Source organism: Pelobates fuscus, chromosome 3 (genome assembly GCF_036172605.1).
Source record: "Pelobates fuscus isolate aPelFus1 chromosome 3, aPelFus1.pri, whole genome shotgun sequence".
NCBI lineage: Eukaryota > Metazoa > Chordata > Amphibia > Anura > Pelobatidae > Pelobates > Pelobates fuscus.
Genome location: NC_086319.1, coordinates 205,760,726 through 205,832,814, shown reverse-complemented (window position 1 = coordinate 205,832,814; position 72,089 = coordinate 205,760,726).

The window sequence follows — 72,089 nt, the reverse complement described above, 5'->3', positions numbered from 1 at the left end:
AAAAATCTTCAAACACACAGATGTTTCATTGTTAGTTGCAAATCATTCTCATGTTTACTCTCAGCAATGGCATGCATTTTCCAACTCTATTAAAGGTATCAAAACATAACAATTTGCAACTTTAGGATTTCTTTATGTACCTCATTATATATATACTCTAGGACTCCAAAAATGTATATATGACCAACTTCTCCCCTCCTCCCTATCCTACCCCCTTCTCCCCCCCCCAGTACAACCTTAGGCAGATAGTCAATTTTACACAAAAAAATGTAAGTCTTAGACCTGTATGCACACTGTAGGGAAAGGATTATAAGAAAATGAGAGCACAAACTAAAATATGGGAAGAGGAAAATTAGGGAAACCTAATTATTTATGATTTTTTTAATGATTTTTTTGTTTGCTTAAAAAGAGTTGTAGATATATAAAATAACTTTTCATTAGAGGTGTTTAGTACTATACAGTTTAAGTGTGCAAAAGTGTGTCTGCTGTAGACCATAAAACATAATCAAGAAGAAAATATGATGGGCATACAAGATTGTCCAATTTTATTATTAGGAAGAAATCCATAATAGTATATCAGTATACACAAATAGTATACATGTATGAAATAGGTATACTAGACAAAAAGCAGCATTATATTATTTAAACTTTCAAAAGTATCTCTGCTTTTTCAAGGTCACATTTGATAAAATAATAGAACAAAATAATTTGAAGCTTGGACAAACATGACTAGCACAGTGCTAAGGAGATTTTCTTGACTCAAGATGGCAAGAAGGACCTTTTTTTCAATGAGTATATCACAAATTGAAGCATTTTGAAGTATCTTACAAATGAGGATTGAGATACAAAAAGAATATGTTTTATTATTATCCGAACAACTTGATTAAAAGTGACAATTAACAAGTCTTAAACTGGCTCAAAGGCAGACAATCAAATTAGTCCCTGTCGTGTTAATCAAGTCACAGCGGAATACAGGCACTCATGACCTCAAATAGTCTGTCAGTAACGTAGTAGACACATTGACATGGTAACTGTTAGAATAGAGGTAGATTATTTAAAATGTATTTGAATAAATTGGCTGCATCAGTTTTATTATCATCATGGTTGGCTCAAAGGCACTTGAGCATGTAGAGCCATACGGGGGCTGAAGCATTAGAAGATGCCAATATTGCAATGAATGTTTCCACTCTGGCCAGGTGTGAGGCACCTGACTTATAATAGTGTGTGTTCTTCTATTGTTAATCTGACTCATATTTCCTTACTTAAATAATGGGCTAAATATGTCTAATTAAGTGAACAAAAATAACAAAAAACAAACACAATCAAGGTCATGTAAGACAGTTCTTGAGTTTATTTATATTTTGTTGTATCAGGAAAAGGATAGAATAAAAACCATTTGCCTGCATGGTGTTAGATGTTATTCCAATATTCTTAGGTGAATACTACTAATAATGTTGGTGGTCATGAACAAGGTGAAGGCAATGATGGCAGAGGTGTCAGCAGTCCTCATGGCTAATGTGCTCCAACTTTCAGATGCAGATTTCAAACAGGACCCCTTACCCTATCCTTGCCCAATTTTGACTAGGTAGTAGTATGTGATATTAATGATGGTGGATTTCTACAGTGAATGAGATTTATGAATGATTGTGTATTGTGTAAACTAACACAACTTTATTCAGCAAAAAATGGATTAGTGCTTGGTGGATTAACTGCTGAAATGTTATTGTCACTCCAATGGCCTTGGAGTGTAAGTTCATCTGCCATGTCAAAAGACAAAAACTAATGAGGCACAAAGGAGTATTTTTATGAACCTCTACACACTTATTAAAGTTGTATTCCTAGCATAAAAGTTCAGTATAGTGCCAAACACCCTAACCTCCTCCCCCCCCCCCCCCACACACACACACAGCGTTGAAAGAGTTAAAACCCCTTTGTCTTCTGCTCCTCTTTCTCAGACATCATTCTTCAGACTGGGTTCCTTATGTGCATGTGCAGCATTCACCACAATCACTGCAATAACATTTTAGCTGATGGTGGATGTTCTCATGCAGAGCATGAGGACGTCAAGTATCAGTTAGGCAATCAGAATTCGTCTAACCACCAGGTGGCTGTTTAGTAGAGGTTTCAGGTTTATTAAGGTATTAATAACTATATCAATTACAATTGGAGGATTAAACTGACAGGGGCACTAGACATGTGCAATTTGTTTCATTCTGAATGTCAATTTGGGCAAATTTCTGGCAATTCGGACATTCGGATACTTCCGAATGTCCGAATAGGTGAATTGCCAAATTGCCGAAGTTCCGAATTGCCGAAGTTCTGAAGTTCCGAAATTGGCAAATTTCAGAAGTGTTGAAGTTCTGAAGTTGCCGAAGTTCTAAATTGGTCTTATTATGGATTTTTATTTGGCCATTTTCGGGGCTGAAAAAATACGATTTTAGAAAAAAGAAGACATCAAATGGTAAGTTTTTTTTTTTACAGGTACCTAGTTATTTGTCCCCCCTCACTATTTTTAGGGTGAGGGGGGTAGGTAGGGGTTAGTTCATTTTCTTGGGAGGGGGATGACTAGGGGTTTGGGGACCCCATGTCACCTGGGGGGATTACATTTTTATTTTGGGCCCCTACCCAAAGCTCAAGGGGGTATTTAGGGCCCCACACACTGCTCAGGGGTGGGGGCCAGGGGGGAGGACAATAGGTCCCCCCCTTATTCGAATTGAGGGCCCCCATCCGCCGCTCAGGGGTGGGGGCCGTAGGGGAGCACAATAGGCCTCCCTTATTCTAATTTAGGGTCCCCACGTGCCGCTCAGGGGTGGGGGCTGGGGGGAGGACAATAGGTCTCCCCCTTGAAGTAATTTAGGGCCCCCACCCACCGCTCAGGGGTGGGTGCTGTGGGGGAGGACAATAGGTCCCCCCCTTATTTTATTTTAGGGCCCCAACCCGCCGCTCACTTTTTGTTGTTTGTTTTTTTTATCAGTGAGCAGCAACAGGCTGCTCACTGTTTAATAGACACGCCACTACTCGCGGTATAGCGAGTAGGGGCAGAATTGACTAATACTAAGTAATTTTTACTTAGTATTAGTAAATTTGTCTGAAAGACCAATTTAGGTCTATCAGCCTTTTGGTAGATAGCTCCCTAATACCATGGGGATTAGGGAGTTATCTACTAAGCGGCTGCAAGAGAAGTCTCGAAGTGCCGAAGTTCTGAAATTCCAAAATTCCGAAGTGCCGAGTTGCCAAAGTTCCGAAGTGTCAAAATGCAGAAGTTGCCGAAGTTCCAAAGTGTCAAAGTGCCGAAGTACCAAAGTTCAGAAGTGCCGAAGATCCGAAGTGCTGAACCGAACTGAAGTGCCGAAGTCCCGAAGTTCCGAAGTTCTGAATTTCGGAATGCCGAACCGAATATTTTTCCCATGCACATCCCTAAGGGGCACTGCAGCCAGGCCACTTCAATGAGCTGAAGTTGTCCGCGTGCCTATAGTGTTCCTTAAACCTTTATAGGTGCACACATGGGGTGGGTAGAAGCACAGTAACAGGGCTGTATAATACTGAAGCAATTACAAACACATACAATTAACCCTGCATTTTAATTCATCAGCCCAAATATATAGAATAAAAAATAAAAGCAGTTAACCAAAAAAAATAGTTAAAGTAATACATTTTGACCACATGATTGGGCAGACATAATTTCCTCTAAAGTTCTGGTGCATGACTGCTCAGAAATTGGAAATTCTTCCGATCATCTGATTGACGTGAATTCCGCTAAACTTCACTTTTGTCCGAAACAAATCTCCAAGTCTAGTTTTTACTTGATCTGTGAATAAAGTTCAGCATTTAGTGTCTGCTCCCTAACCATCATTTTGTTTCCACCTTTTAAATGGACAAGATAAATCACACACTAGATTGGGCAGAGTTATTATCGATCAGTGCAACAAAAGCTGCTTATTTGCAATTTTTATTATATAAAAACCAAGTCTCTTTTCTATTCTATTTCCCATTTTTCTGGTACCGAGTAGGCACTCTGAATCACTAATCAAAACAAACATGTTCATTCACTGCCCTTTGTTTCGTAATTTAGTCTTAGAGGTTCAGAGTTAAAAAATTCAGTACCAAATCCACAAGTCTCATCCTTATTTATCAAATTGACCTATCCATCTGTCTGTCTCTAAGTATACATGTACATATGCATCTATCTCCATGCGTATATATATATACACATACACACACAGATATGTTAAAATAGTTTCAAAATCAGAATTGAAACATGTTAAAAATGGGTGAAGGCTGAAATGGAAATTTTATCATAACTTATTAATTAAATGGAGATTTAGACCTTTTGGGGTTTGCATTTTTCCTGTGTTACTAATTCATCTTCTTAATATCAACGTGATTGATTCTCTCTAGAACTAAATGAAAACCTAGTGATCCTAGCCCTGACATTGCACTCATTCAAGCTAAGGCAGCACCCCAGGATTAGTTGTGTGGCTTGTGTTAAGTACACGCACATGTTTCAGCACACTGATTTAATAAAAACTATACTGGAAAAATATCAGGTGAAAAACACAAAATAGGCTAATCATCATCTGAATTTTGATGATTCAACAATTAGCAATTCATTAGTAATTGCAAATGAATTCACCTACTTAATTATCCAACATTCAAAGTCAATTAATAAAAAAATAACTACATCGACTGTATGAGTAAAAAAACATGATATATTGCTGTCAACCGGCAGCTATTGTTGAAACGTACAGAGAAATTATTTTTGCATATTCATGCTTTGTTATCAGCATTGTATGATGGAAATTATTGGTTTACTTTTCCATAAATGCACTGTATTTATTGTAATGCAATACCATATATTGTTTAAGTAATACATGAATGATTATTTTTTCAGCATTTGCCCGTTTAGCAGTTTAGGACACATACACCTAGGTGTGTGGTCTTAGATGGTTTTCACTGAACTGAAGGGAGTCCCTTTTCAGGATTTTTTTCAGCGTATTTGAGGATGTGTTTTTTATATATATGATCTCTGGCCAGTTTATGACAAGTAATACGATCTCGAATTCTGTGCTTTTGCTATTTTTCTTGTTATACATAGTAAGTGTGGGTTACGCCCCTAGCATATTTTAAATACAACTTCTCTTTTCTTTTTCAGATGCTTTAATTTCACCCATCTGGTCAATTCATCCCAAACCAGGTTGATAGTGTTTAAGACTGAAGATTTTGCTGGCTATTCCATGATTTGAAACCTCTTGTATTGTTTTCCAAGGTAGTTCTAGTATAGCCTAGAGTTATGCTTTGGGTCATTATCTTGCAGTAAGATGGACTCTTGAGTAATAATGTGTATAAAAGGGGATATTGCACAGTGCTGAAAAATGCTGTGGTATGCTTATTGATTTAAGGTGCCACTCAATCTGTGCAACTCGTCACACTGGATATAGAGCCAAAGGTTATCTTTTTCTTCCTTTACATAGAAGGGGATTGCACTCATTCAACATAAATCACATTAGGTGCTCTCATGGCCAGGATTGGCAGCAATCCAAATGATTATCAATTCCAAAGAGGGTCCGGATAACACAGTCAGTGGCTTCAAGCAGTCTTTAATAGAATCAAGCAAGTGATAATATTTCAGCTCGGCAATGTAGCTTTTGTCAAGTTTACCATCCACCACACAGTGCACATATTTAGAGTAAAGAAATACAGTAATACTTACAAAACCGCCATCAAGAGAGCTGGCACCATAAAAAAAATGGTAGTGCTGTTATAAGGAACACTTCAAAAATTGGAACTGCCCAAAGACATAGAAAATGCATTCAAAACAATGCAAAAAAGTCAGAATTTCTATGGTGATGCAGATCCACATTGGGGGGAAGAGAGGGTGTAGTAATGCAATCAAAGGTCCATCAATATTACACAAAATTAAATCTCAATGGAAACTATGGAGAAGTGTCTGAATGTAGTGTGCATTTAGCTATTCTTCAATGTACTGTGTACATCAAGCATGTCAAACTCAATGTCTAGCACGGGCCACATAAACAAGGTTTAAAAGAAAAAAAAAACTTACATTTTCATAGAAATCTAGGTTTATTTTGAAAAGTACAGTCTAAAAAAAAAAAAAACAGCATCCCCCTCTACTAAACAACAGCACCCCCTCTACTAAATCCCAGTCCTTCCCCATATACTAAATACCAGCACCCCCCTCTAGTCAACAAGCAGACCCATCTCACATTTCTGCTGCCAGATATTTGCACTATTACACATTGTGTTTCCATCGCAATTGAATTGTTTTTCCTCCTTCATGCAGAGATGCCTCATTATAGAAATGCAGTCATTTTGCTTAATTTTGCTTGTGTCTTACATTTCTTTGGGTAGTTCTGCTTTTCAGTGTCCCTAATATCGACAATACATTTTTGATTTTCTCTATCGGTGTTATGTAAGTATCACTGTATTTATTTTTTATAATAAATATGTGCACTGTGTGGTAGTGTGTTAGACTTCACCAAGGCTATATTGTGGAGCTGAGATGTTGTCACTTGCTTGATCCTAATAAAGACTGCTTGAAGCCACTTATCTTACTCCTCCATGTATGACAGTTGATGTCACACAACTCAATGCCACATTTTGACTCACTGGGCCATACGACTTTTTTCCATTATTCAGTAGTTCACCACCAGTGCTTCATGAGCCCAGGCAAGCAGCTTTTTCTTATTTTGCCATCTTCTTACTGCCTCTCAACCTATTAAACCTGCAACTTGAAATCTTCTCTTTGCTGTTACAAGTGAGATCTGCTTATTTTCACCAGTTTTAAGCTGTCCAGGAAGCTTCTGCCCTTTTATCCACCTATCAGACTCTCAAAACCGTCTGATTCTGTTATTGCTTTGGGTATGCCAGACCTCTTTCTCCAGCTTCCAATTTCCTTTCCATGGTTTAAACAAGTTTACTGATACCTTGATCAAAATCTATAAATTAAAGACCTACACAATAAGTCAATTTTACTTTTTTTTTTCTATCCAGTTACTTTGTTATATATTTTTTCTAACCATTATGAAAGCAAAATACTACTTCATGCAGTACATTACTGTCCAACAATGCTTAAAGGGATGAAGTAGAGTCAGAGTTCCAGTGTTCCAACTTTTAAACAGGAAGAATGCTTGTAAGTAATCAACAAAAGTTAGGTCACCTGTAGGAATTTCAAGGGCTAATTTACTTAGATTGTCACAGAACAGATGTAAGTTGTTAACTCATTATGTGTTCCCTGACAACTGTCTTTATTTATAACTCTGAAATGTACATTATGTTTCCAGTTTTCACAAATCTAAACTTGCTTTTTGAACCTCAGGCAGTTTACAGCTTATCTTTGTAAAAATTCAGTTTATTCACCCCACTTGAACTGCTTAACTTTTAACACAAGCACTGGAAAAACTGATGTGTTCTAGAACCTTTCAATATATATATATATATATATATATATATATATATATATATATATATATATATATATATATATATATATATATATATATATATGAAAAGGCTACAATACCTTGCACTCAAGCTGCAAAATATATTCTTAGCCGGGTGCACTACCAGGGCTCCAAAATAGATAGCAGAAAGTAGATGGCTGCACTCACAGTCTTCCAAGTAAAAATTAACTTTTACTATAACATTTTAAAATCAGGATCAACGTCTCAGTCCTCTCCAAGGACTTTCATCAGGATTGATGATCCTGATTTTAAAATGTTATAATAAAAGTTAATTTTTACTTGGAAGACCGTGAGTGCAGCCATCTACTTTCTGCTATATATACATATATATATCATACACATCATAACACTTGGTTGGACAGGCTTTTTAACGATATAGAAATGGTTGGCAAAGAATGCCATAAAAGCTATAATGTGATAAGTCAAAGCCAAGGTCAGTATAATGGATTTCAGAGTAGTCAGAAGAAGCCAAATGCCACAAACTCTTGAACACAAAAACTGGTGGTTTATGTTGGTATAGAATGGTCCCTACTGGCCACTATTATGTACCAGAACGTGAATAAAATTGATGCTGGATCAAATCCATGGAAACTGTCAAGCTAGATTGATGCAGGGCACCAGTGTTTATAAAGGTACCAGTATGGTAGCAGGCAGCATCTAAATTAACATAATGAATGGTATAGGATCCAGCATCAAAAGTGACACAAGGATGGTGCAGATTATTGCCATTATTATTGTAGTAGGATCAGGCATCAAAATTGACATGAGAAATGAAGCTTGGCCAAAGCCTGGGTATGTTAAGGAGGCACCATAGAGACAGGTACTGAGATTTAGCTGAAATAACTGCCATCAGGCAACACTGGAGCATGCATATCCCAGTTTTGCCTTTACAAGTCCTCCCTTTCAACTCTTCCTTATCATTAAACATTAATGTCTACATTACACTACACTATATGTAACCATTACCCAATATACTATAAACCACTGATATATTCCACAGGACATATAAACCTAATAAATATATATGCAAAGGGGGGAGAACAATCACATAGGAACACAAGATATATTAATAAAGGTGAAGGATATAGAAGTACTAAACCTGACTCCTATAGAAATAAATGGAGGGAAAGTAGAGATCAGGTGGTAAGGACCCCTACTTATAGGGGGTATAATCAAAGGGAAAGGTCATCATGGAGAGTTGGGAACTCACCGATGCGTGACAACAGAAGGTGGGAACCAGTGGTCAAGAAGAAGTGGCCTGCGCCCCCAGTAAAAGAGGGAATAAAATCACCCAGATCTAGTCTGACTATTGTGAGAGACAAATCTTTGACTACACACAGACCACATCAAAATAGCGATAATGAAGTCACCACACGGAATAGATTTCAGGTTCTCTCCGCACCCTCGGTAGATGAGGATTTTTGGCACAGACAAGTGAGGGGTCGTCGCAAGGAATACCCAATGCCCCGATTATCCCCAGGGAAACGGGGACGCAGCGTAGAAGAAGGGGAGCTAGAGGAGGAGCATTCCTACAAAAAAGAAAAGAGAGAAAGATATCCAAACAGAATGGAATCTTTAACCTCTCACAAAAGGAATTGACTAAATCTCAAATGAGCCTACTGGCGAAGGGTTTGAAATTTGCCCCAACCAAGCCAATAGATAAGTTTATTGTTTATCTAGACCTAAATCGTTTTAAACGCAAACTTTGTTTAAAAAAAAATAGTTTTGAAACATCCCGTTATACACAATCCTATAGGTGAATACAAGTCTGATATTATTCATACAGACCTAAAGGAGAACTCCACCTTCTTTCCTCGCCATTTCATTTCTGAGGAAATGGCGACATTTTAAAAAAATGGTAATGAATGATATAAATAAAATTAATAAACCCAAATCAAGTAATTACAATTTGAACATTCATGAGAGACAAGCTTTGAAGGAGTTAAGAGAAGATGAGTCCCTGGTAATTAAACCAGCAGACAAGGGGGGGGGGGATTGTCATTTTAAATCTTGATGATTATAATAATGAGGCACAGAGACTGTTAGGAGATGAACAAACATAACGCATCTTAAAAACCGACCCCGCTAAAGAGTTTAAAAAAAGCTATAACATTTTAATTGAGAAAGGTAAGATTTTAAACATTTTAAATCAGAAAGAATACAAATTTTTGAATATACAACATCCTAAAGTTCCTGTATTTTACTATTTACCTAAGATACATAAAAATAAAGATAAACTCCCGGAAGACCTATACTTTCCGGGATAGGCTCAATTTCTAGTAAATTGTCTCAATATATCGACAGATGCTTACAGCCCATTGTCTGTACATGCCCTAGCTACCTCAAAGATACCATCAACATTTTACAAGTAATTAGAGATAGAGAATGGAAAGACAATTACTACCTCGTAACTGCAGATGTAAATTCTCTATACACAATAATTTCTCATACGAGAGGGTGTAATGCAACAAAGCACTTTCTAGAATTTTCCAAAAGATTCCAACAATCACAAATAGATTTTATTGTAGAAGGGATAAATTGGATTTTAACTAACAATTATTTTTGGTATAGGGAGGATTTTTATTTGCAAGTCTGCGGTACGGCGATGGGCACGAGGTTCGCACCCAGCTATGCAAACTTATTTATGTCACATTGGGAACAAGAATTTATCCATAATGATCATAGATGGGATGCGAATCTCGTGACCTATCGCCGCTATATCGACAATATATTTTTTTTTGGAATGGAGACGAGACATCATTAAAAAAAAATTTAAATCACCTTAATACAAATGAATGGGGCATTAAACTTACAAGCAATTTTAGCAAAAATGCCGTAGAATTTTTAGATCTTAATATTTATGTGGAGCAAAATGTGTTCAAAACTTGCACCCATTTCAAAAAGGTTGACGTTAACAGTTACATAAGGGAAAGCAGTTGCCATTTCTCCCCTTGGCTGTTAAACGCCCCGAAGGCGCAATTGCTCAGAATTAAAAGAAACTGCACAGATCAACATAAATTCTACGAACAGTCGGAAAAAATAATTAATGATTTTAAAGAAAAAGGGTATAAGGATGGTATCCTAGAAAAAGCCCTTTCTGAAGTAGTAGATGAGGACAGGATGAAACTAATAGAGTATAAGGACACTAAGGACAATACAAAACCACAAAATGTAAAGTTCATTTGTGATTTTAACTATAGTGGTGGACGTCTTAAGAAGATTATTCGAAAATATTGGCCAATACTAAAGAATGATTCAGTTTTAAACTCAATACTCCCAAATATACCTGACATAGTATATAGAGGGGTACCAAATTTCAAAAGCACTTTAGTTAAGAACCATATACCAACAAGAAAATTGACAAAACAATTTTTTAAAGAGAAGTTTGTTTTTTATGGATGTGGGATGTGTAGAGCCTGCAAAAGTTCTAAAAATAGCAAAAGAATAGTGAGAGAATTCTGCCACCCACAAGATAAAAATACAAAGTTTAAAATTAAACAAGTTATTACCTGTCATTCTACAAAGATAATTTATATGATCACATGCCCCTGTGGGTTAGCCTATATAGGGAGGACTACTAGGACTCTTAACACCAGGATTCAGGAACACGCTAGAAATATCAAAAATGGGTTTTTAAAACATAGTGTATCTTTACATTTCAAAAATTACCATAACAGTAATCCATACTTAATGGAATTCATGGGAATCCAAAAAGTAATTGGAAATTGGAGAGGTGGGGATCCCATAAAATTAATTGGACAAGCAGAGATGAAATGGATTTTTAATTTAAACACCATGCAACCTTATTGTCTTAATGATGATTTTGAAATATGCCACTTTTTATAATTTCGTTTAAAAATATTTTTTATGGAATTTTAATATTTTTTACACATAGTTTTTATATGAATATTGGTCATACTTTTATAACAATATCCTTTTATTGACCTATCATATTTTTATTATTTATCTCTAACTCTTATTTTTATAAGATTTTATTCTTACAAATTGAGGTTGATAAATCATCATATTAACCATTATATAAAGACCCCCTTTTTTGCACAGCTTTTGGGTTGCTTTTTGGTGGGGATCCTATAGTGATTTTTAATGTATTTGGTATTTACTAATAATTTGTATCTCTTTATCTATGTCTCTATAATGCTCTAATATGAGCATATAATCAGAATAAAGGAAGAATATTGACATTAATGTGGACATTATTATGGACATACTATTGCCAGCATTTTGCCCTCTAACAAAATGGCGAAATTACCCTCTGTATATGTGGAAACCTGACAACGAATTTACATCACAGGAAGTGATGCCGGACCCCACGTGACCGGGAGGGAGACATCATCGAACCGTGGGACGAATAGAGACTATTCAGATTCCCGGAAGTGACGTCACGCGCTCGAATATACGTGTGTGCGCGATGACGTCACCAATAAGGGATAGAATACTTTCAGCTGCACTTCTTCACACTCCCCCATGGAAACATCCGTGATTGGTTGGAATGTGGCTTGTTTCCTCCAATCCGGACGCAAGGTGGGATATTTAATTAGAACAAACCAGGATGCAAGTCACCAATTGAGAAAGCCGAGAGAGATCGACGAAACGTGTTTTGGACAGCTACCAGGACATTGTATGTATTTTAATGCTTTTAAATGTCCGTATGAATAAATCCTTATTGAATCACATACATCTGGTACATCTTCTATCCTGCTGAAAGGGGGAAGGAGTCATCCCTTAAAAGGACTCACGGGCTAACACACTTAGAGCCAGGTTACAGGCTCTTATTCAGGTGAGAAGAATACCTTCACCTTTATTTAAATACTAAAAAGTTATAAGGATTTCAACACCAGGGCGAATTTCCCCTGTTTTCTTTCTGTTCTTTTTGAGGAACATACAGCAAACGGATCCAATACTACCCAGACATCTTACACACCCTTAAGAAATTACTGGGGAATAAGTGATTATTACTAAGCGCTACACACTCTCACTATCACATATTGTTTGTGTATATAGTGGATTTATTGTATTGTACTATAGTAGGATTGAAGAGTTCCTATTTTTTTGTGAGAGCTGCTGCACTAAGAGCACCTTATTTCGGAATTTGTTTTAAGCGCCTGTTAACACAGATTATTTTGTATACTATATATATATATATATTCCACACTTTCCTGCACATACAGAAAGAAGGTAAATGACTCATTCTCCTGTACATACAAACAGACAGGTGGTCATAGTGACACATGTGTTATTGTGATGGAAATGTCACTGTGACTGGATGTACAGTGAGGGTAAAATGTATTTGATCCCCTGCTGATTTTGAACGTTTGCCCAATGACAAAGAAACAATCAGTCTATAATGTTAATGGTAGGTGTATTTTAACAGTGAGAGACAGAATAACAAAAACTAAAAAATTCAGAAAAACGCATGTCAAAAAAGTTATGTTTTTCTTTTTTGTCAGTGAGCAAATGTTCAAAATCTGCAGGGCATCAATTACTTTTTTCCCTCACTGTATTACTTGTGTACAATGTCAGTGTGAATACATGTGTGTGCACTGTTTGTAGGGCCAAATAAGTGCACCTGTGTGTGCATTTAGTCTGCACATGTGTTTCGGTGGCTGTGCAGTGTGAGTGTGGCAGTGTTTTTGTCCTTATAATGTAATAATGAGCATGACATTACATGCAGGTGAAGTGCCAGCTTGTAAGTAATTATCAGTAAATATTGCATGTGTTTTCTTTGTGTATATGTGTTTAATTTGATGGGAGGTAACTGTTTTATAGTTGTTCCAAACCCTTTTCGGTCTATCCCATAATCACTTCTGTCACTTTCCCACACAGCCGTTTGTCTCTCCCACACTTCCTTCTGTCTCTCTCCTATATCCTACTTTATTGTCTCTCCCACACCCACCTTGTGTCTTTCTGCTTTGCGTTGTCACTGTAATCAGCTGCTGGGAATACTCAATGAAGTCACACCACACAGATGTAGTATCAATAAGCATTTAAAGGTTTAATGCGTAGTGCACCGTGTATATAAAACACAGTTGGCTGGGGGTGTATACATCAACAGTAACATTAACCAATCATGGGAGTCAAAGAACCAAAAGTATAATTTTTCATATAACATTTATACATACCAGTTTTGTAATATATGTTTTATTTCCCTTGCAGTACCACAGAACAGAGCCGTAGATTGATCTGAATGTGATAATTTATTGGTGCACACTGATTTTGCCATGCTGGGATCTGCGAGATTTTATTTGATATTCAGATTTGCCGTTGCTATAACTGCACACAGGAAAGAAGTTTTGATATTTGCAATTGTAGTAACACACCTGTGCAACTTTCTTCCTGGTATAGTGTAAAATCTGTGCACAGGAAAATGCAATATGCTAACTGTAGCGGATCACCTGGAACCCCGACTGGGTACCCCCGTTGACGGATGCTCCTAGTGCTTCCCGAGGGCTCCAAGCACTCCACTAGACACCATACGCACTGCAGACCCCACGAACCGCCGCAGCTTGGTTCGGGTCTTGCCGTCTCCTACCAACCCTGGACCTACGACAAGGCTCCAGGTTCCAGTGGGTGAACCTCTCTTTCTCCAGAGAGCGAAGCAGAAACCAGCTCTTACAAGAGCTTAGTGATTATTCAAGGGAGTATGAAGAGCACAGCAATCCATTAAGGCAGATTCCCCCAATAAGAGACAGGGTGAAGTAGAACTGAAGGTTTATTGCCGCAGCCTGGAATATATACAGTTTTTCAGGCCGGAGGCACACTCCCTGGACCTGATGGAAAACAGGAGCATAAACCAATAAACACATAGTTTTACATTCAGTCACACCCATACAGTGTACACAATCCCTCCCCTCTGCCTGTGATATAATTAACAAAGACATTCGACTAACTCAATTAACTCTAAGCAGAAAAAACATCAATTTTTACAAACCCCAAAAAGTACCCCAAAATACAACATATCCCCACAGTCATATCACCTGATAGCCCCGATCTGGGTGAACAACATATCCAAAAGTCACCCAGGTTCAGGGGTTCAGGAATTTCCTGGAAGTCTTATTTTTGACCCACCGTGCACATGGTCCCATGCCCAAAACAGTTCCATACACTTAACAACAAAACACTGCTGGGCAATTTAAGATGGCCGCCGCCATATGTTCCAGTTAAAAGTCCAAGGGGCAGAAACAGTACTTTTGAACATGGATTATCACAGGGCCCATAGACCCAGGGTAAGAGGCTGGCAAACAGGCCCCTCCAAAAAAACAGTGTCAAACTCCCTTAAAAAGGGGAGTTTGTCACTAACTATGATTTATGGTCAACAAGTTGTATTGGCAAATATCATGGATCTTTTAATTGACCCTTAAGTGTGACTTTTAAAATCAGCTCATTTGAGATTGTTTAGTAAATTGACCTGTATGAGTGTAGACCTAACTATTAGATTTTAGCAAGATCATTGTTGTCACAGTCCATGAGATAATACTGAAGTAGATGCAATAGAAATGGAAACTTCATAATCAAGGTAGGGCTAATTATTTTGAAGATGTTCTCTTTTAATCACTGGAAGCTAATTAACATTTCACTAAATCCTCAGTTAGAAGGGCTATGGTGCTCTTTATACCTAAAACATATATTTAAAATGAGAAATATTTTGGGGGAAGAAATTATTAAACAACACACAGCCGTACTTTATGATGAATTTTATTTAGCTAAAAAATGTAACAGATATGCTTTAATCAATGATGTCTAGAAATTCTCTAGAGTGGCAAGGCTAATAAAGAATAAAGAAAATACAAATATCTGTGCTACTCACTTACAAATTGCCAATATCCCTTAATTAATAGGCATTTTAAAATGAAATTCTAAAAATAATACTATGATATTAAAGTATAATATTTTACTAACATGGATGCATTTGGTAAGGTTGTTGCAGTTGGATTTCTTCATAAAAAAGTGTGATGCGCGCTTATGCCTAATTATACGTAATTACTGGGTATTTTCATTCACTGAATTGCACTCTGATTTTCAGCTATTCTTCAGCGTAAAGCACATTTTTCAAGGTTTAAGCCACAGTGCTGAATAGGAGTCATGCATCTGTGTAGTTTTCAGCATTATTAGAGAGACAATGATGACCTTTTGTAATTGCATCAAGGTGACAAATGGCTATCAGAGTTTTATAAGTATATAATAAAAATAATAAAAATAAAGCAAAAAATGATATGTGTATGTATGAATCACACACACACACACACAGCAAAAATGATATGTGTGTAAAGCAAACTATACATAAACATATAGAAAGACAGAGAGAGAGCAATAACACACAATAAATAATTCATTGTGAATAATGGAAAATTTGTGCCAAGCTCGATCTTGGGAGGGTGCAAACAGCTTGTTAGCTTGTAACCTTTGTCTTCCATCACTGCTGCTGGGCACTGATCTCGATTGCCCTCGTCTGCACCAGCTATGACCAGTGGGTGTAGGCTATAATTATAATAAATGGGGAAACCTATTGCCACCTGCCCCCACCCCTGGTCAGTGGGTGGGTGAAAAGGTTAACATATCATTATAATAAACCTGGAGAACCTATTTCCCCCCCACCCAAGACCAGAGGGATGGGGCTAAAATTATTATTATATATAAAAAGGACCTATTATGCCCCCCATTTCCCTACCCATGAGCAGGTGGTGTAGGCTCCAATATAATTAATAAACCTAATGTCCCCTCAGCATCTACCCATTGGTGCCAGGTGGAGCTAAAATGAAATATAGAAGAAAGGTGAACATTTCAATTCTCCACCCCCAAAAAACAAATATGTACATGACCAACCTTGCCAAGTAGGTAGTTTCTATGCCCCTAGGAACCCCCACAATAGAAAATTACTACCCACCCACCTTACACCAGAAACAGTGTGGGGGTAAATAAACAAAATTAACCCCACAAAAATTATACTTGTCATTGGGTGTCTTTTTACTTCTTAAATCATCTCTTCTCCAGCTACAAAAAGTCCCAAAAAATCCATTAAGTCTCAACAACTTGTAAAATTGTAGATTATGCTAGCTTTAGTGTACCTATAATCTTAATTTTATTAATGACAGGAGGCGAGTATTTGCTTAAGTCTCTCTTTACTAGAACTCCACAGCAGCACAGAAAACAACCAATCAGAAAAAAGTTAGGTACTATAAAACTCCCCTCCCCATGCATCATTTCCTCTTTCAAGCTGCGACAAAACAGAATAAAAGGCAGAGAACATCATGGGGAAGAAACGAAGTCCTAGATACGATGAATATAACGATGTCCACCATCCAAGTGTAACCGTCGAACTAGATAGTGTAGATGGACTGTAAACTGAAACGAGATAAAAAACAGAATCGAACAGGTTGATTATCCAATGAAATGTACTCCGAATAAACATGAAGGTACCCAATGTAGCAACCAAATTAACCTAATATGTAAATATCCCAACCCTATGAATGGAAAAAAACAGACATAAGGAACAAGCGACAGGTAGCAGAGACAACAAACAGAGTTGCATACTTACCTGATAATCTAAACTATAACATAAAACAAGGGAGGGACAAGAATGGGTGGGAAATACTCGCCTCCTGTCATTAATAAAATTAAGATTATAGGTACACTAAAGCTAGCATAATCTACAATTTTATAACATGACAGGAGGCTTCGTATTTGCTGTTTGAAAGCTCAGTTCACCAATCCAACGCTGTTTGTGTCGCTGGTAATTATTCCAGGAAATATCAGAGTAATCCTAATTGGACATTCCAATACGATAAATCACAGCCGACGGGTCAAAGAAGATGCCAACCGACAAGGTATCTCAAATACGGAAAAAGGCACCCTCCGTCGGTAAATCCATTGTACGTGGCGTAGCAAACTGTTTCCTAGAAGTCGGTCCATGAGCTGGCAAGCTGACCTATTAGTCACATTCCTGTAGTTGTATAACTTCAAAATCCGCTCTATGACCTAGGGTCGCGAGAAGAAAACTGACACCAAGTCTCAACTCATGACCCATAAGGCGGCTCCACCGATCGTGCCAGGGCCATTCGGCGATGCGGCCTTGCAGGGAGATCTCCAATCTCAAGGAATGCACCGAAGACCACCACCAAAATCGCAATAGAAGCCGAGGAGGATCTTCGTACCTTCCTGTCCTACCCGGTGGGGTGACTCATGCGAGCATAAATTCATAACGCACACAATGAGAGTGTGGCCAGACCAGCCGTATACAAAGTGATTCCAATAGTCCAAACAGACCGTGTAAACTTCGGGCGCCGTAGAGAAAAAGCTCCAGAAGACGTCCGTTCAGGGTTCCGAACTGAACTTGAGTGGAGGAACGGTGGTCGACTATTCTGGGAATAGGGAATCCCAGAAATCTTCAAAGGAATGGGAAGTGCAAACAGGAACGCAGATTTCCATCCTGAAATGCCCTCGTCCCAGAGTGAAAGATGTCTGTGTGAGAGTCGGGGTATACCAGGTACCACCATAAGGTCTCGTAGGTCTCCTCGACGATAGTTGAAAAGTAGGGTAGCGCGAATCCAACAAGATGGCTCCCGTGAGGAATAACTAGAGTATAGACGGAGGGTCCTCCATCTCCGAACCCTGATCACCAGGTATGCGTTTCGAGGAGACGGGGCAGTCCTGCCATCTTATCCCAAGATCTGAGGACCGGGGAGGTCAAGACAAAACGGGGGTTTCCGGTCGTACCCTGTGAACCATACGTACGGCTTTTTACCTTCAGAGCGGGTAATAGGCTCTCCTTAATCCTGTTACCCGAGCAAGGTAGAGCCCGTTTGCTCCATGAAGGTCCCCGTATCTCCTGCCATCTAAATATGGGAGAAACTGTCTGAGCAGTTGTTCACAATGGTCCGGATATCCAAAAACAGAAAGCAATCCTCTGCTTGTTATGGTGCAGAATATACCCAAACCTGCACTCACATAATACCTGAGTTCCATCCGATAGCCGTACCATCTCCAGGAGCGTGTATAAATAAGTGGGAGTCACCCTTCGTTATACCACTGTGAGAATATCCCTCCATTACAGGAGATAGACTAGAGGGAACCAGTCTACCTATGGATATCTTGCATGACCAGGCAGTCCTCTATATCGAAATCAGTAGCACGGACGTCAGAACTACTTGAATGCAGGAGGGACGCCCCTCCATGTAGTCATCGGTGTCTTGCACAGGTACAAGTCTGTGTGAAGAACAAATGGATGGCACCGTAGAGCGTCGAGTGCATGAGAGAGCCGCGCTCTCTACTAATGTGATCAAATACCATGCTAACGTCCGGCTGATCGCCTGAGCGGGCCGCACCCGTAAATAACCAAACAGTAGAGTCTGCATCCGTGACCGTTCCTCTCTATGAGAATGCTTCCTCCAAACATGACCCCTGTATCCAGCTCAGTCTCCGGCTGAGGTTGAGGCGGGGGCTGCGCCCTCTAAAAACAAATCAGTGTCCGGTAACGTCTCTGAGAGGGGTTCGCTCTCTGCTCCAGCAGATAAAATATTCTCGGATGGAAGAGATGGAGGGCCGCACCCTCCTGTGATCCAAGCTAGGGTCCCTAGGGACTCAGGGTGACCAACTAAAGGGTACACCAAATACGAGTATCAGCATAAGGCTGAGGGCAATCTACGGGAAAAACGATGGAAAAAACTATCAACTGACCGTCCGGATCCCGTGCGCGCGCGCGGGGTCCAGGCGAACCGTTGGTAGTCTGAGGAAAGCTGGAGACGTTCTCCGCAATCCACGAGCACCCGGGAGGTCGGAGGAGGTCAAGTCAGGCCTCTCGACGACCCGAGCGAAAGGAAAAGGAAGTCATGAAAACGAAAAAGACAACAAAAACGTAGAGACGAGTAGAACGCAAATTCTATCTCAGGCAAAAGGCAGGCCGGAAGGCAAGACAAGTAAGCCCCACTGAACAGGGCCAGGAGCTAACCTTACGCAGGAATAACTACCGATAGTTATATGGACACCGGGAGACAGATACGGAGTTAGTTGATAAAGACAAGAAAAACACAGCGTTCTCCTGTAGGTGTCTGAGTACCGGTCCTTGTCCTTGCAAAGTTCTCCTCGGAGAGGTGCCGTCGCCGGACTGGCGCAACCGCGGAAGTGTGTCCGGGGTCTTAATAAGAAAACTTGCCCTTCAGGTCTGAGGTTTAGGGCCTTCACCCTACCTACCATATTCAGATGGCCGTATATTGGTGTCCTCTTGGGTAGTATGGCAATGGTGCTTGTCCGGACACCCGCCCATTTCCATGTCACTGGTGGGCACTGGCTTCTCCTCAGTGATATTCCCCCAGGCCTGCGGCCAAAAGGGGATAGAGCAGGCCCAACAGGCCAAAGTAATGGACACAGAATAGTTGGCCAAGCAAAAGGCACCGACATAGTAGGCCATACAAATAGGCACCGACATAGGAGGCCAATAAATGGGGCACCGCCATAGCCGGCCGAGCTTATGGGCACAGAGGCCGTTCTTATGGGCACAGACATAGCAGGCCGTTCTTATGGGCACAGACACAGCAGGCCGTTCTTATGGGCACAGACATAGCAGGCCGTTCTTATGGGCACAGACATAGCAGGCCGTTCTTATGGGCACAGACAATAGCAGGCCGTTCTTATGGGCACAGACAATAGCAGGCCGTTCTTATGGGCACAGACAATAGCAGGCCGTTCTTATGGGCACAGACAAAAGCAGGCCGTTCTTATGGGCACGAGCATAGCAGGCCGTTCTTATGGGCACGAGCATAGCAGGCCGTTCTTATGGGCACGAGCATAGCAGGCCGTTCTTATGGGCACGAGCATAGCAGGCCGTTCTTATGGGCACGAGCATAGCAGGCCGTTCTTATGGGCACGAGCATAGCAGGCCGTTCTTATGGGCACGAGCATAGCAGGCCAATCTTATGGGCACAGACATAGCAGGCCAATCTTATGGGCACAGACATAGCAGGCCAATCTTATGGGCACAGACATAGCAGGCCAATCTCATGGGCACAGACATAGCAGGCCAATCTTATGGGCACAGACATAGCAGGCCAATCTTATGGGCACAAACATAGCAGGCCAATCTTATGGGCACAGACATAGCAGGCCAATCTTATGGGCACAGAAATAGCAGGCCAATCTTATGGGCACAGACATAGCAGGCCAATCTTATGGGCACAGACATAGCAGGCCAATCTTATGGGCACAGACATAGCAGGCCAATCTTATGGGCACAGACATAGCAGGCCAATCTTATGGGCACAGACATAGCAGGCCAATCTTATGGGCACAGACATAGCAGGCCAATCGATGGGGCACGGACATAGCAGGCCAATCAATGGGGCACAGACATAGCAGGCCAATCAATGGGTTGTGTATTATCATAATAAGATTATTAACACGTATAATATAGCGCCTTCCAATTCAGCAGCGCTTTACCATGGGTCTTGAATGAGTAATGGGGATCTCTGAGCTTGGGTAGGGTTCCCCAAAAAATTGTAGACCCCCAGAGCACCCTGTGACATAGGGCCCCCAGATATCAACCCCTTTAGACAGCGTAATGCCGTGTGAATAACTTGAACCGGGACTGGCAGTCCCTAAATGCCCAGCAGGCAAATAGCGGATTTCAGCTGTATTGGGTATAAGTTAAAGTTATTCCAGTGATTACAGGGTCCATAAAAGCCAGATATACTGAGCGATACCTTCCTCAAACTGTGAATTGGTATGCCCATGCACATACAGATCTTTTGAGATCACGCATCTTTACATAGCTCATCATACCACCTGAAGGGTATTGTATAGATGGTCTCTTGTGGGAGTAGGGTTAACCTTTGCCAACTCACCAACTCAAAGAGTCTCCCCCTAGAGCGTGACAAAATTGAATAATATCCATGTAGACTGGTCTCCCATATCAGATTGAGCCAGAGCCAGAGCTGCTTAGCTTTAATATCGGACATGGACAGTGGATTTAAACCGGAGTAGTCCCAATCCTAAAGCAAACTAGTAAATTGGCTCTGTATACCCCTATCCAGAGCATGTACAACTGAGTTAGATATATAAATATATATCTCACAGTACTGTGATCTACCTAGTCACGGAAATCTCACATACCGTAATCTGTGATACATACACTATCCTAAAAACACATAAATCTGTGATGTATACTGCTATAAAACACAGGAAGCTGTGATATATGCACCTATATTAAAACACCCATTAATCTGATGTATACTGCCATACAAATAGAGAAACACTGACATAGAACTCAGAAACTGCTCACATGAAAGCTCAGTCTGCTGACATATACAAAGACATAGAACTCAGAATCCGTTATACAACATGCCCTAAAACTCACAGCAAGCTGTGAGCTAAACACTGTATATGTGGCAACATAACTGTAAAACCTGTCGAGGTCGGCCGGTGAAATCCAGCAGGGCAACCCTAGCCGAGACTCGAGCACTTAGGATGGAGGAGGGGCCGCGAGCAGGTGCGCCCTCCTCTAACCGGTCGGTGGCCGCGGCTCCAGAGGGAGCCATCGCGGTGAGGCTGCCACGTGCGCAAGCGGGACCAGCCGCCGGGGACTCGTGTCCGACTGGGAGTACCCCGGATGCCGGTAAGCTCACAAAGGAGCTCGGGGAATCAGAGGAGGCAGCCAGACGGCTAGCCTCCCCAAACCCCGAGCCAAACACGTGTAGCCCGCGGTTAGCAATGGCGGGATCAAAGCAGAAGGGTGATAGAGAGTGGGGTAGGCGGGGGGGGGAAGGGTAAAAGCAAGGGAGAGTAACCGGAAAGGTATCTCCCGGGACCCCCATAAACCCCCAGAACGATAAAGAAAATCTCCAAAGAAAAACCAGGGGAATCAAAGAAGAGCCAAAAGCACATTAACCCCACAAAACTAAGCAAAATTAATAGACTTAATAAAACATAGTAAATCACCAAAACCAAGCCTGATAAATATAAATCATAAGTCATAGTAAATCACCAAAACTATGTAGAATCAATATAAATCATAATAAAACATAGAAAAACATCAAAACTATGTATAGTTAATATAAATCCGAATAAAAGATAGTAAATCACCAAAAAAAAACATGCATAATTAATAAAAGTCATAAACAAATCATAATTAATCCCAAAGCCACCCACTATAAGCAGGAGGCAGTGGTACTCTGACCTGTACTGTCTGCAGAGCAGCAAAGAAAGAGGAAATGATGCATGGGGAGGGGAGTTTTATAGTACCTAACTTTTTTCTGATTGGTTGTTTTCTGTGCTGCTGTGGAGTTCTAGTAAAGAGAGACTTAAGCAAATACGAAGCCTCCTGTCATGTTATAAAATTGAAATAAGGCCTTGCATTACAAAAACAAGTCTTACTTAAATTATTAAAACTATTCTTTATCTCATGTAATAGCTCCCACTCAGTGGTGTGAGTGTGTGTGTGTGAACATGGAGGGCCAGTGGCCCACTCACCCCGTTCTTAATTTGAAGCCTCTTCTTAATGCCCATGAGTTGGAGCATGGAGGGACCTGTGCCAGGTCCCCCTTTTATGTTAAAAGTAACTGTGTAGGAATAGCTGCTTAGTCGCTAGTTTATTATGACAGTAAGCAGTCACTGGTTTATTGCTATTTAGCAGACATGCCCCACTAGCAACATAGCAAATGGCGTCATGGGAAGTTTTAAAACCTCTTTTGTGCTAATCTAATGGTCATATTGACCCACATAAACTTTTCATGTGTTCCCTCTCCTATGACTGGAAATTAAAATTACTATACATATGAATACATTTTACATTTTCTCTAATTTATTTAATATATATAAAAAAAGTCTAAAAAAAATATAAAAAATATATTATTATTAATTATAACTATAATTATTTCTCAGTTGGATATTTATAAATATATCCTATTACTAGAACTTGATTAGCTTACCTAGGTTAACTAGTTACGTACTTTAATAGTTAGTAGCCCTATTGTGATTTGTATATTACACATGTTTTAGTATTTGTATCACATTAAGTTTAAAGGTTTGCCACTATATGTGATAAGAGCCTTATTTTTCTCTTGTGGACATGTATAAAATATTGTGTTTTATAGGTTATATTTTGAAGATAGAGCCCTCGGCACAAGGAAATATGGTATAAAGATGATTTTATTCAGGCATCAAATAAGTTGTGCAGCATTTCTACAAACAGTAGAAATTGTCAAGCCTTTGAAAAAATACTTTTTGTTGAAACATTGCCACATCTTGTTTGACGGCTGAATAAAATCACCATTATACTACATTGCCGTGTACTGAGGGGTTCTAAATATTGAAACGTTGGTCCAGTGAACAAGGTCCTTTTGAATGGCAGATGCACCAAAAATTTGTGTCAAATCTCCTATTGTTTTATAGGGTATGAAATTAAGAGAAAAAAGCCAAGTTTACTTTAGTTGGGATTGTGGCACAGTGCATTAATTTAGTCATAAGAGAACATAATGTGTTTTCACTGTTGAATTCTTACGTTCTAAATGTATTTATGATTGCTGGACAATGCGTTTATTCTTTTTTTTCTTGAATACAATTTGTTATGGTAATCTAAACACATATAAAGATTCAAAGGTAAGATAATATAACTATTATCTGGTTTTACTGCAATTAACTCATATTTTGACTTCATGAATGAATGCTATGCAATGTGCCGGTATACACGTGCTGAATGAATGCTATGCAATGTGCAACATTTTGTGTACACATTGCTGCAGCAACCTGAGTAATTAAAAACACGCCTGTTATTCTTATGTAGATTCATACAGACTTCCACTTCTCCTAAACTGTGATTGGTTGAACATTGCTAACCTTTTTGATGGATTCGATACAGACGAAATACCCATGTGGGTATATAGTATGTGAAGTCGACCACTGTGACAAACTCCCCTTCCCATGTGAGTTTGCTTGCTTGCCAGCCTCCTGCCCACAGACTATGGGCCCTGCAGGGAAACCTGTAAAAGACTACTGAACATGACCGACCGTTAGCACTGATTTCATTGAACTGTTTTCGGCATAGAACCATGTGCACGGTCGGTCTAGGAAATTCCTGAACCCCTGAACTGATCTTTGTGATTTTTGGATATGTTAGTCAGCCAGATCAGGGCTATCAGAGGATGTAACTTTTGTGTGGGGTTTTATGTATTTTTAGGGTACTTTTGGGGTGTTTGGGAAAAAGTATGTTTTTTTCTGGGCTTGGAGATAATTGGATTAGATTAGTACAGCTCCTGATCCAATTATCTCCCAGGCACAGAGGAGGGATTATCTGATTTTCTATGGGAGTGTCATGGACCTGACAGCCAATGTAATTGTGTATTTGTTTTTAATGTGGTTTACTCTCAGGTCCAGGGGGGAGTGCCCCTTGCATGGGGACATGCATATAAGGCTAGTTGTGGCTGCCATTAAAAGTATTCCAGCTTGTACTCCCAGAACTATGTGTCGTATGGTTACTGGGAGGGGAAGGAGCTAATCACTAATCACTGTTCCAGTGTGGAGGATTCAATGGGGAAAGTCCTTGTAAGGACTAGAGCTCCCAGGACTGAGTGTTAGAGCGAGTTCCCCATTCGGCTCCAGGTGGGAGCGGTTCCAGGACCCCAGTCAGGCCACGGCAACTGTGGTCAGAAGTGCTGTGGTTTGTCCCCTTTTCCGGCTTGGAATCGGTTCATGGGTACAGGGAGCTCCATTACAATCACCCAGGAACTTAAATATCAAACTTGAAAGGCTGGATGAATATGAATGCAGATTGAAGAAGCTGTGTTTAAAAAGCAAAACACGTCTCAGCTTCCAGGCATTCATTTTGTATGCTCACGGTTTTAATATATTATTTTTTAGCTTGTTTGGCGTGTTTTATTTATCTGCAATAAAGGAATACGTCTTTATGGAGTTCCAGCTTCATAGTTTTCACTTGGTGAATTGGAAGTGTTATTCCTATATAACACATTGCTAAAACACTGAGCATTTTTTTTTTACTTTAGTTAAGTATTTATGTAATTTGTTGAAGTAACCTGCATTATCCTTTCTCCCATATGCATTCTCTTTGAGTTATAATTTGCAAACCCGTATGCCGTTTGATTGGAGGGTGGAGTGGAACCCTAGCAAAGGTACCAATTACAATAGTCACCAAAGCCGGGTTATCGGGCTCTTCATTTAGTAAGTGTAAATTTGCACTACTTTCACTTTATATTATTAATTATTAAAGTTTATACTATGAATTTTTTTGGTTTTTTTTCTCTTTACTATATATGCAATTTGATGACACAATTGTAAACGTTCATCACATGTACTTGTTTTTATATTTGTATTTTTATTTGCATGCCACCCTTTTCTATTATTTTTTGATTAATTCTATAATTGTATAATTGAAGAATGATATGAGAATCTTAAATGTAAAAAGTCAATGAACATAAACACACACACACACACACACAATGAAAACAAAAATACTGACTTTCTTAGCAACGAATCAAGACATTTATTATATCATAATGCCATAGTTCAACATTTCAGACCACAAAGGACTTTTCTCAAGAGGCTGTGAAACTTGTGCAGTGGATTTAAATATGAGCTGAAGTTTATGAAGAAGTTGCCGACATCACAGGTATATCAGCATTGTGGCCCCGGCACCCACAAGTATGAAGATAAGAAACTAAAAATTAAATAGTATTGGGTATAGGTATCCATGATACAAAATGATGTATCAAAGTGGATTAATAATAATCAATGTCAAGTTTTAGTGTGAATTGTAAAGGAAAACAGGTGGAAATAATGAACATTGTCAAATGAGAAACAAAACAAATGGCAATAAGTTATGAATTAAAATTATAAAAGAAAAACAATATCACCATAAACTGAGTTCTACAGTATGCAAAAAAAGAATTGGCTCAGTGGAAAGAAAATTATATTTAATCATACCACAAGAAAACTGTTAATAAATTGAAGTGTGTCCAAAGGGAAAAAAACCCACATCATTTGGATTGTTGTCTGCTAGGAAGGAAATTGTTAAGTTATACAAATGCAGTCAAATAACATTTTGACAATTGAGCTATTTGATTTGTAACAGAATACTTTGTTACCTGTTATTTGTTATTTGTTTGGTACTTGGAGAAGATTGTAGGCCAGCCTCCTTCCCATTGACTATGGGCCATGTCCTAAAATATTGGTCCATTCAGGTTGTGCTTTCTCCTGGTCTGTGTTTGCCATTGTTGCAAGGGTGGCATACCCTTGTTTTAAAAGTAAATTTTTGTCAGACTTGTGCTAACTCTCCATTGCCCTCTGTTGGTGAAACTGGAAAATGCTTTATTTTTTAAAATCAGAAAATGCAAATTGGGAAAGTGCAAAAAACGGACTAGTTTTGATCTATATTTTCCATGTTTTTCCATAGTTTGAAAAGCTGTGATTGCATTATATATTTGATATATTTACATAGTTACATAGTTACATAGCTGAAAAGAGACGTGCGTCCATCAAGTTCAGCCTTCCTGACACATGTTTTTGCTGTCGATCCATGTTTGTGTATATTTTTATGTTTTTCCTCCACATACTTAAGAACAAGTCGACAGAGGCTAGTCCTTGTTAATAAATAATGTTTAGGGTGTTCTACTAGGAACTGTGAGTCCTGGTTGGCACTCCAGAGTCCTCTGTAGCAGCAAGGAAGCAGCCTTGGCAGAGTTACTCAGTCAGAGTATGGGAGCTCCATCACATGAATCATTCAATTAAAAAAAAAAATATATATATATATATATATATATATTCTCAAGCTTGATTTTTCTGCTTTTCCAACAGGTAAATCAGACAAAATAGTACCATCACTACGGTAGCGTAGCCCAAAAATGTGCATGGTGTTTAGGTTGCATTAATAAGTCACTGACTGTAATGCACATTGTGGATGACAGTATTTTCCTTTTTTTATTGTTCTCTAGACACCTTGGCAAGGAAGCAATTTGTTAAAATGCTAAAGAACTGCTTCATCTGTACCACAACATAGTCATTTTCAAATAAGCATTTGGATGTGAAGTAGTACACTTTGAGGGTTGGCAGAGTAATGTTTGTGTTTAAGGAGGGGCAACTAACTATTTTGCTGAGTAGACAATTGCAGAAGGTTATAGAAGATAAAAGCAGAGAGTAAATACACTTTCCATGTCTTTTTCTCAAGCACTATAATTCCAGGCCAAATAAGTTGGCTGAAGCCCACATAAAGAATGTTAGAAATCTCAGCTGTGGCTAAACTAACTTGGGTTGTTTAATATACACTAAACTTAAGATAAGAGCTTCTGCCAGAGTATTTCAAACCATTTCAACAGAACTTGCATGGTATGTAATAAGGTCAGACAAGATTTAGAAATTCCATCGTTATGAATGCAGACTTTGTAAATAATAACACTTATTGACTAATTGATGGCAAATTTGAAGAGAAGATAATAAAATAATATTATCACTATAACCAGGAGGGGATATATATTATAATTTAAACCTTGTGTGTAAATGCATTTTATTCAATCTTTTGGTTTTATAAGAATTTTATTTTAAATTCAAATCCCTATTACAAAAGTTGGAATTTGAAAATGTGGTATAGTTTTAAATTTTGCTATATGGCATTTGATCAGAATATGCATAGGATACCACAGGATCTAAAACTATATTCATCTCCCCATACTAGCTAACAGAAGGAAAATATGAAAGTTACAAAAAACAAAAACAAGCATTGGTGTTAGAATTTGTAGAGAGCTTTCATATATCCACGATCTTTCTTAGAAATTCAAAGATGTCCTCTCCAATAACATTCCTCAAGTGTGCTTTGTAATCCCCAAACTGCCTTTAAACAGTGGACCGCTTCCTAGCTGAAACAGGGGACAAACTGCTGCACTTCTGCCCACAGGCTTGACTGGGGCCCTGGAACCACTCCGTCCTGGAGCCGAATGGGGAATTAGCTCTAGACACCCTCAGGCACTGGACGACACTCAGTCCTGGCAGCTCTAGTCCTTACAAGGACTTTCCCCATTGAATCTCCTGCAAGCTGGAACAGCAGACACAGGAGTAAATCTTCTTTCACTCCAATAACAGGACGACACACCGTTTTGGAGTGTAAGCTGGAATAGATTTTAATGGTGCCACACTTGGCTCTATCTGACAATCCCCATGCAAGGGGTACGCCCACATGAACCTTGTTGGGGACAAGGACACAAACGTAGAAACCAATAATAACACATTTACAATGTAAGGCACTCCCACACATGGCATACAATCCCTCCCCTCCGCTTGTGAGATAATTGAGTCAGATACTGAATTAACCCAATTACCTCCAGGCAGAAAAAACACACATTTCTAAAAAGTCACAAAAGTACGCCAAAACACATGTCACATCCCCTGATAGCCCTGATATGGGTGACCAACATATCCAAAAATCCCCCAGATCAGTTATGGGGTTCAGAAATTCTATGGAAGTTGTGACGAGACCAATCTCGCCACTGTGCATTGGAGGAGCCTGGTTGCCCGCCTGCTGCCTTTAGACTATGACCCCATGTTGAAACGCTTGATTTTCCCCTGCAAAGACATGAAAGCCGGGTCATTCAGTGCTTGCCCTGTTTGAGCGGTGATACCCCAGATAGCTATGCCATGGAGCTGTCAGGATCGGGATCCAACACGCAGAGTACAGACAGTAGAAAGGTACGTATACCGGACCTTAGAATGGCCGGACTAACGTACGGAGATAGAGAGAATGGTCAAAGGCAAGCCGAGGTCGAGGGAACGAGAAGACAGGTAAGCGAGGAACAAGCCGAGTCAAAGGGTAACAGAGATAAGCAGGGTAATACAAACAAGCCGGGTCGGAACCAAAGGGATAACAGGAATACAAGAGCGCTGAGTGACTAGACAGGCTAGAACCACGACAGGGCAATGAGCAAATGGGAGAAGCACTGTTAAATACCCTGGCTCAGGAGAGTAGACACGCCTCCGACGAGTCCTGATTAGTTTCCAGACAATTGAGTGACAGGTCGGTCCGGGTTGGCGTCATGACGTCGACTGCTGAGCGTCGTGTTACAAAAGGAAGTGGATCCCTCGCGGCCGGCGTGTAAATGACCGGAAGGACCGCGAGGGACGGAGGAAACAGCCCTTCTGGACGGATAAACTTCTAAGTCTCTACCTCTCTCAGAGGTAGAGACTTCAGGTACCCTGACAGGAGCCCATTAGTATAATGAAAGACTATGGGAAAGACTTTGGCTCCATGGCAATTGAACTGTATGTGTGTGGTCTGAGCGCCATTCAGTAATAATGTGTGCTCAGACCTAAGCTATCTGGGGATATGTTGCATGTCTGTATTTTATGTAATAAATGTAACCTTGTGTATTTTATTGTATTTTACTGTATTTTACTGCCATGTGTTCAATGGAGTTTTGCCTCTGTCCTTGGAGATAATTGGATTACTTCTCAATTATCTCCAGGATAGAAGACTCTGTGGAACTGGTTTTGGGCAGAAAAGCCATGCTTCCTTTGGTCACTTCGATCTATCTTTTGAACCAATGGACCAATGTGGATTTTGATATATGTACGTATTTGGAGTATGCTGATTCTGAAAATGTTTTATGTGAATGTGATGCATACTTTTAAAGTTATGAATAATGTGGAAAAACTGTATTTCTCTGCTTGTGATAATTACATTACCCATTGTGTAAGGTAATTGCATCACAGGCAGAGGGGAGGATTTTGTGTGGGAGTGCCTGAGTGTATTTTACGTGTTTATTGGTTGTTTTCCAAAACCCTGTGGGTGGTACTAATGTGTATATAAGAACAATAAACCCACAGCTCTGTCTGTTCACTGCTTGACCCTCAACACGGAGCTTTGTCTCGTTCTTGGGGGGATTTACTGTATGCTGTAAGAGACTGTTAGAGACAGGATTGTAAGCCGCTTGGGTGCTTTTCCTGTTCAGCTGCTAGCAGCTATTCGTGAGGTTCCAGTTCGTGAGTTTGGAGTGCTACTTGGTATCCTGTTCGGGAGTTTGGGGTTCTGCAGTAGCTGTGCCTGTGTCTCTGGAAGGGGAAGATCTACTAAACGGTTTAACCCTTTTATGCGTGGGGGTGCCGTTACAATTGTTGGCAAGCGGCGGGATCGTTCCCACAGCCAGAAGGACAGCTGCAGGAGACACCATTCCATGGATTTACAAGTTGGGGGCAACGCATGTCCCAGTACAGCGACCCTAAAATCAACAGAATGGAACCAGCAGTGTTATACGAGGAGGAGGACCTGGATGGCAGGGATGCATTAAGGAAAGGCATCTGGTACCAGGCCCTGGATAATGTACAATACCAGCGGGGTGAGAGTCTCCCCAGTGAAGAGCAGCGGTTGCAGAAGATAGTGGCCCTGCGGATGCCCTTCCTGGGAGAGCAGCCCCTGGAGGAATGGGTGAAGGAACTAGAGCACCGGGTATGGCAGGAGCTATGGCTGGAGGATGCCTACCAGGCGCTCTGGTGGTATATGGCACAGTATATACCCTGGACAGCCGAGCATGACAAGCCAGAGGGAGAGGAGTTTGATGGTCCTGGCTTGTTATGGGAGTCCTTTGCAGAGACTGACTTCGGGAGCCCTGCGCAGACCAGACTTCAGGACATTTTCTACGAGAGGGAAGCTAGGCATGACTGGGATGACCCCCATGATGTAGGGCAAGACCTGGCTCACCTAGCAACCCTGGAGTGGGAACTGGAGCAGGACTACCGAGATCTCTTCCACTCCATTGGGAAGTCTCAGCAGGACAGCAAGGTGACAGACCCAGATCCAGACCCATTCAGCTGGGAAGATATTGTAGAGATTTACTGGGAGGAACCCCAGGCGGCAGGTGGAGATGGGACCGAGATCTCTCCACCGGCCCTACAGGGATGCTGGGCGGTCAGCCCAGATCCCCAGCGGCAGATTGATTTGCAAAGAATAGAGAGCTGTGTCTCCTTTCCCCAGCGGCAGTGTGAAGTGCAGGGAGTGGAGAGCATCGTCTCCCCTCCCCAGCACCAGTGTACCTTGCAGGGAGAGGAGAGCAGCGTCCTCCCTCCCCAGTGGCAGGGTGAGCTACAGGGATGCTGGGCAGTCGGCTCATATCCCCAGAGGCAGAGTGATATGCAGGGAATTGGGAGCCCAGTCTCCATTCCCCAGCGGCAGTGTGATCTACAGGGAATAGGGAGCCCAGTCTCCATTCCCCAGCGGCAGTGTGATATGCAGGGAGTTGGGAGCCCAGACTCCATTCCCCAGCGGCAGTGTGATATGCAGGGAATAGGGAGCCCAGTCTTCATTCCCCAGCGGCAGTGTGATCTGCAGGGAATAGGGAGCCCAGTCTCCATTCCCCAGTGGCAGTGTGATATGCAGGGAGTTGGGAGCCCAGTCTCCATTCCCCAGCGGCAGTGTGATCTGCAGGGAATTGGGAGCCCAGTCTCCATTCCCCAGCGGCAGTGTGATCTGCAGGGAATAGGGAGCTCAGTCTCCATTCCCCAGCGGCAGTGTGATCTGCAGGGAATTGGGAGCCCAGTCTCCATTCCCCAGCGGCAGGCTGAGCTACCGGGGGCAGAGACGGTTGGTCGTGTCCCCCCAAAACAGGGCTGTTTAGCCATAGGGGAGAAAGTAGGTCTTCTCCCCCTCCAGTAGCAGAGTTGTGTATCTAGAGGGGAGACAGTTGGTCTCCCCCTCCAGCAGCAGAGCTGTGTATCTAAAGGGGAGATAGTCGGTCTTCCCCTCCAGCAGCAGAGCTGTGTATCTAAAGGGGAGACAGTCGGTCTCCCCCTCCAGCAACCAGGCTCCAACCAGACTACTCCCGTGGTAGTGGTACCGCTGGTCTCTGCCCACTCAGCAACCCACCAAGTCAGCTTACCAGTCCCCCACACAGCCATGGTGAGGCACCTGGACATGGACAAGTTTCTCCTCTGCCCAGGTGTGGTAACCAGTTATTGTGGGTGGGCTGTATTACTGTTTGTGCTTTGTGGGTGGGCTGCTGGACTAACCATGGCACTGACCGGCAGGAGGTCAGATACCATGTTAGTCTGTTTGAAAAAGGGGAGAGATGTGACGAGACCAATCTCGCCACTGTGCATTGGAGGAGCCTGGTTGCCCGCCTGCTGCCTTTAGACTATGGCCCCATGTTGAAACGCTTGATTTTCCCCTGCAAAGACATGAAAGCCGGGTCATTTGGTGCTTGCCCTGTTTGAGCGGTGATACCCCAGATAGCTATGCCATGGAGCCCATTCGTATAATGAAAGACTATGTACGTTTTATGTGAATGTGATGAATACTTTTAAAGTTATGAATAATGTGGAAAAACTGTATTTCTCTGCTTGTGATAATTACATTACCCATTGTGTAAGGTAATTGTATCACAGGCAGAGGGGAGGATTTTGTGTGGCAGTGTCTGAGTGTATTGTACGTGTTTATTGGTTGTTTTCCAAAACCCTGTGGGTGGTACTAATGTGTATATAAGAGCAATAAACCCACAGCTCTGTCTGTTCACTGCTTGACCCTCAACACTGAGATTTGTCTCGTTCTTGGGGGTATTTACTGTATGCTGTTAGAGACTGATTGCCAGGAGTGTAAGCCGCTTGGGTGCTTTTCCTGTTCAGCTGCTAGCAGCTATTCGTGAGGTTCCAGTTCGGGATTCCCATGCCAAAACAGTCCCAGAGAATCGGGGCTTGCAGTTGGTCTAGTTCGGTAGTTTGAAAATGAGCAAACTACCGAACAGAGTCAATAGTCTTACCCTGGAGCTTGTTCCCTTCATCCAGACGAATGATCCCACCAAACAGTGCCCTTCTAAGTTGAATAGAACCAAATGCAGGTGATGATAGAAGTCCAGCGATGTTCAGGAGTTTCTATATCCGATTTCAGTTTCACGAGATTCATGCCCAAACACCGCTGCCTGCGTTCATGCGAACAAGATGGCCACCACCTCGTGGCTATGCATAGGAATTGCGGCCACCCAGACAAACAATTAGAACACTGCGGTGAGAAACGTTCCAAGTTGTTAATAGGCATTAAATACCTCCAGGGTGGTCTCTGGTTCGTGCGGCTGTTCGGTAAAGGAACCATATAATCCCAATTGCACGAACAGAGACTTTACATTATTTTTCACATGGTCCATAGTCTGTGGGCAGGAGGCTGGCAAGCAGGCTCCTGCAGGAGCCCGTGGCAAACTCAGGTAAAATGGGGAGTTTGTCACACACAGATCCAAACAAGTTCTGTTAAAAAAGATCCTTATTTCTGAATAAATAAAGGAAACACAATTTTTGTTAAAAATATACAGTTTTAATGCAGTAAAAGAAGCAGTGGGTAAACTACAGCAGTTGCAGGGGTTGCAGCTGTGACCGGGCCCATCACTTCAGGGGGCCCGGCCACCCTGCGGACCCTGGCAACTGGGTTGCCCGCCGACCGGTGGTATTTTTCATAACTTACCCAGAGTTTTTCAGTTAAACTAGACCACTCTAAGATTTGGTAAATGTCTTACTTTTAAACATAAAAGGTCTAATTTGATTGAGTGTGAAATAACGTTCTAATAATAAGAAATATTTGATGATCATTGTCTATATTAATCATAGCATGACAATGAAACAGATGGCACTTGGTGAGTCATAACTGGAGTCAGTTTAGGGGAAAACATCCTGGCTATGTTCCAGTCACATCCTGGCTAGGTTCTGTTATTTTAGGGCATACCAGTAGGTTAGTTTAACTTAAGAAGTCAAATGCTTATATCCACAAAAGGGGTAACATATTTAATATAAATTTCTGAAACAGTGGTAATGCCTGATTAGCTTTAGAAATCATTTCAGGGAGAAAAATGTGTTTTTTGTCTACAGAGTCTACTTTTGCAGTCCTGACCATGTGACTACCCTCAAAGCTGACCCAAGCCATAAAGTTAACCATTCCTCCACTGTGTCATCAAGAATGACAATCCAAGTCGAGAGTGGAAGCTCTTAACTGGCTTTATTGTCTTAAGTGTGCACCCCTAAAAGCTTTCAATTGCATTTCTGCCATTTTTACTTCTAGCTAAGTCGATAGTCTGCACACACTAGCAATGAGAAATTCAAGAATAAAAGAAACTCTATGACACATTTAAATTCCTTAATACATTTCCATTGGTATTCTGCAACTTTGGCTTGTTTTTTTCTTTGCAGTGGCTAAAGAGTTTTTAAATATTGCACTGCTAATAGAGTGTAATTCCAACCCTGCTTATGTCTCTGTTTTATGTCTTTCTACCTCCTCTATCTCCAAAGGCTGTATTCCCAGAGGGGCCTGAACTCACTCACAGCTTTTATTGACTGCCATGGATATAATCTTAGGCTTTTTAATCCAGAGCAGACTGCAGTTCACACATTTCAGAAGGAAATGGAGCCTCGAAACGCACAAAATAATTAAAAGTTGTAAACTGTGAAACAGAAGGAGGAGATAAGGAAGAGAAGCTTTAGGTAGCAGCTCAACCAGAAAACCACGAATTAGCTACTCTACTCCTCTCCCCCCATACATTCTTCCTCCCCTCTGTAGCAACATTCTCTCCCTCCCTCATTTTCTAAGCATCTGTCAGAAGAGAGACTGCCGGATAAGAAAATACAAAACCGTTTTCATTGAGCACTTATAATTGCTTCAAATGCTACATAAATATGATGATTAAACTTTAACCTCTTCATAACACTGGGCCTAAGTAAACATAGGTGCTCACCGTGAAACAAACAATGGATGTTCACATACTGACACAGGGTTATTTAACAAATCAAAAATAATCTTTACCATCTTTAAGTTTTCAAAAGTCAAAATTCAGGCGCTGATGATTTAGCAATGTTCTGATTTTGGTATTCAGCACCTGAATGGCCATGAATGGCCATCAGATTTCAGTTTCTCCAGATACTGCTGCACAGCCAAAATCCAAATGCTTAATATAAGGATTATTTGCCTGCAGACATTGTGAGCAGATAAATAGCAGAAAACAAAATCTCAGCAGTGCAAGTGCTAATGATTGTGGCAGGAGGCCAGCTCCCATTAGTCCTCCACCACAGTAAAAGGTAGCACAAAAAGTATATTCAATATAACCCCCGTGTAACTATTGAGAGGACAAATCACCCAACTAAATTCCACCCAACATGCCGTAGGTTAGGTCATGTCCACTAAATGGATGAGCAGACAGCGGCTGTTCAACCATTGATATCCCACCTGCTGAACATTGGGGGAGGCATTATGTAGAGGAGGTTCGGTGAGGAAGAAGTGGCAATCCCCCTGAAGTCTTAATATTACTTTACATAGATTCACCTGTAAATACCTGGTGATTCTCTTTCAGAAAAATGTGCCTGCTCTACAGAAAAGTGCGTATAAGTTGGATGCTTTAATAAATATGCAAACTAAGAATTACTGAATTTTACCTATTGCACGGAGCTCTGTTTGAAAAAAAATGCATTTCTTCTAGATTTGTCTTTACTTAATACGTGAATTGAAAATCCTTTGAAATTCAGTTATTTAAAACACATTGTGTCAGTACGGACCACATTTGATCGGTAGTAAATAACCTTGTAAGTGTCTTACTAAGTTGAAATTATGTCAGCTATAACAAAATGGTTTGTTTTGATTCAGCATTCGTAATGATAATTCCAAACAAGCACCTTTTTATTATGAGGCATTTGTTCTGTTTCTACACTTGTAATGTAAAGACACTGCATGGAAAACACGTTACACCATATAATAACCTGTCACTCACACCTTCCATACAATTTAGCACATTTGTTCACTGTCCATACGGCTCTTCTGCGCAGGAAATACTGACTGCCAAACAAGTTAGAAGGTATGCATGAAGAGCAATTCTGGCACATATTTCTAAAATCACCATGGTAACCAGTGCAGGCTCCATTTTAGAGCGTGCCCCAAAAAATGTCTCTTTAAACGTGAGCTGCATCATGTTGTACACTATCTGAGGCTTCTGCTAGGACCATTGTTAAAACTAAATAGTTAATAAAGTTGAAGTGAATGTTCATTCATTTTAAAGGGAGAATACATTAATCTATCATAAAATATGCTCTTGGTCAAGAATCAATTGTACAAGGTAGGATAATATGACGTTTTCTTTTCCCTAACTCTAATTTCCATACATAAATATAATTCAATTCATAAATGTGTAGGCAGGTGCTGCACATGTTGTGCTATATGTTACGTCACACAGTAAACCTAAACCAATGAAACAAACGGAAAAATACACCACCCCACACCCCCACACCGACTTACACGTTTTGACAAATAGTTACCAGTCCCATGCATCATATGATTGTGCTGTAAGATTCTGACGGTGGTAAACTATTTATGCACTATACTAAATAATAGCTTGTATCTTTTTTGTAATAAAGAATGTAGATGGCCATATATTGCATAATGCATAAAGTTAAGTATCCTTTGCAAGGTATAATTAAATATAATATTGTCATCCATGTGCACTTGGGTTTTGCAAGCCATGATATCTTGTCAAATCTTTACTTCTGAGGCCTTGTGGGCTCACGGGTGTTTGTAAGTCCAGTCTACAAAGAATGACTAATAGGGTTTTGTCACTGTCACCTTTCTCTTGACTTCGCTCGCTCTGCTGCTTCTTTCCTGCGTCTTTGGATTGTCATTTTTCCCTCTTTCCTTTCCACAAAGAAATTTCATGGTAATGAGTCTCTGTGTTTGTTGTAAATCCCCAATTACAAAAGGAGCAACCACACAGAGCCGTCCCTTTGGTTGAAATCTTTGAGTAATCCCCTTTTCCAGAGAAGCCGTCCTCCCTCTGACATTCTACTAATCCTTTGTTTCTTTTCCTTGGATCACATCTAAATGATTGCCGCGACTAATTAACTTTTTCTTTCTCTAGGCCTCTGTTGTCTTAATTAATTTCGCAAATACTTCATTCCGTTCAGCCAGCCGAAAGTCTCGGCGGTGCAAAAAAGTTACAAATATAAATAAATAAACGAAATAAGCTAGTATGGATTGAATACAATGTGTATTATTTTATATGGCTGTCAGAAAAGCGGTTTGTTCTTATCAGCAAGGCTCAGATATTTCATTGTTCTGATAGGGGAATCTGGGACAAGCCATAAACAAATCACAGGCCCTTATAGTGTAAATACTTTCCATTAAAAGTATGGCCTTGTATGAAATATAAAGCCTCTGTATAGAGACATAATTGAATTCTCACCTGTGTGTGTGTAAATAAATAACAAACATGTTCTCTATTCTTTCTATTAAGTACATTAAAACAATTAAATACATGTGAAGCTTTTTTAGAATCACATTAAAGGCCTGATAAAGTTCATCTCCCCAATGGAATGCAATTGACATGTATATAATGAAACATATGAGAGATGCTTGAAGTAGACGTTCAGCATTCCCTTTGCTTTTTGAATGGTAAACAAAAAGTATATACAATAAAGTAATGCTTGAAATTTCTAGTTTTGTTTGAAGTGCAAAAGTGCAGCATAATTGAAGCTCAAAAAGTTCATATTGTAATGTTGTTGCTAATGTTATAGTGTAATTAGGATTGGGAGACCAAACAATTTTTTTTCCAATGTACCTACCTGCACTAAATGTTCTGGGTACCGTAACTCCATGACTGAGAATGATAGGAGCTACAGACAACATCATCTCCAATGTCCAGAAGGTTTGGGGGATACATTACCGTAGTGTTTGTATTTACTTGGCTACATGAAGTGGAATTGTTAACTAAAAGCCTGACATCAGATGGCATAACCCAAAAGTCAAGAGCCATGAAATAAGCAGAGTGGCAAACCTGCTGTGAAAAAAGTGTATGCATAATAGACTGACCAACTATAAGGAACATTGTGAACATGTAAAGTCCATATGTCTACTTTACAGGTCTAAGGATGCTGGGTACACCACTGCATCCTATGCAATAATAATGTATACCATGGTAAACAGATATTTAATTACACTATGCTCTTGTAAATGCAGTTTCACTATAATTTCCTAGTATGTTAACAGTTTGTTGTTTTGTTTTTTTGTATTTTTGTTTTATGTGCAGTTTCACAAATGTAAATGGCACTACACATGCAGAAATAGTAAAACACACACATAAAATGTTAGGAGATTTAACATACCATTAACTTATATTTCAAACTTTGGTATTTTGACCCAAATAGGTCAATTCTAAAGTCATCGCAACTTACAGTTTGGTAAATAGCTTGCTTATTGCATTAGCAGCCAGATGGAAGAGGCAAGGTATACAGTGATAAATATTGGGATCTAGTAACAAAACATAGTAAAAAGGACACTATAGTAACCAAAATAAGGTTAGCTTAATGAAGCAGCTTTGGTGAGTAGACCATGCCCCTGCATTCTCACTGCTCAATTCTCTGCCATCTAAGAGTTAAATCGCGTTGTTTATGAACTCCAAGTCACACCTCCCTGCATGTAACTTCAGCAGCCTTCCTAAACACTCCTGTGAAGAGATATCAAATGTTTACCCTTCCTTTATTGCACAATGTGTATAATTTAGAATTTAGTATGCCGTGCTCTGTTAAATACCTTCTAGACCCTGCATGAGCCTGTGGGGGAGTTGTGACTAGGGCTGCATGGAGGACAGATCTCATTGACCTATGCATGGCAGATCATTGAGAAGTGAGACTAAGGCATGACATATACACACAAACAGCGTCATTAAGCCAAAGTTGTTTTGGAGATCTGTGTTTATGGTGTCCCTTTAAAACATTGGCAACAGATTAGTCAAAGCCATATATATTATGAAAGTCCTGGAAAAGCATTGTTACAAAAGGGTTAATATTTGTTCAAATATATTACATAAATATCTTAAGAGCTGTTTAATCATTTTAAAAATGTTAAGCAGCATATGGAACATTTTTATGCTCCAGTGATTAATGTAAAGTGTTTTGGATTCTGTTGCCAGGTCCACTTTTATTGATGTGATAAGCAACTTCCATTGACTTAAGCCCCCTTTTACCTTTCACAAAACAGATGCAGAAAGATGCAGACAGTGTAGATAAATTGCATAATTAAAGGGGCACTCCAGACGCATGATGCATTAGAAACATGCAAAACAAATATTTAAACATATTAAATTATAAAAAAAAGATACTCACCTTAGCAGTTCCAAAATGTGTTGCAATTCTATTGCAGCTTTTGTCATTAATTCATCTCTAAATTTAATTAAGCATTACAGTAACCAAAAACACTAAATTTGGTTGCCGTAACCCTTGCTGAGAAGAAAAGGAAAAAAATGAAATACATATAAACCTACACTGAGGTCAAATTCTTCCTGTTGATATTACTACCCATCACTGGAATGGTCAGTAGGTTATGAAGACTGCTCTTGTGGGAGGACTTGGGCAGCATGTTGAGGAGGGCTGCGCTACCATTGGCTGGCTGTCACCAGCATGCTATGTGTGCTGAAGACAGATGTCCAATATGCACAGAACTTTCATTAGCCAGCTCAGAACTCTTGCTCGAGGCTGGCTAATGACACTGCAGGTGGTGTAGTTACCCCTCTGGCAGCATAGTGCTTTAACTCTGTATGTGCTGCATTTTTCAGAAGAATGATGATCAGGTTTCGTCTATATTTTCTGAACGCATTGTGTAGTTTGGAAATTGTTAAGCTAATTTTTTTACACTTTACTTAGCTCCTCCCTATACCCCTGATTCCTACTCTGTACCCCTCTCATTTTATCTACTTGTAACCCCTTGCCTCTCAAGTTGCTGTCAAAGCTGAGAAACTGGGCTGTTCATGGACCTTTTATGTCTGGTCCTTTCCTTTAGATCAGGGGTAGTAAACCTGGTCAGTGGCACTTAATTCAGGTGGGCGCTATGTGAGGACCTCCAGCATCGCTGAAATTCCCATAGGAAAGCATTGAAAGCATTAATCAATGCTTTCCTATGGGGAGGTCTAATGCGCACTAGGTCTCCCCCGCCACCGGGGGAGGAGCGTGGGCGGACCCTGACCCAGTGCCGAGGGACATCGGCGCTGGATACAGGTAAGTCACTGAAGTGGTTTTAACCCCTTCAGCAACATGGGATGGGGGGTGGGAGGGAGAGGGGGCCTGCAGTGCCAGGAAAACGGTTTGTTTTCCTGGCACTGGAGAGTGCCTTTAATGAATAGACCCATTTGGTGGAAAAAGACACTCAGGGAAAACTATGAAAAAAGTAAGACACTCCCAAGCAAAAGCAAAAGCTGTGGCAGACTTGAAAAATTAAGTAGAGAAGAGTAAGCAGAGTTGGAGACTGTAAGTAAAGGAAAAAACTGAGGAAAAGTTGTGTGCGAGTCTTTTAGCAAAAGTGAGTATATAAACACTAGTTTTGCTCAGAGAGAGGAATAATCCATATCCATAAAGTATGTCAGCTTGCTGAAATGCTTTACATATCTGGAGTCTGTCAGTTTCTTAGCAGTTTTTAAAAGTGACCATTTCAATAGAAATCGTCCCTTTTATAATTGAGGGCAAAAACAACTCCCTGTCTGTCACTCAGGCAGCCAGGAAGGCTTTCTTTTACTTCCTTTAGTTCCACAGAGCTAGCAGAAGAGGCAGGCTGGCTGTACTGGCGTGTGCCTTCCTTCTCCCTTTCTCAGTGAGCTGAACAAGAGCTCAATGGGAAACATAGGAACGCTGTGATTGAGTGTGCATGAGCACAATTGCGGCTTCAGCACAGAAGCTTCGTCTCTATTAGACGCCTCTGATTGAAGTATTACCTGGCACAAACTATGGGCTTGCAGAAAAACATGCTGCAAAAATAAAAGCATATTTTCTTCGGGGGTATATCTAATAAACCATTAATAACAAAAAACAGTGAAATGTTCCATTGCACCGGCCCTGCTTTTATGGCATTAACCCCATCGTTAAAATTATGGGCACCAAGATCATCTTCTCATGGCTGGTTTCCTTTCAACTGGTAGATGAGAACATTTTAAATTTGTATGTGATTTATTCAATCATGTTCTCTTTAGTTAACATTTACCTGCTGAATCGTAAAGAATGTACATTGCTATCAAAATTCTCACTAAATTAGATTGTTTCCAGGAGGGGTTGAGGGAGGGGATTTTTAACCTATCAATTGACCCTTGATAATACAACTCTTCAGTGTCATTGTCCTATGACGCAAACCAAAGACGCAGGTTGAGACACCAATTGCACATCTCCAAATTATTAGGCAGACACATACAACTAGTACGATTCAACACCATGTTTGGGATTTTATTCACCCACCTGGCAGCCTAATTTGCTAATAAACTTTTTCTACTGTCATGTAGATTCCTCCATCTCCTACAGCCATCCACCCGATCACCTGTTATGACCATGGTATGATCAAAATGACCCTATCACTTAACACACCTTGTCGCACACAATTGATGTGCCATCTAAATGAACACACTCTAAATTTGCCTAAAACACAGACTAGGGTAGGAGATGCTCTCATGCATCGTTTATTAAGAAAACACAATGGCTATGATATCATTAATGCTTATTTGGTTGGCACATAAGGTAAGGGGCACTTCAGCTCTTTACTGAGAATTTAAAAAAGAGTGCTGTAACAATATTCAAACTTGTGTGCTTACTTTATGGAGTTTGGAAAAACAAGACAATTTCTTCTCCCCTATGTACTCCAAGAACTAAATAAGACTCACGCTGAACTCAATTATCTCCTAAATTATGGTGCCAAACATGCACTATTTATAAGTAAAAAAGACAACAAATACAGGGTGCGCTAAGTGGAACAAAAGAAAATGAAATGTCTCTTTAGGTACAATGTAGACCTTGGGTGAATATCCTTTTGTTCTTGCTTTGAAATCTCAGTAGTCGGATATGGAATACAAAAGCAGAGAAGGGAGACCAATAGTGCAAAACCGTAATGAGGAATGGATCACGAACAACACAGAAGTGGAGAAATGCCAACCTTCAATATAAAGAGCTATGCCCAGCTCTAGGTAAAACAGCATACAGTGGTATTTAATACTCCCCACATGCAGGATATTACTGGACAATTGGAGGTGCCTTCTTAAGATTCCTTACACCATCTCAGATAAACATCAGCATATAAAATACATAAAAGAGGGAAAGACCCAATGGTGCAATAACGTAAATGATACTGCAATGACAGACAACACTGGGGTCTTAAGAGTGCTAACTTACAATTTGAAGAGCTATAACCAGCTCTAAGTAAAACAGCATACAGTGGTATTTAAACTCCCCACATGTAGGATATCCTTCTAGTGATGCTTGCAGTGCCGGTCTTATGAAAATAAAATCACAAGAGAGGGCCCATAGTGTTTTCCATACATAAAATGACAGTAGAAAATAAAATGAAACGTACTTACAGTGTTCAGAGCAGCCACACTGCTCTATGAACCAGGTGTAGGTGGAATAATCCCCACCAAGGATTTCTTTTGCAGTACTGGATCTTTAAAAATGGTAAAAATCAGCCAGGATAAAATAGCAACATATAAAGTAAGTGTACTGACCATAGGCAAGTGGTAGTCACAACATACTTTAATTTAAAACAGAGTAATATAAAATACACAACGCGTTTCGCCAAACAATAGGCTGTATCAAGTGTAGAGCAAATAATCCTGGCTATTCACATTTTATAGGCAGCTAAATGGCATGAATTTCGAAGATTGGCACCAAAATGACGTCATTACCATGTGACCGCAGTCACATGACTTTTAATTACACATAAAAAAGTAGAACATATTCAAACAGTCAATAGTGCTCGTTTTTATATTTTGATTACATGGGGTTATTGTGAAACCGTATATGACCTGTGGGGGGTGTAAAAAAATCGACTTTGATGTGAGGGAGGAAAGGGATAGGGCAGTGTATTAGCAGGTGAAAGGTCGCGAGGGTGCGGTCATTTTAAACCAATGGGGCGGGCAGGGTCGGCAAAGTGCCATGTGCGTTTGATGGGCATGATGGGAAATGTAGTACTGATCACGTCCGATATGTAGGACGTTATCAGTAGGCCCAAAATGGTGTGGTAAGGGATGTGGGGCTGATCACGTCCGATGCACAGGACGTGATCAGAGGGGGCGGTCTAAAAACGTCCGAGAAAGGGAAATAAATAAATCACAAAGTGGGGTGTGAGTGAGAGGCGGCCATCTTATTTAAGGGCAAAGGGGTGGAATATGATGGTGGACAATATGTATATATAGTAAGAGAGGATAGGGGCAAATGTAGAAACATATTAATACATACAGAATATAAAACATAGAAATAAGTATTAGGATATAAAAAAATAAATAACATGGGGATAGAATCTGTTTTACAGATATTAGAAAAGAAAGAAATAAAGTTTTTATATATATATATATATATGAATTCATTACTAATACTAAATAAAATATTAATTTCAATATTGGTTACAATGTTTAATATATTATACTCGAGTCAATTTACATCGCCATAATACAGACTGGGGGCTGTGCGGGCTGGCAGAGCTGTAACTTACCTCTCCTGCAGCTCCTGTCAGCTCTCTCCTCCTCCGCGCCGTCCGTTCAGCACCTCGGTCAGCTCCCAGTGTAAATCTCGCGAGTGCCGCGTCTCTCGCGAGACTTACAGTGGGAGCTGACAGAAGAGCTGCACGGACCGGTGTGGAGGAGGAGAGAGCTGACAGGAGCTGCAGGAGAGGTAAGTTACAGCTCTGCTAGCCCCCCTCTCCCCCACTGAACTGCCAATGCCACTGGACCACCAGGGAAGGAGAGCCCCCCCCCTCCCTGCCATATATCAAGCAGGAAGGGGGGATGAAAAAAAAATCTATAATAATAATAAAATAAAAAAATAATTAAATTAAATACAAAATAAGAAGAAGAAATAATAATAAAAAATAATTAAAAATAATTAAAAAAATAATAATAAAATGGCCCACCCCCCACCAAGGCTCTGCAACACACACACACACACACACACACACACACACACACACACTGCACTCATACACACACACTGCATTCATACACACACTGCACTCATACACACACACTGCACTCATACACACACACACACACTGCACTCATACACACACACTGCATTCTCATACACACACTGCACTCATACACACACACTGCACTCATACACACACACACTGCATTCTCATACACACACTGCACTCATACACACACTGCACTCATACACACACACTGCATTTATACACGCGCTGCACTCATACACACGCTGCACTCATACACACGCTGCACTCATACACACACGTTGCACTCATACACACACGTTGCACTCATACGCACACGCTGCACTCATACGCACACACTGCATTCATACACACACACTGCATTCATTATACACACACTGTAAATAAATATTCAATTAATATAATTTTTTTAGGATCTAATTTTATTTAGAAATTTACCAGTAGCTGCTGCATTTCCCACCCTAGTCTTATACTCAAGTCAATAAGTTTTCCCATTTTTGGGGGTTAAAATTAGGGGCCTCGGCTTATATTCGGGTCGGCTTATACTCGAGTATATACGATATATATATATTTTTTTATTATAAAAAATTAAAAAGGTCAAATTCTGCATTTAGACCTTCTGGGGTTAGTGTCTTTAGATTAAAAACCCATTCCATTTCGGCTTTTACCAGAATGTTTTTTATATCGCCACCTCGCAACGGGATATTGCATATTTGGATAGGGGTAAATTTAAGAACTTTTTTTTTTTTTGGTGGTGTGTTAGAAAATGTTAAGACACTGTGTGATTTTCAAATCCATTCTTAATGTTGCGGCAGTGTTCGGATATCCTAGTTTTTAAAAATCTTGACGTCATGCCCACATACTGGAGGCCACAGGGGCCAGTAGGTATATAATATCTTCCGTGCAGCATGTGATAAAGTGTGTTAAAGTGTATTATTTGGGACTGACATTTGTGTGGTCTTACAGACGATAGATTTTCTGCATTTAAAAAAACCTTTAACATTAGACAAGGTGGATAATTTTTTGACTTAGTCTTAGTAAAATTTTTTGTTAAGAGAGTTTTAAAATTAGGGGTGCCTCTAAAAATGATGTTGGGTTTTTCAGGGATAATCTTGTTGAGAACAGGGTCTTCGGATAAAATGTGCCAATGTCTGTGAATCGTTTTTCTTATGTCTTTATTCTTGTTATTGTAATCAAAGATGATGGGAAGGGAAGGGGTAGTGTTAGAGTTTTTAATTTTATATTTCAACAGGCTACTCCTTTCGCCAGACTTGATTTTAGTGATTATGGTTTCAAGTTTGTCCTCTGAGTAGTGTTTGTCTAAAAATTTTTTTTTTAGAATGTTGCTTTGTTCATTAAAATCTTCATTAAGTGTGCAGTTTCTTTTAAGTCTCAGAAATTGGCTTTTGGGAGCACTATCCAGCCATGGAGTGTAGTGACATCTGTTTTGATCAATGACTGTGTTTGTGCACACTTTTTGAAAAAAGTTTAATTTGCCTTCTTTGATAAAATTTTTTAGGTCTAAAAAGCTGATTTCTTCTTTACTAAATTCTGTGGTTAAAACAATGCCTCTGTCATTTTGGTTTAAGTGGTTTAAAAATAGTTTTAAGGAGTTATCAGTACCTTTCCAGATAAATCCCACCGTCAGCCCCGAGGGATACCATAACGAGGGTACACTATTACACCACAAAATACATTATAATGTCGGCTTCCAGAAAACGTCCTACTCTCCCTGAAGAATTTGTCAAAATTCAATTATTCACGGACCTCTCGGCCCACACGTTAACTGCAAGAAGAAGGTTCATGCCGATCACCAGTGCGCTGAGAGTGGCAGATATACCATACAAGTGGGGCTTCCCGGCACGTCTTATCGTTAAAAGAAACGGCACTGAAAAGCACATCGGCGACCTAGAGGAAGGAAAAGAGACCCTGGCGGAATGGAACTTACCACTGACAGTGGAACCCGTAGACAAAGCAACTGCACTTACCTTAGTTAGATCTCCACTGAAGATTACCCACAACTGGGAAACACAAATTACAGATAAGTGAATACGACTACCCCTACCCATGTAGGCCCTTGCCTACTGGACAAGTCCCTATGTTCCTAAAACGGTCGATGTTAAAGGCCGGTAACCATCACTGTGACTTGTTCCATAAATGTACCCCCTTCGGGTTTCTATAGTTACTACTGAAAACTAACGTTAAATCAAAGGTTTGACCGGGACTGGTCCTAACTTAGAACTCCCAATAATGTGCCCCCCTTAGAGACACGATTGGTCGCGACAAAGCCTGCGGGGGGAATAAAGATGTATACCTAAACGCAGTTACCCCTTGAATGGGATTTTTGAATGCTTTTTCCCAGCGAGACACTAAAGTCTTGTGATATCGTGCCTAACCTTATCATTAATTATTCGGTGGCAGATCTTTACTAACTGTAAGTTGATTGTCAAGGACCACAGTAACCTCTATTGACTACAATATGCAAAATGATCCAACTTCCACCACCTAACCCTCCATGCCCGCATATAAGCTTATACCGCGAGAAAGGAGGCTCTTATTTCCTCCCCTCTTTTTGGCTTAACCCCCGCTTACCACCACTCTGGAAAGACTTTAAAATTCACAATGGCAAATACGAACATTGTCTCAACGCTTGATGCTCCTTGAAACCCCCCAGGCTCTCAGCATCAGCCTATGTTGCACTTAGATTTGATAAGTTCTCCCGAACTTACCGGCAATCCCTCGGTGACATTACCGAATCTTGTCTATACGCCGAACGCCATAAGAGATGGAGATGTCTACTTTTCACTGGGTACCAGAGAATATTTAGTAATGTTATGCATATCAATGTTATGTTTTTTATATTTTTATTATTGTTCTCTTTACTGCGATATCCACAATGTGATGTGCAATGCTACACCTGTGCCGTACATGATGATGAAAGCCAGGCACATACTTACACAAGTACCACCACCAAGCAGTCATGCAGATAAATGCAAGTTACTGCTCATAGGGCCTGCCTAAACAGTTTTTTCTCCATCCTGTTAAGAGTAAGACCTACGCACTTCAACGCCACAAACCCGAAGGCGTACTAGGGATTGAGCTACGATCTAAACAGTCTATATGTGCTGCTCTCTCCCACCACCTGTAGGGATCCTCTAACCCCCATAAGGGCTTCAATGCCCAAGAACACCAGGAACATTCGATCTCACATTGGAGACCTCTTCTTTGTAAATAGTTGGTTATGTATTTTCTGTTATCCCCCTCCTTTAGCCCCCTTCCCACTCGAGGCAACTCAACACCAACAAGACGTGAAGGTCTGTGATACACGTGCATGGGCAATGCCAACATATTCTTACTATCTAAAAACCCAACAGAGTGCACAATGGACGTATAATAAGGTGAAACCTCCACATAGCACCTGGACAGACATCAAACCATATTACCTAATAATTACGAAAGGTCGCCAACTTATTCTCAGAATCCTCCATCTGACCCTTAACATTCTTTCAATAAACGCAAAAGGAATTAACTCACCCCACAAGCGACGTATGGCCTTACTAGAAGCAAAAAAACAGAAAGCCCACATAGCATTCTACCAAGAAACACATTTTCAAACGTCTAAACAACCAAAGTTCCTCTCTAGACACTTTCCAATAGGATACCACAGCACTTACAAGACTAAAAAAAGAGGCGCCACTATCCTGATCAGCAACGAAGTATCCTTCCAACTGGTAAAAACTGTGAGCGACAAAAAAGGCCGCTATCTTTTAATACAATGCATAATTAAGAATGCTCATTATACTTTGGTCAATATCTATGGCCCACACAATGACTGCCATACTTTCATTGACCACATCTTAACTCTGACAAAGGCCTACAAATTTGGAGATACTATAATAGGTGGTGATACGAATTTCATTTTAGACCAAACTAAAATTTTAGACCAAAGGGCCCGTTCCATATCCCACATAGATAAAGTGCTGCTCACACATGGATACACTGATGCATGGAGAACCCTGCACCCCTTAGACAAAGATTACACACACCTAGTACATGACACATATTCCAGAATCGACCGTTTCCTCATACCCTTGACTCTCACATCAAAAATATCTAAAACCGACATAGGCATTATCACATGGTCCGACCATGCCCCAATCACACTATCAATCGCTACACAGCATCCCACAAATGGGAACAGCACTTGGCGCCTAAATGATTACATTCTAACAGACCACGAACTTGTAACACAAATCAATAAGGAACTTCACACATACTTCGCCTTGAATGACACGGGGAGATAAATATAGATAGCTTATGGCAAGCTCACAAGGCAGTCCTTAGGGGACAATTTATTAAACACGCCAGTTACAACAAAAAAAGAAGAATTAAAAATTATATAGATATACACAAAGAACTAGCCACACTCAAACGTACAAACAAACAAACGCCATCGTATGCCACTACCAAACGAATCCTCGAGCTACAATCCAATTTGAAAAATATAGAAATGGAGAAAACGACCTATCTCTTAACAAAACTGAAATACAAATTTTTTAAAGAAGGAAACAGAGCAGGGAAAACATTGGCAGCGCAACTTAAAGTGAAAACCCTGTCATCTAAAATCGCTTTTCTCAACACGAGCCGGGGAGGAAAAATAACCGACCCTCAAGCAATAGTGGAAGAATTTAGTCAGTATTATAGCGGCTTATATAACTTAGCGAAACTACAGGACTGTCACGCACCTACACGAACAGACATAGATCTATTTCTACGCGACACCCACTTAAATATTCTCACCCCAGAAGAAAGTCACGCTTTAATTCAACCTTTTACAGATCAGGAAATAATAGATACCCTTAACCAATTACCGAAACACAAATCTCCTGGCCCTGACGGTTTTACAAACCTCTACTACCATACTTTTAAAGAAATGCTAGCACCACACATGAAGAAACTCTTTAATCAATGCTTTCAGATGGGTTCCATGCCTACAGCAATGCTCCAAGCCCATATTACAACCTTACCAAAACCTGGGAAATCACCAACCCAATGCTCAAAGTTTCGGCCCATATCCCTATTGAACTGCGACACCAAAATCTATGCCAAATTGTTAGCAAATAGAATAAGCCCCATATTAAACCGAATAATCCACAATGACCAGACAGGATTCATTAGAGGCAGACAAGGTTCTGACAATACCAGGACAATTCTAAACATCCTCTCCCACATTACGAATGAAAAAACTGAAAGCCTACTACTGAGCCTACTACTGGCTTTAGATGCTGAAAAAGCTTTTGATAGGCTTAACTGGGCTTATATGATATCAGTCTTAAACAAATACGGATTCCCACAAGAGATGACCCCAGGTATAATGGCGCTGTATGACACCCCGACAGCTCAAGTTTACAACTCAGGATTCACATCACAACCATGCGGCCTCTCTAACGGTACTAGGCAGGGCTGCCCACTATCCCCTCTTCTTTTCATCCTCGCATTGGAACCTTTAGCACATAAAATTAGAAATGATCCACTTATCTCGGGGATACCTATCGGCCTTTCAAACTTTAAATTATCAATGTTTGCAGATGACATTTTACTGACTATCAGCAATCCAACAACGTTTATTCCCCGTCTTCTGCCTCTACTACAAGATTATGGTAAAATATCTTACTATAAACTTAATAATGCCCAAACCCAAGCACTACCACTTCATATACCATCACCGCAAGTTGATATGCTACGTCAGACCTTCCAGTTTGACTGGAGACAGAAATTTCTTACATACCTAGGTGTGAAACTTACACTACATTCCCATAAAACCATACCACTGAATTACGGACCATTGTCACAAACATGTAACTCTCTTTGCGGAACATGGAAACATGTACATTTATCACGGCTAGGACGAATCAGTACTGTCAAAATGGTGTTATTACCAAAAATCCTCTATGTATTTAGAATGTTGCCACTCCAGGTACCACCACAAATCCTCAAGTCCATTCAATCCACGCTATCCAGATTCATCTGGAACAAAGCAAAATCACGCCTCCCTATCTCCATACTCCAGCAGACCCAACCAAGGGGCGGTCTAGCGGCACCCAAATTAGCCACATACTATGAGGCTGCCATTCTATAATCTGCTATTCGATTCCATGCCCCTAAACACATGTTTCAATGGGCAGACATGGAATCTGCCAAGTCTCAACCACACTCTTTACTACACATTATGTGGTCACCTAAGATACACCGCCCACCGAAACTATCGCTGTACCCCACCTCCATATTGATGCTAAAATATTGGGACAGGCTAATGGCCACATTAACCGAGAAGGGGAAATTTTGCATGAATGCTCCTATCGAAGCTCTAGTGAGACTGACCCCTTTGTTATCATTAAAAATATGGGCCACATATGGTATAAAATTCATCAAAGATTTGTGTGCACAAAGGGGGATCAAAACGTTTCCAGATATACAAGCACAATTTAATTTACCCAACTCTTCTATTTTCCAATACTTACAACTAAAGAGTGTTATCTCCACCCAAGTGTCTCTACATAACCCGATCTTACCACATCGCGTAAAAGACATGATAGAGGTTATAGCCAGATGCCAAGCCACGCCACAAAAACCCAAATCCATGTCGCTGTGCTATAGGACCATCCTGGACTATGACACTCCCTGATCTTTTAACTATGTGAGACAATGGGAAAAAGAGGGAATGCCCACGCTTACAGATGTACAATGGCTCTCAGCATTAAGCGCTCTCTCAGGCCTTACCTCCTGCTTCTCCTACGTAGAGGCTCATAAAAAGGTGATTTATAGATGGTACCTCAGCCCGCAGAGACTGCATCAGATATACCCCAATACAAGCCCCAAATGCTGGAGATGTATGGCAGACACAGGCAACATGATGCATATCTGGTGGGAGTGTAAAGGGATCACTCCACTCTGGACACAAGTCCAATTCATCTTGCAACAAACAATAAAACATAATGCGCCTTTAACGCCAACACTAACACTCTTGCTAATCTTCCCTAACCATTGGAGGAAAGCAGATAAAAACATAGCCTCCCTAGTAATCTTGGCAGCTCGCCATCTAGTAGCCCAAAATTGGAAAAATACAAAGTGCCCCTCCCGAATAGAACTTCTAGATAGAGTAAATCACTATTATAAATATGAACTACTATTCTCTACCTCCCACATGAAGAAGGCACAGACTGAACAAGTCTGGAAACCATGGGTTGACCTGGTACACAAAACTACACCCAAAATTCCGCTTTGAATAGAGTGAAACAATTTCCATATGCCACAGACCCAACACAGCACTTACACTTACAACCAGTGGGGATTGGAGATGATGTTATAAACCATAGGATGTTGTTAAACGAATGTATTCATGGTAATTACTTGTATAAAACTCGCGGTTACTATGTACTCACCTGTGAGATGGTTCTGTTTTGTGATGTCAAATGTTAATATATTGTGCACTGCATAGATGACACACTGTCATGCCTGTACAAATCGATTGCCTCGATTGTATCTTCTCCCTACCCTCCCCCCTTTTTCTCTTTCTGTATCCCCCTATCCCTTTTTGAATTTTGAAAATAAAAAATTCTTTCAAATTGAAAAAAAAAAAATCATTGATAGAACGGAAATAGGAGACCAGGTTTGCTCTCCAATCATGGTTGCCCCAGACTGTTTCTGTTTCCCAGTCCGCCATAAATACATTTGCATAGGTGGGGGCAAACCTGGTCCCCATAGCCGTGCCTCTTTTCTGAACATAAAAAGAGTCTAAAAACCAGAAAAATATATATTTTTTAAAAAGATATTAATACCTTCTATGATAAAATCTATTTGGGATTGTGGTATTCTCTTTTCTGCTTCAAGTATTTTTGTGACTACGATTATAACCATCATAGCTTCTATAGAAATGACACTAACAAAACATACAAAGACACCTCTCCCAGACCAGATCTAGATTCACACACAAAAACTACAGCTACACAGACCAACCAAAATCCCTTATCACCGATCACAACAGATACCAACTTTTATCAGTAGATTCAGAAATTGACATGGAGGATAATTTTTTAGAGATCAGATCCAACTCACAGCCTCATCCATTATCGTTCTAACCATCACGAGCAAGAAAAAGGAGTTATACGTTAGAGGAAGGAAGGTGGCAGAAGAGAGCAAGAGAGAAAGGTTAATAGAACAGAAAACCAAAAACCCAACAAAGAAAGGGGTATTTTTAATCTATCCCAACAAACACTTACATCCACTCAAATAGCAGTACTCAGCAAAGGCCTAAAATTTGTACCCACTACATCCTTCAAACCATTCCAAGCATTTTGGGATGTAAATAAATTCATAAGAAAAGCTGCCCTAAAAAGATTCTTTATGGGAAATGAAACTGCACTCCTTCCTGACACCCCTACTCAGCCTATCACTACCCATCTTAAACCACAATCAAAATTTCATCCATCCAATTTTAAGTCCGGACCATTAGAGGTATTTGAAAAACTTGTTTTAAAAGACTTTGGCAAAATCAGGAAAAAAAAGTCAGACAAACTTAATCTAAATCACCAAGAACTAAAAGCCCTCAAAGAACTACAATTAGACGAAAATATTGTTATAAAACCAGCAGACAAAAGAGGTGGCCTTGTAATTCTCTCAAAAGAAATGTATATAGAAGAGGCCCACAGGCAACTTAGTGACAAAAATGTTTATGAAAAATGAATAACAGACCCGAGCCCTCAGATTCAAGTCACCCTATACAACTATTTACTTAAAGGCAGTAATTCTAACATTCTAAATAAAAAAGAATTTAACTATTTATATAAATCACACCCTAAGATCCCAGTTATTTATTTCCTTCCAAAAATCCATAAAAATGAGACTAAGCCCCCAGGCCGCCCAATTGTTTCAGGAATAAATTCAATTTTATCCAACCTATCGCAATACATCGATATTTTACTCCAACCTTCTGTGAAAAATATGAAATCCTATCTTAAAGACCCTATGTCCCTTCTCCTCTTCTTTAATGATTTTACATGGCAAAATGACAACATCCTAGTTACTTGCGACGTTACATCACTCTATACTATCATTCCCCACGAAAAAGGTTGCGAAGCAGTCACAAAAATACTTGAAGCAGAAAAAAGAATACCACAATCCCAAATAGATTTTTATCATAGAAGGTATTAATATCATTTTAACGGGGGGCGGGGCGCACCGCCGAGCTGGACGGTCGCATTCCCGTCCAGCTCCTGCTGAACACACCAATTTAAACACCTAAAACATGGTAATCGTCCCAAGAACAAACCGACAGCATGGGTGTTTGGCGACTAAGAGACACCGGATCCAGGGAGAGGCTGGCCCACGGAGCTGCAGTCCCCTGGAGGCGCAGCCCTCGCCGACAGAGTGGGGGCCTAAGCCGGCGGTGAGAGGGGTGGACGGCCGCTGCCCCTCTATCCTGCCTAAAGGTGCCGACTTGGAAGCTGTGACCCGGGTGGACCTGGCCCCGTTCCCCCCCCATATGGACCGGGGGGGTTATCCCGGTCCTCATCTGTGCACTCAAGGCCTGACGACAAGGCCACTCTGCTCGAGAGCCGGAACGCACCACCCAAGATGGCGGATGCCATGTGGGCCGAGATCGGCGGAGGCGACTGCTCCATGGCGGTGAACGGTGCGACTAATAAAGCCTCCAGGAAAGAGCCCGGGAGGCAGAAGGAGTCCAGGCCCACCATACCAAGCACCGCAACCCTGCACACGACTACTCACCCGCCAACACCACAGGCACATAACGGAGGAGGCCTAGCCAGACCCAAAATGGCGGCTGCACTGGCTCCCGTTGCACACCACTTATCTATGCCAGCGACTGCCATCCACACAACACCTAACGGCACCCAAGCACACTCCCTAAGAGACTCACCTCTGGACATCCAGTAAAAGCACTCCTGGCCACTTGGGGAGACAGCCCCTGGGACACTCACAAGGTACGCAGAAACACCCCTGGAGCAGCACCGCCAGAACAGCGACGGACACCCGCACTCGGTCGTACCGACATGGTGGATCGGGCATCGGTTAAGCACAGGCCCGCGACAACTAACTAGGCCTCGGACCTACCAAGTCACAGGCCCCTGGAGCACAAATCGACTTACGAACTCTAGACCAACCAGGGTGACAAGCGACTACTATTACACACACAGAATATATTTGCTTGATAACGTGTTTATACCTCGATCTTTTAAACATAATATACTATTTAACATGTATATAAGCATGCCTTCACTCACATATCTCACTCATGTACCCATACTCAGTCAGATGTGTAATCTTGTATGTGTTAGAGGGCTTACAGCGAAAACCTACTCAGCTAGAAACAGATAGAAACAGATACTACTACTATCAGGAAATGCGCATTGTTTAGCGAATACTATATCTGTTATTCACATATGGTCTCAGCTTGTTACTCTAATATAAAATATGAAAATTGCTTAGTCTAACTTAAATATAAAATGTGCAGTCTTGTTTAAAACAGCCATGAAAATCCATAATGTATATTCTTGTTCGTGCTATCGTGGCACACCATGCATGTTTGTAATTCCCTGCACGCTATAAATAAAGAATTAAAAAAAAAATATATATATCATTTTAACAAATATTTTTTTCTGGTTTTTAGATTCTTTTATGTTCAGAAAAGAGGCACGGCTATGGGGACAAGGTTTGCCCCCAGCTATGCAAATTTATTTATGGCGGACTGGGAAACAGAAGCAGTCTGGGGCAACCGTGATTGGAGAGCAAACCTGGTCTCCTATTTCCATTATATCGATGATTTATTTTTTATCTGGAAAGGTACTTATAACTCCTTAAAACTATTTTTAAACCACTTAAACCAAAATGACAGAGGCATTGTTTTAACCACAGAATTTAGTAAAGAAGAAATCAGCTTTTTAGACCTAAAATTTTTCATCAAAGAAGGCAAATTAAACACGAAAACTTTTTTCAATAAAGTGTGCACAAACACAGTCATTGATCAAAACAGTTGTTACTATACTCCCTGGCTGGATAGTGCTCCCGAAAGCCAATTTCTGAGACTTAAAAGAAACTGCACACGTAATGAAGAATTTAATGAACAAAGCAACATTCTAAAAAATAAATTTTTAGACAAACACTACTCAGAGGACAAACTTGAAACCATAATCACTAAAATAAAGTCTGACGAAAGGAGTAGCATGTTGAAATATAAAAATAAAAACTCTAACACTACCCCTTAACTTCCCATCATCTTTGATTACAATAACAAGAATAAAGACATAAGGAAGACGATTCACAAACATTGGCACATTTTATCCGAAGACCCTGTTCTCAACAAGATTATAACAAACAAACAAAAGTGGAAACCACCCAGAATACGTATAAGTATAAAAATAGAAAAGGGGACAACCTGATGTAAATCAAATGTCCTTGAATCGAATCTATGAAAAAATTGAAATAGCTTGCATAGCGTAAAAAAGTATATATAAATAGTGGATATAAGTGAGATTGGAAATACACTCACAAACAAACGATAATTCAGGCCTTTCACCCTCTCAGGGGTTATATGATGAGTGTAGGTATCCTCCGACACAATATATGTAAATGTAAAAAATGCAATATAGTGAAGTATGTTTAGAAATATACAAAATCACATTTATTCATTGCACTTACAAAATAGCAGCATAAAAAGGCATCTCTCCATATACATATGGAACTCCTGGTAGTGGTAGTAGAGTGTCCACAGTGGAGGTCCAAGACCAATAGAAGAAATGCAGGATCCAAACAAATAAATAAAAACAATAAGCATATATAAAAGTTCGGTTGTATCTGGTTACATCCAACGCGTTTCGTCCTGTCAGATGTTGGACTTCTTCAGGGATAACCTCGGGTCCATCTCTGATGGTATATATATCCTCATAAGCAATTTTCGGAATCCGATACACATGAAAATAAAACTTGCGTTTCACTGGTGAAATGCAATAATCGGGCGCGAAATCCATAGAGCCTCTCAAACAGTTCCGGGTTGTGGTGCGCATGCGCGTAAAAACGCGCATGCGTCAACTCAAAAGACCGTAACCTACAAGGGACAAAAAACAGAGAACGGCGAAAATATTGCCTGAGCAAATGACCGTGCAAGTTCTATCAATAAAGATCTAAACATAGTGGCAAAATGAATACCCCATATTGTAGATATGTATAGCGTGTACACACATATATATCTCAATGCAACTAATGCATATAAAGAATATTACAAAGAATATATATATAAGTGTGTATCCAAGAACTGCATATACAACTATAAATGGGGACTAGTTTAAAATCTGACTTAGTGTATACAATACAGTTAAAGGCATATTAACCCTCATATAGGTGGAATTCATATATTACATAAAAAAATGCAAAATGAATAGAATCAAGTATTGAAATATTATATGTAGATCAAAAAATGAAATAATAATGAAATAATAAAGATACACATATTATAATATTACATAAAAATTATGTTACATGAAAATAACTACATAAACAGTATTTACATAAAGAGGAGAACATAACCTTGTATTTAAACATTCCCAAAGAGAGTGCATGAAGAAAACTTGATTAGATAAGACCTTGTAAATCAATTTCTTGATTAAGCCCCAGATTTAAAGTTTTTAGGTTGAAAATCCACAGAGCCTCTTTTCTAACTAACTCCTGTTGCTTATCACCACCTCTCCACCCTAATTGGACTGAATCTATTCCAAAGACTTGTAGGGTGTTCCAAGAAAATAAAGAATAAGAATTGCAGTGTCTTGGTACACTGTGATCAATTTTATTTTTCCGTATATTATTATAATGTTCTAATATTCGGGTGTGTAGTTTTCTGGACGTGCGGCTCACGTATTGGGCCCCACAGCCACATTGCAATAGATAAACTACAAAAGAAGAAGAACAATGAATATGATTCTTTATTTTATATGTTTTTTTCGTATATGCAAAGTGGCAGTTTTTTATTTTTTGCCAAAAATCCACAAGAACACAAAAAAAACCCCAGGCCGCCCTATTATCAGCGGAATTAACTCCTTGACATGTAATCTATCAGAGTACGTGGATTTATTTTTGCAACCATATGTCCCATTACATAACACCTTTATTAAAGATACTAGACATATTTTACAAGACTTACAATCTATAGAGTGGAAACCTTCCTATCTTTTGGCCACAGCAGATATTACAGCTTTATATTCCAACATTCCCCATGCCAAGGGGATTTCTTGTATTCAAGATACTCTAAAATCACAACAAGTTCTAGAGGATACCCAGATTGAGTTTTTGGTGAACTGTATTCAATTCGTACTCACCAAAAACTTTTTCTGGTTTAATGGACAGTTCTTTCTTCAGCGATGCGGCGTCGCCATGGGTCCAAAATTCGCCCCTAGCTTCGCCAACTTGTATGTATCCCATTGGGAACGTCAGCACATCAAGTTGGCGGACCATGATGGGGGTGGTTTGGTCCTGTGGCGGCGCTTCATCGATGATGTTTTGATCATCTGGGACGGTCCTCTGGAAGGCCTTAATTCTTTTTTGGTGCAAGTTAATAATAATGAGTATACCGTATATACTCGAGTATAAGCCGACCCGAATATAAGCCGAGGCCCCTAATTTTATCCCAAAAAAATGGGAAAATTTATTGACTCGAGTATAAGACTAGGGTGGGAAATGCAGCAGCTACTGGTAAATTTCTAAATAAAATTAGATCCTAAAAAAAATATATTAATTGAATATTTATTTACAGTGTGTGTATAATGAATGCAGTGTGTGCGTATGTGTGTGTGTATGAGTGCAGCGTGTGTGTATGAGTGCAGCGTGTGTGTATGAGTGCAGTGTGTGTATGAGTGCAATGTGTGTGTGCATGAATGCAGTGTGTGTGTGCATGAATGCAGTGTGTGTGTGTATGAATGCAGTGTGTGAATGCAGTGTGTGCAGGGCCGGTGCAAGGATATTTGCCGCCGTAGGCAAAAAAAATGTTGCCGCCCCCTCCCCCCCCATATGTCCTGACTTCCCCTCCTCCTCCCTCAGTGTTCCTTACCTCCCCACCCCCGTGTTCCTTCAACCCCCCCCCCAGTGGTCCTGACTCACCCCTCCCCTAGTGGTCCTTACCCTCCCCTCCCCTAGTGGTCCTTACTTCCCCCTCCCCTTCCATAGTGGTCCTTATCCCACCCCCTCCCTCTCATAGTGGTCCTTATCCCCCTTCTCCCTCCCATAGTGTTCCTTATCCCCCCCATCCCTCCCATAGTGGTCCATATACCCCCCCTCCCTCCCATAGTGGTCCTTATACCCCCCTCCCTCCCATAGTGGTCCTTATCCCACCCCCTCCCTCCCATAGTGGTCCTTATACCCCCCCTCCCTCCCATAGTGGTCCTTATACCCCCCTCCCTCCAATAGTGGTCCTTATCCCCCCCCTCCCTCCCATAGTATTCCTTATCCCACCCCCTCCCTCCCATAGTGGTCCTTATCCCACCCCCTCCCTCCCATAGTGGTCCTTATCCCCCCCTCCCTCCCATAGTGGTCCTTATCCCCCCCCTCCCTCCCATAGTGGTCCTTATCCCCCCCTCCCTCCCATAGTGGTCCTTATCCCCCCCCTCCCTCCCATAGTGGTCCTTATCCCCCCTCCCTCCCATAGTGGTCCTTATCCCCCCCCCTCCCTCCCATAGTGGTCCTTATACCCCCCTCCCTCCCATAGCGGTCCTTATACCCCCCTCCCTCCCATAGTGGTCCTTATACCCCCCTCCCTCCCATAGTGGTCCTTATACCCCCCCCCCTCCCATAGTGGTCCTTATCCCCCTTTTTTTGTTATTATTAATTTTTTTTATTATTATTAATTTTGTATTATTATTTCGTATTTTATTTATATATTTTTTTTCGTCCCCCCTCCCTGCTTGATACATGGCAGGGAGGGGGGCTCTCCTTCCCTGGTGGTCCAGTGGCAGTTCAGTGGGGGGAGATGGGGGCTGGCAGAGCTGTACTTACCTGTTCTGCAGCTCCTGTCAGCTCTCTCCTCCTCTGCGCCGTCCGTTCTGCTCTTCTGTCAGCTCCCAGTGTAAATCTCGCGAGAGCCGCGGCTCTCGCGAGATTTACACTGGGAGCTGACCGAGGTGCTGACCGGACGGCGCAGAGGAGGAGAGAGCTGACAGGAGCTGCAGAACAGGTAAGTACAGCTCTGCCAGCCCCCCTCTCCCCCCAGTCTGTATTATGGCAATGCAAATTGCCATAATACAGACCTTGACTCGAGTATAAGCCGAGTTGGGGTTTTTCAGCCCAAAAAATGGGCTGAAAAACTCGGCTTATACTCGAGTATATACGGTAATTTGAAATTTACTTCAGTATCCAGTAATTCAAGTATAAATTTCTTAGATTTAACTATATATGTAGAAAACAACCAGCTAAAAACCAAGACGTACTTTAAGCCCACTGATTGCAATACAGCGATTGAATATTCCAGCACTCATTATCCTTCCTGGCTTTCGAATATTCCTAAGAGCCAATTCACCCGGCTCAGAAGGAATTGTACAGATAACCACATGTTTTTGGAACAGTCTAAAATTATTCAACAAAGATATGCAGAAAAAGGATACAATATCCAAAAAATGGAGACATCTAAAATTGAAATATTAAATTCTGATAGGTCATTGTTTTTGACTAATAAAGACGAAGAGGGTTTGGAACCCTTAACGGTCGAGCAAAAATTAAAAAATAGATTCAAATGGAGTAATAAAAATAAAAATAAAGATAAATATAACAATACCAATAACAAATTCGAATTTGCGTTTGTCACACAATATAACTCCCAAGCGAGACAGGTGGAAAAAATCCTTAAAAAACATTGGTACATCTTAAAGAGAGATGAGATCCTAAAAGATGTACTACCGGATTTTCCCACAGTAATCTATAAAAAATCAAGTAATTTAAAGAATAAACTGGCACCTAGTTTATTACCTATAACTCCCACTTGCAACAACTTTCTGAAGGTCCAAATACAAGGGTTCTACAGCTGTGGCCATTGCTCTACATGTACACATTTAAAAAGGAAAATTCATGATTTTATGGGTACATATACGAAAAAAACATATAAAATAAAGAATCATATTCATTGTTCTTCTTCTTTTGTAGTTTATCTATTGCAATGTGGCTGTGGGGCCCAATACGTGGGCCGCACGTCCAGAAAACTACACACCCGAATATTAGAACATTATAATAATATACGGAAAAATAAAATTGATCACAGTGTACCAAGACACTGCAATTCTTGTTCTTTATTTTCTTGGAACACCCTACAAGTCTTTGGAATAGATTCAGTCCAATTAGGGTGGAGAGGTGGTGATAAGCAACAGGAGTTAGTTAGAAAAGAGGCTCTGTGGATTTTCAACCTAAAAACTTTAAATCTGGGGCTTAATCAAGAAATTGATTTACAAGGTCTTATCTAATCAAGTTTTCTTCATGCGCTCTCTTTGGGAATGTTTAAATACAAGGTTATGTTCTCCTCTTTATGTAAATACTGTTTATGTAGTTATTTTCATGTAACATAATTTTTATGTAATATTATAATATGTGTATCTTTATTATTTCATTATTATTTCATTTTGATCTACATATAATATTTCAATACTTGATTCTATTCATTTTGCATTTTTTTATGTAATATATGAATTCCACCTATATGAGGGTTAATATGCCTTTAACTGTATTGTATACACTAAGTCAGATTTTAAACTAGTCCCCATTTATAGTTGTATATGCAGTTCTTGGATACACACGTATATATATATTCTTTGTAATATTCTTTATATGCATTAGTTGCATTGAGATACATATGTGTGTACACGCTATACATATCTACAATATGGGGTATTCATTTCGCCACAATGTTTAGATCTTTATTGATAGAACTTGCACGGTCATTTGCTCAGGCGATATTTTCGCCGTTCTCTGTTTTTTGTCCCTTGTAGGTTACGGTCTTTTGAGTTGACGCATGCGCGTTTTTACGCGCATGCGCACCACAACCCGGAACTGTTTGAGAGGCTCTATGGATTTCGCGCCCGATTATTGCGTTTCACCAGTGAAAAGCAAGTTTTATTTTCATGTGTATCGGATTCCGAAAATTGCTTATGAGGATATATATACCATCAGAGATGGACCCGAGGTTATCCCTGAAGAAGTCCGACATCTGACAGGACGAAACGCGTTGGATGTAACCAGATACAACCGAACTTTTATATATGCTTATTGTTTTTATTTATTTGTTTGGATCCTGCATTTCTTCTATTGGTCTTGGACCTCCACTGTGGACACTCTACTACCACTACCAGGAGTTCCATATGTATATGGAGAGATGCCTTTTTATGCTGCTTTTTTGTAAGTGCAATGAATAAATGTGATTTTGTATATTTCTAAACATACTTCACTATATTGCATTTTTTTCATTTACATATATCGTGTCGGAGGATACCTACACTCATCATATAACCCCTGAGAGGGTGAAAGGCCTGAATTATCGTTTGTTTGTGAGTGTATTTCCAATCTCACTTATATCCACTATTTATATATACTTTTTTACGCTATGCAAGCTATTTCAATTTTTTCATAGATTCGATTCAAGGACATTTGATTTACATCAGGTTGTCCCCTTTTCTATTTTTATACTTATACGTATTCTGGGTGGTTTCCACTTTTGTTTGCTTGTTATACGTTTTCATAGGTGGTTGTGAAGTTCACCTGGGGCTATCCACAGTATTCGTGTACATCTCTAGTGTATATACTTTGTTTTTTGTTTCTAAACAAGATTATCCCTGAAAAACTCAACATCATTTTTGGAGGCGCCCCTAATTTTAAAACTCTTAACAAAAATTTTTACTAAGACTAAGTCAAAAAAATTATCCACCTTGTCTAATGTTAAAGGTTTTTTTAAATGCAGAAAATGTATCGTCTGTAAGACCACACAAATGTCAGTCCCAAATAAAACCACTATATTCAAATCTAACATCACTAATAAAAGCTACAATATCAAACACTTTATCACATGCTGCATGGAAAATGTTATATACCTACTGGAGTGCCCCTGTGGCCTCCAGTATGTGGGCATGACGTCAAGATTTCTAAAAACTAGGATATCCGAACACTGCCGCAACATTAAGAATGGATTTAAAAATCACACAGTGTCTAAACATTTTCTAACACACCACCCAAAAAAAAACAACGTTCTTAAATTTACCTCTATCCTAATATGCAATATCCCGTGGTGAGGTGGCGATATAAAAAACATTCTGGGGGGGCGGAGCCTGACTGGCTTCCTGAGTAGACGCATGATTGCTGAGCTCCTGCAGCCAAAACTGAAAAATCGCCCAAAACTCGATGTTAAAGGCTCGCACCTACATGAGCTTGCCATACCTGGGATCAGTAAGCCTCACTGAACCTCTCGGTACCACTCGTCTGAGAACCGGTGTACAGCAACCCGAGATGTCTAACCGCGGCCTGCGGGCACTGGATCTGGGGAGAGACGGCCGCTTTCCCCGTCCTCTCGCTGGCGACCCGGGAGACACGATACTCCGCCCCCCCCGGACCGGTGGGGGTTATCCCGGTCCAACCATGGGAGAAAGCCCGGCCATACTGCGGACAGCCAACTGGACCTCGCAGTCAGCCCGCGACAACTGAGCAAACTATAATGGCGGACGCCACGTGGATAACAAGCCACGACACAGAGGAGCCTGATATCCTGAAGCGGATAAAGCGTACCTTTGCAGCCTTTTGGGTAAAACTAGCTGACAAATTGGAACAGGAACAGCCCTGCAAGCCAAAAGTCGCCTTGCCCGACGTACCATCACCCAGCTCCCGCAATCGACAAGCTATCCTCAAGCGGCAAAGATTGGGAAAATGGCGCCAGAGACGACGACGACTCCCCCAGCCTGCTCGCAACCCTGCTCACAACCACAGAGCAAAAAGTGGGAACCCTCCGGAGAGACCGCCGCGACATCGGTGGGGATACAACAGCAGGCACATCACTAAGAAGGCATCAGGTGGAACCCCTCCATCGACAGCACCCACCTGCCAATCCACTGTGGGCCGGGTAAGCCCGCGGCAAGCAACATGGCAGCAGGACACTGCACACCCACAGGCAGGCATCGGGTAAAGTGTCTGAACCGTACAAATTCAATGGCCACCCACGATGATTACGGACTTTGACATACATTCCCACAAAAACGAATGCTATACTTGTTTTCTTCCTGAGTTAGAAACTGCTAATACTGCTTACAATGCCTAAAATTATAGCCTTACCAACATATATATGCTCCACTTGTGCCTATTATGCCCTAGCTAACATGTGGACCCACTTGCGAAATGCATAGAAACCTATGACCTGGGACTTAACCCCATGTAACTTCACCGTGTCAAATAGAGTGCTAGTCATTATTTTATGCAGGTCACGTCTATCACCCTTCTTCCTTGTAGAACGCTGATTGCTATACACTGACGAGACCTGCAGCAAACGTGATATAACAACTTGTTTATCTTTAAAAAAAAAACATAAAAAATGAGGCATCGCAATTTAGGAATGTAACTTGATTTTGTTGACTGTTGTATATACCCTATGCTGTAAATCACTCGTACATTTCCTCCAATTTCTCTTTGTACCCCATCTTATATGCCTTTAATAAAAATAAGATTGACAAAAAAAAAAAAAAAAACATTCTGGGAAAAGCCGAAATGGAATGGGTTTTTAATCTAAAGACAGGTCTAAATGCAGAAATTGACCTTTTTTAATTTTTTATAATACATATATATATATATATATATATATATATATATATATATATATTGCAACTTTTTATAAATATGGCAATTAATATTACTCTCTTAATAGTAGCAATGTACTTTTATTAAATATATTAAACATTGTAACCAATATTGAAATTCATCTTTTATTTAGTATTAGTAATGAATTCATATATATATATATATATAAACTTTATTTCTTTCTTTTTCTAATATCTGTAAAACAGATTCTATCCCCATGTTATTTATTTTTTTATATCCTAATACTTATTTCTATGTTTTATATTCTGTATGTATTAATATGTTTCTACATTTGCCCCTATCCCCTCTTACTATATATACATATTGTCCACCATCATATTCCACCCCTTTGCCCTTAAATAAGATGGCCGCCTCTCACTCACACCCCACTTTGTGATTTATTTATTTCCCTTTCTCGGATGTTTTTAGACCGCCCCCTCTGATCACGTCCTGTACATCGGATGTGATCAGCCCCACATCCCTTAGCACACCATTTTCGGCCTACTGATCACGTCCTACATATCGGACGTGATCAGTACTACATTTCGCATCATGCCCAGCGAACGCACACAGCACTTTGCCGACCCCACCCGCCCGCCCCATTGGTTTAAAATGGCCGCGCCCTCACGACTTTTCACCTGCTAATACACTGCCCTATCCCTTTCCTCCCTCACATCAAAGTCGATTTTTTTTTACACCCCCCACAGGTCATATACGGTTTCACAATAACCCCATGTAATTAAAATATAAAAACGAGCACTATTGACTGTTTGAATATGTTCTCCTTTTTTATGTGTAATTAAAAGTCATGTGATAATGACGTCATTTTGGCGCCAATCTTTGAAATTCATGCCATTTAGCTGCCTATAAAATGTGAATAGCCAGGATTATTTGCTCTACACTTGATAAAGCCTATTGTTTGGTGAAACGCGTTGTGTATTTTATATTACTCTTTTAAATTAAAGTATTTTGTGACTACCACTTGCCTATGGTCAGTACACTTACTTTATATGTTGCTATTTTATCCTGGCTGATTTTTACCATTTTTAAAGATCCAGTACTGCAAAAGCAATCCTTGGTGGGGATTATTCCACCTACACCTGGTTCATAGAGCAGTGTGGCTGCTCTGAACAGTGTAAGTACATTTCATTTTATTTTCTACTGTCATTTTATGTATGGAAAACACTATGGGCCCTCTCTTGTGATTTTTTTTTCATAAGACCGGCACTGCAAGCATCGCTAGAAGGATATCCTACATGTGGGGAGTTTAAATACCACTGTATGCTGTTTTACTAAGAGCTGGTTATAGCTCTTCAAATTGTAAGTTAGCACTCTTAGGACCTCAGTGTTGTCTGTCGTTGCAGTATCATTTACGTTATTGCACCATTGGGTCTTTCCCTCTTTTATGTATTTTATATGCTGACGTTTATCTGAGATGGTGTAAGGAATCTTGAGAAGGCACCTCCAATTGTCCAGTAATATCCTGCATGTGGGGAGTATTAAATACCACTGTATGCTGTTTTACCTAGAGCTGGGCATAGCTCTTTATATTGTAAGTTGGCATTTCTCCACTTCTGTCTTGTTCTTTATCCATTCCTCATTACGGTTTTGCACTATTGGTCTCCCTTCTCTGCTTTTGTATTCCATATCCGACTACTGAGATTTCAAAGCAAGAACAAAAGGATATTCACCCAAGGTCTACATTGTACCTAAAGAGACTTTTCATCTCCCTTTGTTCCATTTAGCGCTCCCTGTATTTTTTGTCTTTTGTTCTCTCCATTTTCTGAAGGGTTTGAGGGTTACCCCTCCTTTCAGGCGTGCTGCTTTATCTCCCCTTGTGATCAGTACGGTAGCGCTGTTCCTTCCCACCTTTTTTTCTTACTATTTATAAGTAAAGCCTAATAATATAGTCAGGCAAATAGGAGCAGTCAACTTCTGGCAGAAACTCTTAACCAACATCAACAATTCACTTACATTCTCAAAATCCAGTCCAAAGATGGTACCTTGCACCATTCTACCTCAGATATTGCAAAAGCCTTACAAAGCTTCTACAGCTTCTACACCATCAATAATATCTCATCACACAAAATAAACATAAGATCTGACCAGGATACACTTGCGACATACTTACAGAAACATCTGACCAGTACACTGTCACCAGTAGACACTAGATAACCATAATACAGCTGAAGAGCTTATGTTGGCCTTGAATTCGACCCCTCTTAATAATAGACTACGTCCAGATGGACTAACCACAATGTATTACTGGAGTTTTGTAACTCAATTATCCCCACACTTCCTGGTGGTCTACAACTCACTAGCAAAGGGACTTGACATCTCCCCACAGACCTTGAGGCTTATATCACCTTAAAAACAAATTCGGGCAAGGATCCAGAGCAATGCAAGAGCTACAGGACCATCTCACTCCTTATAAAAATTCACATTTTTGCAAGTTGCCTGAGTTCTCTACTGTTTACTATTTTCATTAACTAATCTAACTCAATCATTATATGCTTTATTGATAAAAATGGATCAATATAGTCTGCTTTCCAATTTTTCTGTAAATGAAAACAATCAGAATATAGAAGTGTGGTGGTAGCCTCTGCTATCAAGAGGAAGGGGGTATTAACATATTTCCCATATCGAAAGGCATGCAGCACTTTATCTTATCTCGGAATTAACATTTCTGGGGCTATTTACAAATGATACTCTCTAAACTATTATTTATCTCATAATATTTTTTTTTCATAATACATTTTTGTTATGCCTTAAAGATATATCTGTATATATGCTTCCCTATACAATCTTTTTTATTGATTGTAATTATCCATTTTTATGTATTTTTTTATGTATTTTTTCCATTTTGATTTGAGTTGTTTTTGTTGGCACACATTTTGTCAGCGAAATTTATTAAGTATAGATAGCGTGGGAATATAAATGGCTGCACGTATCCGAAGAATTAGGTCTATGCTCTAGCATTGATCTATACTGGCAGAAAGAATTTAACTAGTTTACCAGAACATGCACCGTTTTGGTGAAAATCAAGAGGTACAGCCATGGTGGATAGGTCTTTGGTCCATTAGGATCATTACCCATGCTTTGGATTACAAAAACTGTGTGTATGCTCTGTTGCTAAGTGCGCCTGCAGAAAAGCACAATGTCTTGAAGCCCGTCTGTGCTCTTTTGCACATCTAGTTATGAATATCAGGAAAATTGTGGGAAAATGTACATATATCAATTTCAAAATGCAGTATTTATTAAAATATTAACAGCCTAAAAATAAGTTGTAAGCAATTTTAAAACTTTGGCTCTTTATAGTCTCATTTTAAACTGATCCCTATTTGATTTTGCTAGGCATATATCTTGATACTCACAGTCACATTGCATTATTTCACTACAAAAAGTGAATCAGGGACATTTCACCTTTTTTTACATACTCATAAGAAAAGCTGCATTAATTGAGCCATGTCGCTGCCTTGCATAGTTTATAGTGATATTATGGTATTTAAAAAATAACTTTTTGTCAGAGTTGGGCTGAGATATTTTGCTGAACAACTTCATCCAAAAATAAAAACAAAAAAACCTATTGAGGGATCGCCTAAATTAAGTTAAATGATTCTGGAAAGTGAATCTGACAAACCAAAAAGGCACAAAAATGGGCCAATACGTGTTTTCCAAAATTCTGTATATATTGCATATTGCACATTTTGCTGCCATGTGGTTCACAGATTAAGCGACAAAAAGTAACCAATACAGTGAAAGAAAGACGGAGCAATTAAAAAAACACCTATATTTACTAAATATGTTATATATAAATATAGATAATTTTTTACTACTTTGCTTTTACTGCTACTTTTTTCCCTCTATTGGTCTATTCTGATTTCATCTGTGAATAAAGTCTACATTTACTGATTTCCTCCTAGCCATCAATTTTCTTTTTTTTCCCTTAAAACAACTTTTATTAGCACTGTGGATGGAAATCCTCATCACAAAAAAACCCATTGTGTGAACCAGCACCCTTTCAACCTGGAGTTTAGGATCGGCCTAAATTTGAACGAATTGCAGTTTGTAATAAAATTAAACTCTAATCAAGATTTTTATAAAACAAGCTAAGCAAATCAGTGCTACTCTATCTCCTCTCCATCATGGGAAAGGTGTCATAGCACAGTCCCACAGAACTACAGAAGGGATGTGAGCTGTGGATTTAATCTTATCAGAGCTGGTAGAGAGATCCAAATTGTAGTGGCATGGAGGAAATCAGACCAACTACACTATATGGCCAAAAGTATGTGGACACCTGCATCACACCTACAGTATATGAGCTGCTGGGCATTCCATTTCAAACTTACAGTTTTAATATGAGCCTGCTCTACACTATGCAGCTATAACAGCTGCCTCTGATTTTGGATTGTACAGTGGGAATTTGTGCACATACAGACAAAGGAGCATTTGTAAGGCTAGGTGCCAATGCTGAAACACAAAAAAAGGACCTTTCCTAATTATTGTTGAAAACATCCAATTGTCTAAAATGTCATCAATTTGATAACTCTTTGCTATAACAAATCCCTTTCCCACCAATATTTACAGCAAGCACTTCTCATTCCAGTTCTAGCATTCTCCTGCCCTACGCCACACCTAGATTATTCAATCAGACTGTCAGAAATTGAAGCACGATTCACTACTCTATAGAACACATTTCCACTGTTCCAGAGGCCAGTGTAAAGATGTTTTTTGCCATCCCTGCTGATGCATGCAGGGATCTATTTATTCCTCTATAATAGGAATAGAGAAAGTAAGAGACTATTTAAACATCAACTGACCTGAACAGCAGACATTCACTTTTGATAAAGATGTAAGCGAAACATGTCAAGTGGAGATTAAGGATTGCCTACAACGACTGGTTTTATTTATAGTTCTTTTTATTATATAGTTCACTTTTAAATAATTTTATTCATTCTGTTTATTAATAAAGATTCTGTTTTAATTCCCAGTCACTCTTGAGCTCCTTATACTCTCACCATCACTCTGCTGTTCCAGATCTACATATATCCCTAGGTGGGGATTGTTCCACCTAAAGCTCCATACACTAGAGCAGGTCATTGCTCTAGCAAATGTAAGTAGGTCTAATATTATTTACTTATCCTACTTTTACATACGTACTGTACCATTGGTATGCATCCTTATTTTTTTCATATGATGAGCCGCACTACCTTGGAAAACTGATACCAGCAAAAAGAAATCCTTAGACAGGGATTGCTCCGTCCAGGCTCCTAAAATAGAGCTTTTTAAGCTCTGTAAAACATGAGTGCTCCTTTGGAATATATCTTTATCACCATATTAGTCATAACATACTGCACTATCATTGTCCTTTTATTTCCTTTTTTTAAGAGTAAGAAACATAATTGCGAAATCTGCTGCTACCTTTGTATGTATGATTTTATTATGATAATTCTTAGCGCTGCCCACCTAATTTACTAGCTTGTTTTGTTCTATTGTTCACAAGGTAAAAGGAACTCCTTGTTGGTGAATAGCTGCTTTATTGAATAGAGAGCACTTATCACCTTTTTCACTATCACAATAATAACACTTACAATAGACTAGGGCAGATCAACTAGGCAAATAGTTCATGAACTACATTGTAACATTCTATAAACAAAACCACTATAGCGGAGCACGGGTCACCCAACTGGTTACCTCCGTTAATTCCTTTACTCAGCCACTCTAGGGCCATTAAAATAAGCAGACACCCATTCCCCCAGTAACCAGACAAAACATAGTTCTGGGAGTCAATTGATTTATTCCAGACCACACACAGCTTTTATGCCAAGACCCCTACATATACAAGAATACAGGGTTTTCATTCCCAGGATCCTTTGTGCCTGAGGGATAAATGCATACAGAAAATCTACACAAAATCTACAGAACCCCTAAAGTGCCCTCACCATAACTAGGAACCCCACAAAAGTTACATCACCGGATAGCCACGATCTGAGTGTATAACATCACCAAATATCACTCAGATCGGTTTGGTGAAATGGGAATGCAATCGAGGTAAAGTTTTGACTGGCTGGACACATGGTGCTAGCCCAAAACAGTTCCAGGGAAATAGGTGCCCTGACCGGCTTCTGTTCAGGGGGTTCCTGTGCAAACACCATACAAGGGATTGTCTTAATTCCAGGGTAAGAATGCCACCCCTTTTCAGTAGTTTATATCTCCCGAACATCGTTAGCATAGTTGGTCGGGAAGTAGAATGGGCAGCGGTCAAATGTTTACTGGTGTTCGTGTGAGTGCATAGCCGAAAAGAGTTCCAGGCACTCAATAACAAAGTGCCGCTGCCCACGTTTGGGAGACAAGATGGCCCCATTCTTTTGTTGACCACGTGCGTTCGGTTATACGAAATAGGGGCCACCCAGGGGAGCATTCATTAATTACTTCCCTTGTGGTTTCTCAATGAAGTTGTTGGTGTGAACGTTCTAATGGGGTACAGGGGAGACAAATGGATATAGTTCGTATGCAAGAACTCCAAATGAAAAAAGGGCAAATTATGCCAAAATGGGGAAACAAAACATGAAATTGGTGGTAGGTTCCACCACAACCACAAGCAGGGAACAGTATCAACCCTGAGTGTGCACAATAGTCTGACTCAAAATCAAGTTCACTGGAAAACCACAGACAGTACTCAGTTTCTCAGAGTCACTTTTTGAAATGCACAACATATAAAAAGCAACATTTCAAACAATTGTGTAACACAAAGAGAATCTTAGGAAGTAAGAATCAGGTGAGTTCACCCCCTCTACAGATTCACTTGATGTTTCAATATTTCACATGATACAAATGTTCCATTGTTAGCTTCCATCACAATATTGAAGACGTTTACAATTGGTGCAACTTTAAATTCGAGAACTCTTCGGTACAACCCATGAGGGTGGGGGTTATACATTTTGAATTTAAAATATATAAAGGAAAAGTAGGGTTGCTGTTTTAGACATTAATCTGCCAACAGCTGCTTGGAAGTTTTAAAAAGGAGTCTGTTTAACTCAACCAAACAGGAAAGGAAAATTGAATTTAAGATTCCATGTAAAACACAAAAACAGGACATGTTTTACAAACATCAGAAACAGCAAAGGGCAAAAATTGTAAACATGAAAACAAATAAAACAATTCAACAAACTAGCACAAACATTAGCAAACTAGAAGATGGCACAAATTTCATAATTTAAAATTCAACTCTACAGAAAGATGCTTGTTGTGCAGGATAAAAATATCAAAGCATATTAAAATACCATATCTAAATGTTAATATTCTTCATTTCATGCTGCTTTAATTTTATATCAGTAGCAAATGTAAGCTTAAAGGTATTTTTCTTCCTGAACTATGATTAGTACAAAGTCAAATAGCACTTTCCTCCCTCTAGACAATACCCCCACCACTTTGCTTTCAATGCGTGAGTGATGACTTCCTAGACAAGTGTATCAGTAAATGTGGATCAATAGGTTTGCCACTTCATTTGCCTGACTTGCCTGTCACTGTGTTGAACTATTCTCATACGCATGTTGAAATTGATGGCTACTCATCAACACCACATTCTTTAGAGAAAAGGGACAAACTTGTGAAATAAATGGTTTTCACATTTACATGAGTAACACCATTGAAAAAAAGGCAGTAACAGTGGCAAAATGATAACTAATTAGTGAAGTTTAAGGCAGATTATGAATCAAATGGAAAATCACTTACAAACAAAGTGACACAGTTGAGACTAGAGTTTCCCTAAAATTAATATGATGCCAAAAAATGTATGTCCTATA